We start from the raw sequence: 72,089 nt of genomic DNA, 5'->3' as shown, positions 1-72,089 counted from the left end.
TGTCGTGCCAGTTGCTGACACAAGAGCCACCACCTCAACACCAGCCACAGCCTTAGTTCCACCAGCTCCAGCATCTACTTCAGCTCCAACTCCAGCGTCTACTTCAGCATCTACCGAAGCCTTCGTCCTTGGAGTGATCCGGACTCCACCACCACCAGAAGATCAAGCCTGAGCGTCGATCTAGTGCTATGCATTTTCTAGGAACTTTTTGGTAACTTGTTTCCAAAGGGGGAGAAGATGTATAGATCATAGGCTTCGAGAGAGAGAGAGAGTGTTGCTTTTCTCTCTTGCTTTATTTGGTGGTTTTTCAAACTTGTTTGCTTTTGGGTGCTTGAGATACTACGTTATTATTTGTGAGACATTGATGATCATGTGTTTGATCATAAGCTACACTTAATGCTTGCTTAATGCTATTATCTTATCTATCTTATGTGATCATTCATTATTCTTGGTGATGAGTGCATGTATTTCATTCTTATCATTTTAAGCGCTCCACCAAGATGTATGTGACATGGAAGAGTAACCCATGACTCTAACTCCTTGTGCATTTGCAGTCCAAAGCAAATTTTAAATATGCACAAATTTAGGGGGAGCTCTTACTTATCACATACTTCTCAAAGCGACGATATATTTCATGCTTATTATCATTTGTCGAAGCTTTGATCTATATGTTGTCATCAATTACCAAAAAGGGGGAGATTGAAAGTGCAACTATCCCTAGGTGGTTTTGGTAATTCATAACAACATATAGCTCATTGAGCTAATGCTATTCCAAGATGATTATTTCAGGAAAGCTCAATGATTGGCATGGCATGGATGTGAAAGTGGAACCCTCGAAATGCTAAGGACAAAGGATTGGCTCAAGCTCAAAAGCTCAAGACTCTTCATTTTATATTTTAGTGATCCAAGATCACATTGAGTCTTTAGGAAAAGCCAATACTATCAAGGAGGGATGAGGTGTTGCTTAATGAGCCTCTTGCTTCATGTGCTTAGTGATATGCTCCAAAACCCTCAACTACTTTCCCATATCCACATATGACCTAAACCCTAAGCCAAACTCGGTCCTACCGATTCTTCCTATCCGGCGCCACCGAGTTTCACTTGTCATTAGCCACTGCCAAACCCTAGCAATTCGGTCCTACCGATAAGGATCTCGGTCTCACCGAGATGGGGTTGCAAACTCTCTGTTTCCCTTTTGTAACTTTTCGGTCTCACCGAAAGAGCGAATCGGTCCCACCGAGATTGCAATGTAAACTCAGCATTTCCCCTTTGTAACTTTTCGGTCTCACCGAGTTCCACTCGGTCTCACGGAAAGAGCAAATCGGTCCCACCGAGTTTGCCTGACCAACTCTCTGGTTAGCCAATTACCAAATTCGGTCTCACCGAGTTTGTGTAATCGGTCTCACCGAGATTACGTTATGCCCAAACCCTAACCATATCGGTCCTACCGAGTTGCATGTCAGTCCCATCGAAAATCACTAACGGTCACTAGGTTTACATTTTTGGTCCGACCGAGTTTATTGATTCGGTCCCACCGAGATTGGAAAACTGTGTAACGGTTGGATTTTGTGTGGAGGCTATATATACCCCTCCACCTCCTCCTCTTTCTGTGAGAGAGCCATCAGAACACACACACCATTCCAACTCATATGTTCTGAGAAAGAACCACCTACTCATGTGTTGAGACCAAGATATTCCATTCCTACCATATGAATCTTGATCTCTAGCCTTCCCAAGTTGCTTTCCACTCAAATCTTCTTTCCACCAAATCCAAATCCTATGAGAGAGAGTTGAGTGTTGGGGAGACTATCATTTGAAGCACAAGAGCAAGGAGTTCATTACCTACACACCATTTGTTACTTCTTGGAGAGTGGTGTCTCCTAGATTGGCTAGGTGTCACTTGGGATCCTCCGACAAGATTGTGGAGTGAACCAAGAAGTTTGTAAGGGCAAGGAGATCGCCTACTTCGTGAAGATCTACCGCTAGTGAGGCAAGTCCTGTGTGGGCGATGGCCATGGTGGGATAGACAAGGTTGCTTCTTCGTGGACCCTTTGTGGGTGGTTGCTTCTTCGTGGACCCTTCGTGGGTGGAGCCCTGTGTGGACTCGCACAACCGTTACCCTTGGGTGGAGCCCTGTGTGGACTCGCGCAACCGTTACCCTTCGTGGGTTGAAGTCTCCATCAACGTGGATGTAGGATAACACCACCTATCCGAACCACGGGAAAAACATTGGTGTCTCCAATTGCATTTGAATTCTCCAAACCCTTCCCTTTACATTCTTGCAAGTTGCATGCTTTACTTTCCGCTGCCAATATACTCTTTGCATGCTTGCTTGAATTATGTGATGATTGCTTGACTTGTCCTAAATTAGCTAAAATCTGCCAAGAACTAAAATTGGGAAAAGGTTAAGTTTTTATTTAGTCAAGTAGTCTAATCACCCCCCTCTAGACATACTTTCGATCCTACAAGATCTTTGTAATTTGGCATCATTTGGATCAATGTGCATACTGTATCGTATTTTCCATCCAAGGCTCTTAGGATCTTCTTGATGATGAATTTGTCGGTCATCTCTTCACTTCCTAAGTCAGCAATCTCATTTGTGATAAGAGCAAGCCTAGAGTACATTTCAGCGACACCTTCACCATCCTTCATTTTGAACTTGTCAAGTTGACTTTGAAGCACATCCAACTTGGGTTCCTTGACGGAGTCGGTACCTTCGTGCATATCAATCAAAGTATCCCAAATTTCCTTTGCATTCTCAAGACGGCTGATTTTGTTGAATTCTTCGGGGCACAATCCGTTGAAGAGGATATCACAAGCTTGAGCATTGTATTGTAGCATCTTCAACTCTTCCGCGGTAGCTTCACGATTCGGTTCTCTCCCATCAAAGAATTCACCTTGCAAGCCAACACACACAATAGCCCAAACGACGGGGTTATGCCCAAGAATATGCATTTTCATCTTATGCTTCTAACTAGCAAAATTAGTACCATCAAAGTAAGGACCTCTACGGTGGTAATTTCCCTCGCTAGACGCCATACTCTCTTAGGTTGTGAAACCAAGGCTATGACCACCAAAAGCGATGGAAATCAAAGCAAATGGAGACCAAAGCTCTGATACCACTTGTAGGATCGAAAGTATGTCTAGAGGGGGGTGATTAGACTACTTGACCAATTAAAAATCTATCCTTTTCCCAATTTTAGTCTTTGGCAGATTTTAGCTATCTTAGCACAAGTCAAGCAATATTAACACAATTCAAGCAAGCATGAAAAGAGTCTATGAGCAGCAGAAAGTAAAGCATGCAACTTGCAAGAATGTAAAGCGAAGGGTTTGGAGAATTCAAACGCAATTGGAGACACGGATGTTTTTGTCATGGTTCTGATAGGTGGTGCTATCGTACATCCACGTTGATGGAGACTTCAACCCACAAAGGGTAACGGTTGCACGAGTCCACGGAGGGCTCCACCCACGAAGGGTCCACAAAGAAGCAACCTTGTCTATCCCACCATGGCCATCGCCCACGAAGGACTTGCCTCAGTAGCGGTAGATCTTCACGGAGTAGGCGATCTCCTTGCCCTTACAAACTCCTTGGTTCAACTCAACAATCTTGACGGAGGCTCCCAAGTGACACCTAGCCAATCTAGGAGACACCACTCTCCAAGAAGTAACAAATGGTGTGTTGATGATGAACTCCTTGTTCTTGTGCTTCAAATGATAGTCTCCCCAACACTCAACTCTCTCTCACAGGATATGGATTTGGTGGAAAGAAGATTTGAGTGGAAAGCAACTTGGGGAAGGCTAGAGATCAAGATTCATATGGTGAGAATGGAATATCTTGGCCTCAACACATGAGTAGGTGGTTTCTCTCAGAAAATGTGTATTGGAAGTGTAGGTATGTTCTGATGGCTCTCTCCACGAATGAAGAGTGGGTGGAGGGGTATATATAGCCTCCACACAAAAACTAACCGTTACACACAATTTACCAATCTCGGTGAGACCGAATTGAGAAACTTGGTTGGACCGATTTAGCAAACCTAGTGACCGTTAGGATTTTCGGTGGGACTGAGATGCAACTCGGTAGGACCGATATGTAGGGCATAACGTAATCTCGGTGTGACCGATTACACAAACTCGATGGGACCGATTTTGGTAATAAGCTAACCAGAGAGTTGGTCAGGTAAACTTGATGGGACCGATTTGCTCATTTCGGTGGGACCGAAATGTTACAAAAGGGAAACAGAGAGTTTACATTGCAATCTTGGTGGGACCGATCGCTCATCTTGGTAGGACCGAAATGTTACGAAGGGAAACAGAGAGATTACAACCCCATCTCGGTGTGACCGAGATCCTTATAGGTGAGACCGATTTGCCTAGGGTTTGTGGCAGTGGCTATGACATCTGAACTCGGTGGCGCTGGATAGAAAGAATCGGTGGGTCCGAGTTTGACTTTTGGTTTAAGTCATATGTGGATGTGGGAAGGTAGTTGAGGGTTTTGGAGCATATCACTAAGCACTATGAAGCAAGAACCTCATCAAGCAACACCTCATCCCTCCTTGACAGTATTGGCTTTTCCTATAGACTCAATGTGATCTTGGATCACTAAAATATAAAATGTAGAGTCTTGAGCTTTGAGCTTGAGCCAATCTTTTTGTCCTTAGTATTTTGAGGGGTCCACTTTCCTCATCCATGCCATGCCATTCATTGAGCTTTTCCTAAAATATTAATCTTGGAATAGCATTAGCTCAATGAGCTATATGTTGTTAGGAATTACCAAAACCACCTAGGGATAGTTGCACTTTCAGTTTGTTCCTAAGGACATGGGAGAAGTCTTGCTATTAGTAGTCATGTGAATTTGGTATTCGTTCGATATTTTGAAGAGATGTATGTTGTCTCCCCTCTAGTGGTGTTATGTGAACGTCGACTTCATGACACTTCACCATTATTTGGGCCTAGAGGAAGGCATTGGGAAGTAATAAGTAGATGATGGGTTGCTTGAGTGACAGAAGCTTGAACCCTAGTTTATGCGTTGCTTCGTAAGGGGCTGATTTGGATCCATATGTTTCATGCTATGGTTAGGTTTACCTTAATACTTTTGTTGTAGTTGCGGATGCTTGCAATAGAGGTTAATCATAAGTGGGATGCTTGTCCAAGTAAGGACAGCACCCAAGTACCGATCCACCCACATACCAAATTATCAAAGTACCGAACGCGAATCATATGAGCGTGATGAAAACTAGCTTGATGATATTCCCATGTGTCCTTGGGAGTGCTTTTCTCTATATAAGAGTTTGTCCAGGCTTGTCCTTTGCTACAAAAAGGATTGGGCCACCTTGCTGCAACTTTATTTACTTTTGTTACTTGTTGCTCATTATGAATTATCCTATCACAAAACTATCTGTTACCACTTATTTCAGTACTTGCAGAGAATACCTTGCTGGAAACCGCTTATCATTTCCTTCTACTCCTTGTTGGGTTCGACACTCTTACTTATTGAAAGGACTACGATAGATCCCCTATACTTGTGGGTCATCAAGACTCTTTTCTGGCGCCGTTGCCGGGGAGTGAAGCGCCTTTGGTAGGTGAAATTTGGTAAGGAAAAATTTATATAGTGTGCTGAAATTTACTATCACTTGTTACTATGGAAAGTAATCCCCTGAGGGGCTTGTTCGGGGTATCTTTACCCCGAGCCAGTAGAGCAAAGAGTTGCTCCTCAACCTACTGAACCTACTGAAAATGAAAATGTCTGCTTTGAAATTCCTTCGGGTATGATAGAAAAACTGCTAGGTAATCCCTTTTTAGGAGATGGAACAAAACATCCTGATGAGCATCTAATATATGTGGATGAAGTTTGTTGATTATTTAAGTTTGCAGGTGTACCCGGAGATGTTGTTAAGAAGAAGGTCTTCCCTTTATCTTTGAAGGGAGATGCATCAACATGGTATAGGCTATCTGATGATATGGGGTCTTGGAATTACAAACGATTGAAATTGGAATTTCATCAGAAGTTTTATCCTATGCATCTTGTTCATCGTGATCGCAATTATATATAATTTTTTATGCCCCAACCATGAGCGCTCAAGAGAAATGATTATTCAAAATTTTTATGCTCAGCTTTCTGATAACAATCGCACCATGCTTGATACTTCTTGTGCTGGCTCTTTTATGATGAAGACTATTGAATTCAAATGGGATCTATTGGAAAGAATTAAACGCAACTCTGAAGATTGGGACCTCGACAAAGGTAAGGAGTCACGTATGACACCTAGTTTTGATTGTGTTAAATCTTTTATGGATACCGATGTTTTCCGTCAATTTAGCACTAAATATGGACTTGACTCTGAGATAGTAGCTTCTTTCTGTGAATCTTTTGCTACTTATGTTGATATACCCAAGGAGAAGTGGTTTAAATATCATCCTCCCATAGAAGTAAAAGTAGCTGCACCTATTAAAGTTGAAGAAAAGATTGTCACTTATAATGATCCTATTGTTCCTACTTCTTATGTTGAGAAACCACCTTTTCCTATTAGGATAAAGGATCATGCTAAAGCTTCAACTTTGGTTCGTAAAAGCAATATTAAAACTTATACACCTCATGAGCAAATTAAAGTTGAACCTGATATTGCTATTGTTAAAGATCTCTTGTCTGATAATATTGATGGGCATGTTATTCATTTCCTTGATGAGACTGCTAGAATTGCTAAACCTTGTGCTAAGGATAAAAACAGACATGTGGTAGGCATGCCTGTTATTTTTGTTAAAATAGGAGATCATTGATATCATGGCTTATGTGATATGGGTGCTAGTGCTAGCGCAATACCTTCTTCCTTATACAAAGAAATTATGCATGATATTGCACCTTCTGAGATAGAAGATATTGATGTCATAATTAAACTTGCCAATAGAGATACTATTTCACCAATGGGAATTGTTAGAGATGTTGAAGTCTTGTGTGGGAAAACTAAATATCCTACTGATTTTCTTGTTCTTGGTTCCCCACAAAATAGCTTTTGTCCCATTATATTTGGTAGACCCTTCTTAAATACTATTAATGCTACCATAGATTGCAAAAGGGATGTTGTTACTGTAAGTGCATCTAGTGCCACCCCTAGTTGGTTTTGGAGTATTGACGACAAACCTGGTTGAGGGACTAATGTGTTTGTGAGAATTGCAGGATAACACAGGTAGTAGTCCCTCATTGATTCGCTTTACCTACCGGAGATGACCCCTAAAAATTTATGAAGACATTGAAGACAAAGGTGGTATGTGAAGATATTCACATTGAAGACTATGACAAGAGAAGACATCGCGTGAAGACTATGGAGTGCGAAGACTTAGTTGTTTTGTTGTTTACTTTTTCTTCTTTGTTGAGTCATAGGAACCACCGTACTGTTAAGTGGGGTCCCAGTGAACAAAGTCAGAGTGACTGAAGTGATGCTTAACCAAAATCATATGTCTTCGAGCAAAGACAATGAGAGCAAATCTTATCCAGAGCTGGATGAGTCAGCTTTACTTGTAGCCCAAGTAAAGTTGTCACGTGTGTTTGAAATCTGACCGTTGGAACACGTGTCAGTTCCTTAGTGACCCAGGGTCATTTTGGACAAATCAGGTTGGGTAGCCTAGTGGCTATAAATAGCCCACCCCCTACACCATAAATTGGTGGCTGCTCAAAGTTAGTGCACGGCTTTTGTCGTTTGAGAGCAACCCACCTCGAAGCCTTTGAGAGAGAAATCCTTGCGAGGACAAAGCCCTAAACACCTAGATCCAAAGAGTGTTAGGCATCACTGAAGTCTTCCTATATGTGTGATCTAAAGACTTGTTACACTTGAGGACTGTGAATTCTCCAGCCGGTCAGGCGTCGCGTTCTGAGCATCCAAGAGCCATTATGGATCGCCGGTGAACAAAGTCTGTGAAGGTTTGGAAGTCTACCTTGAAGACTTACCAGAGTGATTGGGCGAGGACTGGGTGTCCTTAGCTCAAGGGGAATAAGGTGAAGACACGGCATTCTGAGTTAAATCTCAGCCTCCCTAACCAGACGTACAGTTGTGACAGCAACTGGAACTGGTCCAACAAATCATTGTCTTCAACAAGCCACTAGTTCTATCCTTCCCATCTCTTTATTTACAGTTGGTCCTTGTGAAGTCATTGCATGTTTGCATTGTCCACTTGTCTTCACTGTGTGACTGTTTGTTCAGATTGGTTTCATACTATCTTCCATCCTGATCCGTACTACCTAGCTGCTATTAGTCTTCATGCTCTCACTTCATTGAATACTTGACTATGGCTTGTCTAGTGTAGTCTACCTTCCACTGCATGGTTATAGGTTCATTTCTATCGTTTGTCTTCGATACTCCCATGTTTTGAAGACTTTCATAAAAATCGCCTGTTCACCCCCCCCCCTCTAGTCGATAACTAGCACTTTCAATTGGTATTAGAGCAAGGTACTCCCTTGTTCTGTGTGATTCGGTTTAACCACCTGGAGTTTTAGCTATGTCGACTGCAGGGATAATCAAAGTCTCTGCTGCGTGCCCCGTCTTTGATGGAACTGAATATCCCAACTGGAAGAACAAGATGCGTATGCATCTTGAATCCATTGATGTCGACCTCTAGTATGTTGTCAAGAATGGCGTTCCCAAGGATGGTGAAGGTGTCACCGCTGTTGATGTCAAGAAGTTCGTTCAACTGGATTCCACTACCAAGAACATCATCTGTGGTCATCTGACCAAAGGGCAGTATGGCCGTGTGAGTGCTCTCGAAACATCAAAGCTAGTCTGGGACTGGCTCTCCAAGGTCAACGAAGGCGTCTCAACCCAGAGAGATCAAAGGATCAGTGTCCTTCGCAACCTCTTCAACCGCTTCAAGAGAAACGACAATGAGAATGTTCAGCTCACGTTTGATCGCCTCAATGACATCACAAATGAGCTTCAAGCTCTCGGTGCTACTGAGATCACCAAGCATGAAATCGTTAAGACACTCCTGAGATCACTTGACAGCTTGTTTGACACCCTAGCCCTGATGATTCAAGAACGCCCTGACTTTAAGACACTCAATCCGTCTGACATACTTGAAAGTCTCAACGCACATGAGTTTCAGCTTTCTGAGAAAAGAGATATCTACAGTCCCAACTATGGCCGAACTCGCGCCTTGAAGGCAAAAGTTGTCTCCTCATCTGAAGAAGAATCTGACTACAGTTCTGATGATCCTGAAGACATTGGAAAGGAACTTGCTATGCTTGTGAAGAAGTTCCAGAAATTCACCAAGAAAAAAGGTGTAACATCCCAAATTTTCAATTTGGAATGTTGTACATTAGATCATCACTGCATATCATGTTTATTTTGCATTTTGGTTGATCCTAGAAAATCCTACGCAACTCAAGGACCCACGGAGAGAGTTGGGGATTTTGTTATTTTCATATTTGAGTTTTCTCAAATTTTGAGAATAGGATCATTTGATTTTATTTATTTTATCATCAATTATTTCTATTACAAAAATATGAGAGAGGGAATAAAATGACTTTCCCAAAATAAAGAAATATTGAGGATTTAAAAAAAATCGAATAAGTTTTTATTTCGGAGTTTTTCGGTGTTTTATTTGAATTTAGGAAAAAAGTGCGTTTTTCAAAATTGCATTTAGGGCCCAAATAAATGTTCACTTTGTCGGGCTATATTTTAGAAGCCCGGGAAAATTTATTTCGGGATTTTTGGTGTCCGTTTAGTATTTGTTTTCCGAGCGTAATTATTTAAAAAAACGCAACCGACTACGGGCCGTAACCGGCCAGGACTCCGTCTGGCCGGGGGCTTTATAAGCCACGCCTCGGGCCCGAGCCAGCCCACCAGCCACCGCCGCCCGAACCCTAACCCTAGCCGCGCCCCGCGCCCTAGCCGCGCCGCCGCCGCCTTGCCGCCGACCCGCCGGAGCCGCCGCCGCCGACGTTGCAAGTCGCACGAGGTTCGCCGCACCTTGAAATCCGTGCCCGTTTTTTCTTTAAAAAAACCGATTGGTTTTCGTCGGTTTTATTTTCGGTTTAGGTTAACTAACGAACGTTCATTCGTTAATCTGTTCATCGTTTTCTTTTCTCAGATTAAATCCGCGAATTTCTGATCGCGATTCCTGATCCGATTTTCGTTTTAGTTTAACTTTTCGCTCATTTATTGGAATCAGGCGATTCAAGCGCCTAGAGTTTCGTCTCGAAACCCTCTATCCGTTTAACCAACTTAAACAAGATTTTGCTACTATAAAAATTGCCCTAGATCCAGATTACTAGAACAAAGTTGTTTCTTTCGCCGTTTGACTTTCGTTGCTTCGTTCGATTTGATTTTTTTGCCAACCGGAGTTCTTAAGTTGAACCTTCTGGTTAGATCTCTTATTTGAGTTTTACCCATGCATTAGATGAGTACTTATTGTATGCTTGTTTGTTTGTCTGCGATAGAATACCCGGAGTGCACCGCTTGTTACTTCGAATCTCTAGGTTTCGCGGATCATCAGCAAGGCAAGTAACACTTTGATCATACCTTTTCTACTACCCAGTTTTATTGCATTAGATCAACCCTCACACGTTGCATGGTTATGATCTAATTAAATTGTGGGATGGGAAGTAGATGAGGTAGTACATATTACTTGTTTATTATCAAACCTTTGGGAGTTACTTCTACGTTTGCTTATTATGCCATGATATGCTAGTATTGGGTGAGTGATATCCATGATAGATGTGAGATTGTTAATTAATGGTTTCTAAGGTGGCAACTTAAACACACAACTGGGTGGATTGAGGCACCTGGGTATTCCAGGACTTGCCTGTTTTCTTTTGGACCGCCACCCAGGCTCAAAGGGATCATAAGACTATTCATACTAGAAACTTCCGTGTGCAGCCACAAGCTATTATGGGCTCTAGAATAGTTGACTAAGTCATGCAAACTCTTACAGTGGTAGACTAGGAGATGTAGGGGATGTAGGTGGTACGGTCTACCCGATCGTAAGGTGCTAGCGCTTCAGAAAGACTATGTCTCGGTCATCCGTCTTCTCAAACATCATGTAGTGCGAGAAAACAAACGGGGGTGATCGAGTCTTGTGGGGAAAAGTGCGCAAACCTCTGCAGAGTGTAACAAACTAATCATGGTTAGCCGTGTCCCCGGTTATGGACATCTTGAGTATCTAGTACCTGGATTTTCATGTGAATCTCAACATGTTACTCTGAATTAATTTTGTTGGGTTATGTTTAATGATGATGCTTAATTGGGATTGAGAATGCTGTCAACCATTCTCAATGTTTAACAACCACCATGATAGTAATTAAATTTTATTCCTTTGAAGTAGGGAAAAATTGGCTTTACGCAAAACTGTAACCATAGAGCTTTCCACGAACCAAATAAGCATACAGTATAGCTGTTTCATTCCATTACTCTCTATGTGTTACCTTGCCAGCATACTCCATGTGCTGACCCATTTTCGGACTGCAACATTAATGTTGTAGACTTTTCAGACGACGATTAAGGAGTTTTTAGGTCATGGTTCTATACTCAGTGGTGCCGTTGGAGTTGATGGACTCACTTATCTTCCAAGCCTTCCGCTGTTATCGTTATTAGATGGCCTTAAGCCATATTTATTGTAATAAGTTCTCTTTTGAGACACTCGATGTAATAAGTGTGTGATTGCTACTCTGCTATAAATCCTCCGAGTACTGTGTGGTGTCAGCATTACTGATCCAGGGATGACACCGGAGCACAGAAATCAGATTGTTTGAGGTCTGGTCGCTACAGAGATGGTATCAGAGCACACGCTGACTGTAGGACATGACCACTAAGCTACAGACCTAGATCACTCTCTTCTCTTCTGACTTCTCATCTTTTCTACTCTTTAGGATGGCGGATGCAAGGAACAAGTTCACACAACCGGATGAAGATACACCCTTTGGACGCCACTTGAAGGAAGTCACTAGATACCTGAATATAGGAGTACCAAGCTTCACGGGAACCTACAAGGCCACTTTACCCGAAGAAGAGCGCTGGATGATTCAAGTTCAAGTTCCAGGAAGAACGTTCATGCCAGTCACTGAGCCCGTAGAGTTTTCTTTTGATGCACCAACTTGGAGTCTAGGAAAGAGCATGGCAGCTCACATCGCCATGGGACGCATTGGAGAAGTCTACCGCAAGGATCTCAAGGATACTATCTACCAGATTTGTGGGCGCCGAGATGAACACTGGGAGATGATCAGCACCAGGAAGGATAGATCAATTGCAGCTTTTATCCAGGAGCTAAACCAGCACATTCGACGATAGGAGAACCAGATGTGCGCCGACATGATAGATCTGAAGAAGGCTAAGACTAGAATCAAGGAACTGGAGGAAGAACTCAAGGCTACACGTGAAGATTATGAAGAGGAAATTGAAGTATTGGTGGAGAAGAATGACGACCTGATCAAGAAGATTGGAGTATTTATGGGAGGCCCGACACCCATAGATGAAGACGAAGAACCCAAGGAGATCAGCCCAGAAGACTACATCATCATCGACGGCACCGAGTTGGAAGCAGATAGTAGCGATGATGACTATGTTGATGAAGCAGGAGCAGATATTATGGAGTCAACTACCATAGAATATTTCTAGTAGACCACCTCATCAGTAGTAGTAGTCCACCATGTAAATACAGTAGCCCAAGCACTTTTGCGATAGTTAGATCGATTGTATGCCTTTGTTTGATTGATTGAAGTGAATTGTTTGCTTTTGCCTCATGTGCATATGGGTAGTGTTTTCTCTTTAGACCCTCTCTATTCTTATATCTCATCTTTTCTAAACCCTCAGATGCCTCCGAGACGTGACCCCGGATTTGCCTTTCCACCGGAGCTCACCCAGTTGATACAGCAGCAGAACACATTGATGGAGTTGCTAGTCCAGAATCAGAATCAGGGGAACAACAACAACAACCCACCACCACCACCACCACATGTTGACCACTCAGCCCGTTTTCTTAGGCTGAATCCGTCGGTGTTTTCCAGTAGCACCGAGCCGATAGTAGCAGATGATTGGCTCCGCAAGACAGCTAGGGAGTTGACCACAGCAGGATGCACAGATACGGAGAAGGTGAAGTTTGCCGCACATCAGCTAGAAGGACCCGCAGCATCATGGTGGGAGAAATTCACAGCCACTTTCCCAGTAGACACTGTCACATGGGACCAGTTTCAGCAGGCTTTCCGTACTGCCCATGTTTCATCAGGAGCTATGGCCATGAAGAAGCGTGAGTTTTGTAACTTGCGCCAAGGAGGACGGACAGTTGGCCAGTATGTGGAGGACTTTAGTAAGTTAGCACGTTATGCCCCAGATGACGTTGCTACGGATGCAGCTAAGCAGGAGAAGTTTCTGGAAGGACTGAATGATGAGTTGAGCATGTAGTTGATGGTAGAAACCTTCAACAACTACCAGGAGTTGGTAGATCGTGCTCTTATGATTGAAGGGAAGCAGCAGCAAATTGAGAATCGCAAGAGGAAGTATGGACAAGGAAAGTACCGTTCTGGAGCTCAGCAGAAGCCATGTTTTACCCCTAGACCGGGAGGACATTTTCAGCATACCCATGGAGGAGGTAGCTCGCACAATCACAATGGAACCAGGAATGGTAATGGGAATGGAGGAAGCAACGGCCAAAATCGCACCAACCCATCAACCCCAGCCAAGAAGGACCTGAGCCAAGTCACTTGCTTTAAGTGTTCGAAGACCGGACATTATGCCAATGAATGCCCTGAAATACAAAATGGAAATGGCAATGGAAGCTCTGGGAAGAAGCCGAACCCTTTCAATAGGAGACAGGTGAACCACGTTAGCGTGGAGGAGGTTGAAGCTCAGCCCCATGCAGTAATAGGTAAGTTTTGGGTTAAGTCATTTACTGCACTCTTTCTTTTTGATACTGGTGCATCGCATTCATACATCTCAAGGGGATTTGTGGACAAGTATAACCTATCAACCCAAGCCCTTAGGTCACCCATGTTAGTAACCTCGCCTGGAGCAGAGTATGTGGCTAGCCTATGGTGTGATCGGTTACTATTAAGGATTGGTAACTATGTTTTTCCCTCAGACCTAATAGTATTGGAATCTCAAGTATTGGATGTGATATTAGGCATGGATTGGTTATCAAAGTATGAAGGGAATATTGAGTGTGCTAGTAAGTCAATTTTGCTTACCACAGCAAAAGGGAGAAGGATCAAGTATGTATCCCGGCATGTGCCAAAAAGGACCCAAGTAAATTGCCTAACAGGAGTTGTGCAGGAGGAAGTACCAGTGGTAAGGGATTTCCCTGATGTATTTCCAGAAGAGTTGCCAGGCATGCCACCGGATAGAGATATTGAGTTCTTGATTGAGCTATTGCCCGGCACTGGGCCAATATCAAAGAGACCTTATAGGATTCCAGCAAAGGATTTGGTGGAAATTAAGAAGCAGATTAAGGAGTTACTGGATAAGGGATATATTCGCCCAAGTTCTTCACCTTGGGGATCGCTAGTGCTTCTAGTGGAGAAGAAGGATGGATCGTTAAGGATGGTTGTTGATTATCGAGGATTGAATGAAGTAACGATCAAGAACAAGTACCCACTACCAATGATCAACGATCTGTTTGATCGATTGCAAGGAGCTAAGGTATTTTCCAAGATTGATCTGCGATCAGGATACCACCAGTTGAAGATTCGAGAACGGGATATTCCGAAGACAGCTTTTACCACCAGGTATGGGCTGTATGAGTATACCATTATGTCATTTGGTCTGACTAACGCACCTGCCTATTTTATGAACATGATGAACAAAGTGTTTATGGAGTTTTTGGATAAGTTCGTCGTAGTTTTCATTGATGATATCCTGGTTTATTTGAAGAATGAAGAGGAGCATAAGGAGCATTTGCGTTTGGTACTTGGAAAGCTCAGAGAACACCAATTATATGCCAAGTTCAGCAAATGTGAGTTTTGGTTGAAAGAAGTAGGATTCCTCGGACACGTTATATCCGGAGAAGGTATAGCAGTAGATCCCTCTAAAGTTGAAACCGTGACCAAGTGGGAAGCCCCAACAACAGTTGGAGAGATCCGGAGTTTTCTTGGACTCACAGGATACTACCGGAGATTTATTGAGAATTTCTCAAAGATTGCGAAGCCTATGACTGAGTTGTTGAAGAAAGATACCAAGTTCATATGGACGGAGGAGTGTGAGGCTAGTTTCCAGGAGTTGGAGAAACGTTTGGTTACCTCACCAGTGTTGATTTTGCCAGACCAGACCAAAGATTATGAGGTGTACTGCGACGCTTCACGTCGAGGACTTGGAGCAGTGCTTATGCAGGAAGGAAGAGTTGTTTCATATGCCTCAAGACAACTGAAGCCCCATGAGTTGAATTATGCTACGCATGATTTGGAGTTAGCAGCCGTAGTGCATGCTTTGAAAACATGGAGACATTTCCTCATTGGAAACCATTGTGAGGTGTACACGGATCATAAGAGTTTGAAGTACATTTTCACACAGAAGGAGTTGAATCTCAAACAAAGGAGATGGTTGGAGCTTATCAAAGATTATGATATGAAATTACATTATCATCCCGGAAAGTCTAATGTAGTCGCTGACGCATTAAGCCGTAAGAGCCATGTCAATACGTTAATGATGGGAGAAATACCCAAGGAGTTAGCAGAAAATCTTCGTGAACTATGCTTGGAAATAGTTCCGAGAGGTTATGTAGCAGCATTGGAGATTCAGTCAACTTTGATGGATAGAATCAGAGAAGCCCAGAAGACCGACGAAGATATTGCCGCTATTAAGGAGAAACTTAGCAAAGGAAAAGCTAAGGGATTTCGTGAGGATGAGCACGACACCCTATGGTTTGAAGACCGCGTTTACGTGTCCAATGACCCGAAGATCAGGAAGTTGATTTTGCAAGAGGCACACGACTCACCGTATTCAATTCATCCAGGAAATACCAAGATGTATTTGGATTTGAGGGATATTTTCTGGTGGACCGGAATGAAGAAGGATATAGCGGAGTATGTAGCAGTTTGTGATGCATGCCAGAGAGTGAAGGCAGAGCATCAGAAGCCAGCAGGATTGTTACAACCATTGCCAATACCCGAATGGAAGTGGGATAAGCTAGGCATGGATTTTATCACGGGTTTGCCCAGGACTCGTTCAGGCTATTACTCAATTTGGGTTGTAGTCGATCGATTGACGAAGGTAGCTCATTTCATTCCAGTAAAGACCACTTACACCAGTGCTAAATTGGCAAAGATATACATGACCAGGATCGTATGTTTGCATGGAGTTCCGAGGAGTATCGTATCAGATAGAGGAAACCAGTTTACCTCAAAGTTCTGGAAGCAGTTGCATGAAACTTTGGGTACTAGGCTAGAATTCAGTACATCTTTTCATCCACAGACAGATGGACAGACCGAGAGAGTCAATCAGATTTTGGAGGATATGCTGAGAGCTTGTGCGCTAGATTATAGATCTAGTTGGGACGACAATCTGCCATATGCCGAGTTTTCTTACAACAACAGTTACCAAACTAGTTTGAAGATGGCCCCTTTCGAAGCTTTGTACGGAAGGAGGTGCAGGACACCGCTGTCGTGGGACGAAGTTGGAGACCGCCATTTGTTTGGACCTGACTTGATTAAAGAGTTCGAACAAAAGGTGAAATTGATTCGCGATAGGCTCAAGGTAGCCCAGTCCAGACAGAAAAGTTATGCAGATTCTAAACGCAAGGAGACAGTTTACGAAGTTGGAGGTAGAGTTTATCTTCGAGTATCTCCACTTCGGGGAACAAAGCGTTTTGGAGTTAAAGGGAAGTTAGCGCCACGATTTGTAGGACCATATCGAGTTTTGGAGCGTATGGGAGAAGTGGCCTACAAGTTGGAATTGCCCGAAGGATTGTCAGGAGTGCATGATGTGTTCCACGTTTCTCAGTTGAAGAAGTGTCACGCGGAGATGGCTGACATACCGTTGAGAGATACAGTGCCTTTGGAAACAATTCAGTTGGATACCGATTTGACCTATGAGGAGAAACCAATTAAGATTCTCGAGTTTGCCAGTCGAGTCACCCGCAGCAAAGTTATCAAGTTTTGCAAAGTCTAGTGGAGCCACCACTCAGAGGATGAAGCCACTTGGGAACGAGAGGAAGATTTGCTCAAAGACCACCCTCACCTATTTTCTAGCCAACCCGAATCTCGAGGGCGAGATTCATCTTAAGGGGGGTAGGTTTGTAACATCCCAAATTTTCAATTTGGAATGTCCTACGCAACTCAAGGACCCACGGAGAGAGTTGGGGATTTCGTTATTTTCATATTTGAGTTTTCTCAAATTTTGAGAATAGGATCATTTGATTTTATTTATTTTATCATCAATTATTTCTATTACAAAAATATGAGAGAGGGAATAAAATGACTTTCCCAAAATAAAGAAATATTGAGGATTTAATAAAAAAATCAAATAAGTTTTTATTTCGGAGTTTTTCGGTGTTTTATTTGAATTTAGGAAAAAAGTGCGTTTTTCAAAATTGCATTTAGGGCCCAAATAAATGTTCACTTTGTCGAGCTTGATTTTAGAAGCCCAGGAAAATTTATTTCGGGATTTTTAGAGTCTGTTTAGTATTTCTTTTTATTTGTTTTCCGAGCGTAATTATTTTAAAAAAATGCAACCGACTACGGGCCGTAACCGGCCAGGACTCCGCCTGGCCGGGGGCTTTATAAACCGCGCCTCGGGCCCGAGCCAGCCCACCAGCCACCACCGCCCGAACCCTAACCCTAGCCGCGCCCCCCGCCCTAGCCGCGCCGCCGCCGCCGATGCTGCACGTCGCACGAGGTTCGCCGCACCTCAAAATTCGTGCCCGTTTTTTTCTTTAAAAAAAATAAAACCGATTGGTTTTCGTCGGTTTTATTTTCGGTTTAGGTTAATTAATGAACGTTCGTTCATTAATCCATTCGTTGTTTTCTTTTCTCGGATTAAATCCGCGAATTTTCTGATCGCGATTCCTGATCTGATTTTCGTTTTAGTTTAACTTTTCGCTCGTTTATCGGAATCAGGCGATTCAAGCGCCTAGAGTTTCGTCTCGAAACCCTCTATCAGTTTAACCAACTTAAACAAGATTTTGCTACTATAAAAATTTCCCTAGATCCATATTACTAGAACGAAGTTGTTTCTTTCGCCGTTTGAGTTTCCTTGCTTCGTTCGATTTGATTTTTTTGCCAACCGGAGTTCTTAAGTTGAACCTTCTGGTTAGATCTCTTATTTCAGTTTTACCCATGCATTAGATGAGTACTTATTATATGCTTGTTTGTTTGTCTATGATAGAATACCCGGAGTGCGCCGCTTGTTACATCAAATCTCTACGTTTCGCGGATCATCAGCAAGGCAAGTAACACTTTGATCATACCTTTTCTACTACCCAGTTTTATTGCATTAGATCAACCCTCACACATTGCATGGTTAGGATCTAATTAAATTGTGGGATGGGAAGTAGATGAGGTAGTACCTATTACCTGTTTATTATCAAACCTTTGGGAGCTACTTCTACGTTTGCTTATTATGCCATGATATGCTAGTAGACGTGGATTGGGTGAGTGATATCCATGACATATGTGAGATTGTTAATTAATGGTTTATCTAAGGTGGCAACTTAAACACACATCTGGGTGGATTGAGGCACCTGGGTATTCCAGGACTTGCCTGTTTTCTTTTGGACCGCCACCCAGGCTCAAAGGGATCATAAGACTATTCATACTAGAAACTTCCGTGTGCAGCCACAAGCTATTATGGGCTCTAGCATAGTTGACTAAGTCGTCCGAACTCTTACAGTGGTAGACTAGAAGATGTAGGGGATGTAGGTGGTACGGTCTACCCGATCGTAAGGTGCTAGCGCTTCAGAAAGACTATGTCTCGGTCATCCGTCTTCTCAAACATCATGTAGTGCGAGAAAACAAACGGAGGCGATCGAGTCTTGTGGGGAAAAGTGCGCAAACCTCTGCAGAGTGTAACAAACTAATCATGGTTAGCCGTGTCCCCGGTTATGGACATCTTGAGTATCTAGTACCTGGATTTTCATGTGAATCTCAACATGTTACTCTAAATTAATTTTGTTGGGTTATGTTTAATGATGATGCTTAATTGGGATTGAGAATGTTGTCAACCATTCTCAATGTTTAACAACCACCATGATAGTAATTAAATTTTATTCCTTTGAAGTAGGGAAAAATTGGCTTTACGCAAAACTGTAACCATAGAGCTTTCCACCAACCAAATATGCATACAGTATAGTTGTTTCATTCCATTACTCTCTATGTGTTACCTTGCCAGCATATTCCATGTGCTGGCCCGTTTTCGGGCTGCAACATTAATGTTGCAGACTTTTCAGACGATGATTAAGGAGTTTTTAGGTCGTGGTTCTATACTCAGTGATGCCTTTGGAGTTGATGGACTACTTATCTTCCAAGCCTTCCGCTGTTATCGTTATTAGATGGCCTTAAGCCATATTTATTGTAATAAGTTCTCTTTTGAGACACTCGATGTAATAAGTGTGTGATTGCTACTCTGCTATAAATCCTCCGAGTACTGTGTGGTGTCAGCATTAATCCAGGGATGACACCGGAGCACAGAGATCAGACTGTTTGAGGTCTGGTCGCTACCAAAGGCTTCAAAAAGTCTTCACGATCCAGCTCAAGGAATGATGAAGCTTCAACTCATGACTACAAGAAGAGAACATGCCACAAGTGCAAGAAACCTGGTCACTACATCTCTGAGTGTCTACAGTGGGATAATGAGAACAACAACAAGAAGAAGAAGAGCAAGGAATATGATTCTGACGACAATAAGAAGAAGAAATACTCAAAGCCTACTTCCAAGTCTTCCTCAAAGTCTTCATCACACAAGAAGAGCTCATCTAGCAAGGCTCGTGCGTTTGTTGGCATGGAAATGGATTCAGAGGAGGAGTCTGCTTCTGAGGAGGCGGAGGTGGAGTCTGAGGAGGAATCCAATTCTGGCGTTGCAAGTCTGGCTACAGCCTACGTTGCCAAGTCCATCTTCAACACTGAAGACAATGACTTCGTCACCAACGCCGATGCTAATGACAAGGACAACTCCGCTCCCACCTATTGCTTCATGGCACGCGGTGCCAAGGTAAACTCACGCAATGCTCACTATCAAACATCTAGTGAAGATGACTCTGATTGTGGTTCCAAACCTAGCTACAAAACACTTGCTAAAATTGCAACTGAACAATAGAAAGCTATGGAACATATTCAAAAATTGTTAGACAAAAGCGATGACCTGTTGGACACTGAAATGACTCGATCTCAGTCCTTAATTGAAGACATAAAAAATCTTCATGTTAAGTATGAGGAACTTGAAAGTCGTCATGAAACGCTCTCAACAACTCGTGAAAGGCTTTCCTATGATTATCTTCAAAGGAAGCAAGAACTTGAGAAATTGAGACCGGTTCATGAAGATCTTCAAAAGGAAAACGAGTCACTTCGCGCTGAACAGATCAGTCCCGCTTAGGAAGGATTTGAACCGCCATGTCTTAAATGCCTTGAGCGTGATAACACTACTTCTGTTGCTGAATGTTCTACTGCTGCTACTGTTGCAATATCTTCAACTGTTGATGTGGTAACTAACCCCTCTGCTAAGGATGCCACTGCTATTGCTGATGAAAATGCTAGGTTGAAGATATTGCTTGAAACAGGGATGTACAAAAGTCTCAAAGGGCATTAGACACTATGTGATGTCCTCAAAAGGCAGATTCTGAACCGAAACCCTAGGAAAGATGGTGTTGGGTTTGAAAGGAAAATGAATGCTGATGGCTCTTACTGGAAGCCTGAGCAGTACCCCAAAACCACATGGGTTGCTGCAAAGGAACCTTTAGTGGATCCATCCACCCTATCTGGCTTCACTTGTGCTAATCCTATTGTCATTGATGAATCCTTTGATGCAAACTATAAACTATTTAAGAATCAGAATGGTGAAGTGTTTGCCATGTATATTGGTACTAACTGCAGGAATGGGCCACCTATGAAGAAAGTCTGGGTGCCCAAAAGGTTTCTGGAAAATCTTCTTGTGAATGTCGTCATGACACCACAAGGGAAGAAGAAAAACCCCACACCACAGGCTTCATATGGTCCAAAGGCTTTATACAGACAGAGGACTCACCTGAGTCGCACAAACACAAATGTTTTGCAGGAAAATCATACCCAGGCCTATGAATATGAGCGTGTTTCATCAAACTGCCATGTTCATAAGACGAAGAACTACTCTGCTTATTCCTATGAGTATTATTCACCTCCTGCAAAACTATTTGCCAGGGCTTCAAAGCAAAAGTTCTCAGATGCTGCACTTAGACTTATTGCTTCAAAGCCACCCTTGCAGATGTGGGTGGCTAAGAAAGCTTAACTCTCTTTTGCAGGGAAAGGTCTCCAGCCGAAAATCAAATGTATCTGAAGCTATTGCTGGGGGACCTAAAACATCTTCTAGGGCGCAAGATCAAATGCCCAAATGGTCTTATTATGTATTTTGTTCCTGAGTCGCTTGCTATTTGTCCTATCAGTCCTAACCTCGATCTAAGCTTTCATAATTCACTTGCTCGTCAAATGTTTATGCTTCACAATGCTCTTCGTGAAGCCTATCCCCCTAACTGCACTGTAGGGTATGACACCAGCTGCTTCAGAATGGATTATTGATAGTGGATGTACTAATCACATGACTGGCGAACGAAGTCTTCTCATGGACTCAACCTTACGTCCATCTGAAAAAAGTCACATCACATTTGCTGATACTGGTAAAAGCAAGGTATCGGGTCTAGGTAGAGTTGCAATCTCAAAGGATCAGCACATTGATACATCTCCAACGTATCTATAATTTTTGATTGCTCCATGCTATATTATCTACTGTTTTGGGCAATATTGGGCTTTATTATCCACTTTTATATTACTTTTGGGACTAACCTATTAACCGGAGGCCTAGCCCAGATTTGCTGTTTTACGCCTATTTCAGTGTTTCGAAGAAAAGGAATATCAGATGGAGTCGAAACGGAACTAAATCAACTAGAGAAGTTATTTTTGGAAGGAAACACACCTGATGAACTTGGACCCCACGTCAGGGGAGACACGAGGTGCTCATGAGGGTGGGGGGCACCCTCCTAGGGCGCGCCCCTTGTCTCGTGGGACCCCCGTGGCTCCTCCGACATCCTCCCTGCACCCATATATACCCATGTGACCTAAAACTTCCAAAACGCAAGACAGATCGGGAGTTCCGCTGCCAGAACCTCCGTAGCCACCAAAAACCAATCTAGACTCGTTCCGGCACCCTGCCGGAGGGGGCAATCCTTCTCCGGTGGCCATCTTCACCATCCTAGTGCTCTCCATGATGAGGAGGGAGTAGTTCTCCCTCGGGGCTGAGGGTATGTACCAGTAGCTATGTGTTTGATCTCTCTCTCTCTCGTGTTCTTGAGATGATACGATCTTGATGTATCGTGAGCTTTGCTATTATAGTTGGATCTTATGTTTCTCCTCCCCCTCTTCTCTCTTGTAATGAATTGAGTTTCCCCTTTGAAGTTATCTTATCGGATTGGGTCTTTAAAGATTTGAGAACACTTGATGTATGTCTTGCCGTGAATATCTGTGGTGACAATGGGATATCACGTGCCACTTGATATATGTTTTGGTGACCAACTTGCGGGTTCATGAACCTATGCATAGGGGTTGGCACACGTTTTCGTCGTGATTCTTTGGTAGAACTTTGGGGCACTCTTTGAGGTTCTATGTGTTGGTTTGAATAGATGAATTGAGATTGTGTGATGCATATCGTATAATCATGCCCACGGATACTTGAGGTGACATTGGAGTATCTAGGTGACATTAGGGTTTTGGTTGATTTGTATCTTAAGGTGTTATTCTAGTATGAACTCTAGGGATGTTTGTGACACTTATTGGAATAGCCCAACAGATTGATTGGAAAGAATGACTTTGAGGTGGTTTCGTACCCTACCATAATCTCTTCATTTGTTCTCTGCTATTAGTGACTTTGGAGTGACTCTTTGTTGCATGGTGAGGGATAGTTATGTGATCCAATTATGTTAGTATTGTTGAGGGAACTTACACTAGCGAAAGTATGAACCCTAGGCCTTGTTTCAATGCATTGCAATACCGTTTACGCTCACTTTTATTACTTGCTACCTTGTTGTTTTTATTATTTCAGATTAGAAATACCTTTATCTACTATCCATATACCACTTGTTTCACCATCTCTTCGCCGAACTAGTGCACCTATATAATTTACCATTGTATTGGGTGTGTTGGGGACACAAGAGACTCTTTGTTATTTCGTTGCAGGGTTGCTTGAGAGAGACCATCTTCATCCTACGCCTCCCACGGATTGATAAACCTTAGGTCATCCACTTGAGGGAAATTTGCTACTGTCCTACAAACCTCTGCACTTGGAGGCCCAACAACGTCTACAAGAAGAAGGTTGTGTAGTAGACATCAAGCTCTTTTCTGGCGCCGTTGCCGGGGAGGTTAGCGCTTGAAGGTATATATTTAGATCCTGCAATCGAGTCTTTTAGTTTCTTGTTTTATCACTAGTTTAGTTTATAAAAGAAAACTATAAAAAATGGAATTGAGTTTGTCTCATATGCTTCATCTTTTTAATATCTTTCGTGAGTATGATGGAAATGATAATTGTGCTCAAGTGCTAGAAGAAGAAATCTATAAAATATTTGGCACTAAATATTTGAATGATGAGCATGATTGCAATGTTGTTAGTACGAATCCTTTGAATATCCATTATACTAATGATGATTGCACTAGTTATGATGAAAATGCCTCCTATAAACATGTCAATTTTTGTGGAGTAGACTGGGTTTGCAAGTACACACCAAATAGGGAAGATAGATATTGCAAGAGGCATAAGTACTTAGAAACCAAATCGTTGCAAGAAAGCCTAGATGAGTGTGCTGAAAGATTCAATATTTTTCGTGCCCCTTGTGAACTTTGCAATGAACATGGTCATTTAAAGCTCCAATGCTATTTGTTTTATGATCAAGTCATGTCCAAACATTGTAATAATTTGATTACCCTTGAGCATCATAAAGAGCTTAGCCTTCTTTTGGGTTATGAAGAAATGAAACGTATAACTGAGGGTATTCCAAAGTTTAATCTTGATAGAGTTCTTGATTTTGATCTAGAGAAAATTTATATGTATTGTGCGGTGAATTGCATTGATAATCCTTATATTGCCAACTACACAAAGAAAAGAAAACAATTAGAAGATGAAGAGAATACTAATGAAAGGGAAGAGACTTCGCAATATCCTCCTATTATTTCTTATGATGAATCAGGCAACGAGGAGGAGCCTCCTATTCAACCAATCTCATTAATAAGGAGCTCCAAAAAGAGGATTGAACCCACACATGATGTGGTGAAGAAGAAGAAAAGAAAAAGGAAGTGAGGTAAAAAGGTATCTCTCCCAAATAAAGCTGCTCCTATTACTATGTGCCTCATGAAAATATAATTGTGGAAGATAATGATACTTCTTATGTTCTTGAAAATCTTTTTGGCACTTGCTTGGAAGAATATAATAATTGCTATACTATTGGTGCTATCCATGCTATTAATTATGAGAGTGATTATGCCTATGATATGAAAAGGCCCAAGCTTGGGGAAGCTATGTTTGATGAGGATGACATATTTGAGAATATATTTGCTGCAATTAATGTTTGTCCCAAGCTTGGGGAAGCTATGATTAATGAAGATAATATTTTTAGTCTCCCAAGTTTTGATATGCAAGTTTATAATGATGATAGCATGCCTCCTACTTATGATAATTATTGTGATGATACATATGCTATAAAAAGTAGTGATTATATTTATAAAACTTGTCATGATTATGATTACCCCTTCTCTGAACATTACTCTTTTAATGTGGAACCAATTTATAGTATCCAAGTCTCTTATGATACTTCCACTATCCCGAATGAGAAGAATTTTGCTTATGTGGAGAGTAGTAAATTTTCTATGCTTGTAGATCATGAAAAGAATGCTTTAGGTGCTGGTTATATTGTTGAATTCATTCATGATGCTACTGAAAATTATTATGAGGGAGGAACATATTCTTGTAGGAATTGCAATAATATCAAGTTTCCTCTCTATGTGCTTAAAGTTTTTAAGTTATGCTTGTTTTGCTTTCCTATGCAAGTTGATTATTGTTCCCATAAGTTGTTTGCTCACAAAATCCCTATGCATAGGAAGTATGTTAGACTTAAATGTGCTAGTCATATTCTTCATGATGCTCTTTATGTTACAATTCTTATCCATTATGTGAGCATCATTGAAATCATCATGCCTAGCTAGGGGCATTAAACGATAGCGCTAGTTGGGAGGCAACCCAATTTTATTTTTGTTCCTTGATTTTTTCCTGTTTAGTAATAAATAATTCATCTAGCCTCTGTTTAGATGTGGTTTTATGCTTTTAATTAGTGTTTGTGCCAAGTAGAACCTTTGGGAAGACTTGGGGAAAGTCTTGTTGAGAATGCTGTCAAAAACAGAAACTTTAGCGCTCACGAGAACTGCTGCCATTTTTATTTGGAGAGTGATATTTAGTTAATTAATTTTGCAGGTGATTAATAGATAAATTCCTCAGGTCCATAAATTTATGTGAGAATTTTATTAGTTCCATAAGTATACGTTTGATTCAGATTACTTCAGACTGTTCTGTTTTTGACAGATTCTGTTTTTCATGTGTTGTTTACTTATTTTGATGAATCTATGGCTAGTAAAATAGTTTACAAACCATAGAGAAGTTGGAATACAGTAGGTTTAACACCAATATAAATAAATAATGAGTTCATTACAGTACCTTGAAGTAGTGATGTATTTTCTTATACTAACGGAGCTTACGAGTTTTCTATTAAGTTTTGTGTTGTGAAGTTTTCAAGTTTTGGGTAAGGATTCAATGGACTATGGAATAAGGAGTGGCAAGAGCCTAAGCTTGGGGATGCCCAAGGCACCCCAAGGTAATATTCAAGGATAACCAAGCGTATAAACTTGGGGATGCCCCGGATGGCATCCCCTCTTTCGTCTTCGTTCATCGGTAACTTTACTTGGAGCTATATTTTTATTCGCCACATGATATGTGTTTTGCTTGGAGCGTCATATCATTTTTTGCTTTGCTTGCTGTTTGAATAAAATACCAAGATCTGAAATTATTAAATGTTAGAGAGTCTTCACATAGTTGCATAATTATTCAACTACTCATTGATCCTCACTTATATCTTTCGGAGTAGTTTGTCGTTTGCTCTAGTGCTTCACTTATATCTTTTAGAGCATGGTGGTAGTTTTATTTTGAAGAAATAGATGAACTCTCATGCTTCGCTTATATTATTTTGAGAGTCTTAAATATCATGGTAATTTTCTTAAAATCCTAATATGTTAGGTATTCAAGAATAATAAAATTCTCTTATGAGTGTGTTGAATACTATGAGAAGTTTGATGCTTGATGATTGTTTTGAGATATGGAGATGGTGATACTAGAGTCATGCTAGTTGAGTGGTTATGAATTTGAGAAATATTTGTGTTGAAGTTTGTGATTCCCGTAGCATGCATGTATGGTGAACCGTTATGTGATGAAGTCGGAGCATGATTTATTTATTGATTGTCTTCCTTATGAGTGGCGGTCGGGGACGAGCGATGGTCTTTTCCTACCAATCTATCCCTCTAGGAGCATGCGCGTAATAATTTGCTTTGATAACTTGTAGATTTTTGCAATAAGTATGTGAGTTCTTTATGACTAATGTTGAATCCATGGATTATATGCACTCTCACCCTTCCACCTTTGCTAGCCTCTCTAGTACCGCGCAACTTTCGCCGGTACCATAAACCCACCATATACCTTCCTCAAAACAGCCACCATACCTACCTATTATGGCATTTCCATAGCCATTCCGAGATATATTGCCATGCAACTTTCCATCGTTCCGTTTATTATGACACGCTCCATCATTGTCATATTTCTTAGCATGATCATGTAGTTGACATTCTATTTGTGGCGAAGCCACCGTTCATAATTCTTTCATACATGTCACTCATGCATCATTGCACATACCGATACACCGCCGGAGGCATTCATATAGAGTCATATCTTGTTCTAAGTATCGAGTTGTAATTCTTGAGTTGTAAGTAAATAAAAGTGTGATGATCATCATTATTAGAGCATTGTCCCAGTGAGGAAAGGATGATGGAGACTATGATTCCCCCACAAGTCGGGATGAGACTCCGGACGAAAAATAAATAAAAGAGGCCAAAGAAGCCCAAATAAAAAAATAGAAATAAAAGAGGCCAAAAAAAGGAGAAAAGGACCAAATAAAAATAAAAAATGAGAGAAAAAGAGAGAAGGGGAAATGCTACTATCCTTTTACCACACTTGTGCTTCAAAGTAGCACCATGATCTTCATGATAGAGAGTATCCTATGTTGTCACTTTCATATACTAGTGGGAATCTTTCATTATAGAACTTGGCTTGTATATTCCAATCATGGGCTTCCTCAAAATGCCCTAGGTCTTCATGAGCAAGCAAGTTGGATGCACACCCACTTAGTTTCTTTTGTTGAGCTTTCATACATTTATAGCTCTAGTGCATCCGTTGCATGGCAATCCCTACTCACTCACATTGATATCTATTGATGGGCATCTACATAGCCCGTTGATACGCCTAGTTGATGTGAGACTATCTTCTCCCTTTTTGTCTTCTCCACAACCACCATTCTATTCCACCTATAGTGCTATGTCCATGGCTCACGCTCATGTATTGCCTGAAGATTGAAAAAGTTTGAGAACATCAAAAGTATGAAACAATTGCTTGGCTTGTCATCGGGGTTGTGCATGATTTAAATACTTTGTGTGGTGAAGATGGAGCATAGCCAGACTATATGATTTTGTAGGGATAACTTTCTTTGGCCATGTTATTTTGAGAAGACATAATTGCTTAGTTAGTATGCTTGAAGTATTATCATTTTTATGTCAATATGAACTTTTCTCTTGAATCTTATGGATCTGAATATTCATACCACAATTAAGAAGAATCACATTGAAATTATGCCAAGTAGCACTCCGCATCAAAAATCCTGTTTTTATCATTTACCTACTCGAGGATGAGCAGGAATTAAGCTTGGGGATGCTTGATACATTTCCAACGTATCTATAATTTTTGATTGCTCCATGCTATATTATCTACTGTTTTGGGCAATATTGGGCTTTATTATCCACTTTTATATTACTTTTGGGACTAACCTATTAACCGGAGGCCCAGCCCAGATTTGCTGTTTTATGCCTATTTCAGTGTTTAGAAGAAAAGGAATATCATACGGAGTCGAAACGGAACGAAATCAACTAGAGAAGTTATTTTTGGAAGGAAACACACCTGATGAACTTGGACCCCACGTCAGGGGAGACACGAGGTGCTCATGAGGGTGGGCCCCCCCCCCTAGGGCGCGCCCCCTGTCTCGTGGGACCCCCATTGTCGGTGTCAAAACCGGCGGATCTCGGGTAGGGGGTCCCGAACTGTGCTTCTAGGCCGGATGGTAACAGGAGGCAAGGAACACGATGTTTTACCCAGGTTCGGGCCCTCTTGATGGAGGTAAAACCCTACGTCCTGCTTGATTAATATTGATGATATGGGTATTACAAGAGTAGATCTACCACGAGATCAAGGAGGCTAAACCCTAGAAGCTAGCCTATGGTATGATTGTTGTATGATGAAGTTGTCCTACGGACTAAAACTCTCCGGTTTATATAGACACCAGAGAGGGTTAGGGTTACACAAAATCGGTTACAATTCCAGGAGATCTTGAATATCCGCACCGCCAAGCTTGCCTTCCACGCCAAGGAAAGTCCCATCCAGACACGGGACGAAGTCTTCAATCTTGTATCTTCATAGTCCTGGAGTCCGGCTGAAGGTATAGTCCGGCTACCCGAACACCCCCTAATCCAGGACTCCCTCAGTAGCCCCTGAACCAGGCTTCAATGACGACGAGTCTGGCGCGTAGATTGTCTTCAGCATTGCAAGGCGGGTTCCTCCTCCAAATTCTTCATAAAAGTTTGTAAACACCAAGAGTAGTGTCACTACCGGCTCTGCAAAATAAGTTTCCACGTATTGCCACAGAGAGAATAATATTAACACAAATCTAATCTGCTGACGTATTCCGCAGCGTGACATCACACTACGGCCAAGCTTTTATTCGAATCGTTTTAACTTTTCCACCTCAGCGTGTTTTGCGAGGCGGTTTCCTTGGCACGTCTTGTCAAAGCAGAGATCGTGTTCCCCATTTACGGGATTCTTATCAATACGAACGTGGGTAACCCAATCGCGCCATTTATCACGGCGCTTGGGAGGCAAGCGAGTTTTACCAGGCTGGTGGGGACGCATAGTCGCATCCACCCATATAAGGGGATAAGGATCCACCTTTTTACATACGCCTTCTTCCTCCTCTGCCTATCCATCTTCTGCGCACCCGAGCTCCAGCGCCCAAGCCCGCACTTCCTACCTCAACCTTCTCCAACAATGTCCGGAGCGGGAGGCAAGTGGATGGTCTCCTCCATCATGGAGGGCCATGTCAAAAAGCTAAGGAAGGCCGGATACCTGTCCAAAGACATCGTGCACCGGCTTCCTGAGGAGGGGCAGCTTCTCCCCACCCCAAGGCCCCATGAGAGGGTAGTATTTCTTCCCCACTTCCTCCGCGGACTGGGTTTTCCTCTCCACCCATTTGTCCGCGAGCTCATGTTCTACTATGGCCTAGATTTCCACGATCTGGCCCCGAACTTCATCCTCAATATCTCGGTGTTTATCGTCGTGTGCGAGGCTTTCCTCTGCATCCGCCCCCATTTCGGCCTCTGGCTCAAGACCTTCAACGTCAAGCCAAAGGTGGTGCGTGGCAACCAGGCGGAGTGCGGAGGTGCCATGGCGGGAAAAATAGCCAATGTCCTATGGCTCGAGGGCTCCTTTGTGGAGACCTTGAAGGGGTGGCAGTCAGGGTGGTTTTACATCACCGGGCCACGCGATCCGGAGTGGATCGCAGCCCCTGAATTCCGATCCGGACCCCCTACGCGGCTCACGTCCTGGAAGGAGACGGGCTTGTCATGGGGTGACGAGGAAGAGGTGACCAGACTGCAAAAATGCATCCAGTCCCTGGTGAACAAGCAGCTCAAGCTTGTCAACGTAGTCCAGGTCATGCTCGTCCGCCGGATCCTTCCATGTCAAGAACGGGACTTCAATTTGTAGGAGTTCAACCCGGCGCAGCACCGAACTCTAAGCAGGCTCTTCGACACGACGTACGAAGATGTTTGGAGGGGGCTAACCAAAGGCGCCGAGGCTCCCACATCCGCCTCCAAAGACCGCGGATTCAGCTCGCAGCGTCCTGTTGGCGAGGTAAAATATTTTCATCTTTTACAGGATGTTTAAGTTTTCGTCATAGTTTGACTCTATGCGGGATCTAAACTCCCTCACCTTTGACAGGATTGGCAGGTGAAGTCCGGACTGATTAACTATCCAGCTCCCTTGCCCGAAGACCCAGCCCCTGCTCTCCTAGTGAAGCTGCTGGTTCCGGCACCTTATGTGGTGCCAGAGAAGAAGGCCAAGAAGAAGAAGGCCACGGGGACTCGAAAGAGTTCCCGGTAATTGGTGGTGTCGGACTCGTCGTCCGACGAGTCCGAGACGTACTCCTCCCGTGAAGACGAGGAGGAGGAAGAAGAGACATCTCCCCCTCCAGCGGGGGGAGGAAAGAAGAGGAAGGCCGCCCCAGTAGGGGAGGCCGAAGGGTCCAAGAAGAGGAAAACCCCTCCGCCGGACTACGCCCCCTCCGCCGACGAGGACGAAGAGGAGTGGCCGGACAGGGCCAAGCGTCCGGCAAAATGGTAAGTGTTCGGATACCAGAGTAACTCATGATATTCCTTTTGTTGCGCAGCTTTCCCTAATGTCGGATATAATCATGCAGCCCGCCCAAGGATGGGCTCAACGAGTCGTCAAACGGCTCCCTGGATTCATCGGACGTGAATTCAGTTCCGCTCGCTGCCTCCCCCTGTGCTGCGGATGACGCCGAAGTGGCGTCGCGACAAGCTCCGGGGCAAGAGGAGGTGGTCCAGAAGGAACCGCGAGGCTACCTCCCGGACTCCGGGAGTAAAGGGGACCAGACCCCCCAGGGCTCCAAGTCCGGCTTTTAGCCGGACACCGCGCCAGAATCACCAACGGTTCCGGACCGCGGCAGGCGAACTCCTGCCAAGAGGAGCAAGCCTATTGAGCTGGCGTCCTCCGTCCAACCGGAGGCGCCAGATAATCTGCTGGAGGTACTTAAGGGCGCCTCCGTTGACGAGGAGCACCGTACCATCATGAGTATGGTGGTCCAGAAGGTTCGGTCTGCCAAAAGCGGACTGACTGAAGCTTGTGCTAGCCTTCTAACAGGCTTCGAGGTAAGTAGAAAATATGTAAAAATATTACCGCATAGACAGTAGCCCCTGATGCTCTATTTGGCGTTCGAAAAGAAAAGCCGAATAGAGGATCTATTAAATATCGCAGGAGTCTAACTAAAAAGGAGTCAATATACGTATGCAGGCTTCGCTGCTGGCCACTGCCGCACTGACTTCGGAGGTGGGTGCCCTGAAGCAGGGCCTCGAGCGGACCGAGCAAGAGCTCGGCCTTGCCAAACGGCAGCTCGAGGAGAAAGAAGGTAAGAGATACCTTATAGAAAAATGCCTATAAGAAGACGCAATTGCAAAAAATGACAGGAGTACACTGCTTATTGTAGGGGCCACAACTGAGGTGGCGACCCTCAAGCAGGCGCTGTCCGAGGCCGAGAAGAAAGCGGCCACGGAGCGCACCGAGCGGGAGAAATTTGAGGCGCAGGTCGGCGAGGTGCAGCAAGAGCTTCAGGCTCTCATGGAAAAACATGAGAGTTTGGAGCTCGACTCGAAGACGCGAGCGTCCGAGCTTGCTGCGGCCCTTAAAACTGCCAAATCTGCCAAGGCCGAAGCCCAGAAGGCCCTCCAGGAATTGGATGCGGTGAAAAAGATAGCGGCGGGTAAGGCATTCTCTATGCAAAGAAGACATATAAAAGTAAACTACTTGTTACTTACCCGAATCTGGAGCTCTCCAGGGGCGTTCGCAGATCTTCCCCGCAGCGTATCCGATGCCGCTGCATTCTACTGAGCCGGGGAAGGCAGCTCGACGGAGAAGGTGTACTGGTCTCAGTACGCTGAGGCCGGACACCCTGTGCCCTTGAGCGACCAGCTGAAGCAGCTGGTCGAGCTCCACAAGGCGGTCGAACAAGCCCTGAAGGGCTTCATAGTTCAGCTGTGGCCTGGAGAGGCCCTGCCTGGGAGCTACTTCGGACTGGTGCGGCGGCTGGTGGAGGCTTGTACAAGGCTCGAGGTCATCAAGCGCTCCGTCTGCATCGAAGGTGCCCGTAGGGCCCTTGCCCGTGCAAAGGTGCACTGGGGTAAGCTGGACGGTGAGAAGCTTGTGAGGGACGGGCCGCCACCTGGGAAGGAGCATCGCAAGCCCGAGAACTATTACAAGGATGTTCTGGCTGGTGCCCGCCTTATGGCGGATGAATGTACCAAGGATGTAATTTTTGAATGAACTCGCTCGTGTTATCCTGTGCGCTGAAAACTTGTTCATATGCGCTAAGCAATGCTTGTTGAATTTAAAATATTACTTTCTGTGCGACCGTTTATCAAAAAATTGAGAGATGGCCAGTCGTCGGCTTCTGCCCCCATGCCACTAGTGCTGGGGTGTTCGGGATAAACCTGAACGCTCTTTTTCCCATGATTGGGTCCGTCGAGGGAGGCGCTCAGCACAACGAACAAGGCAATCGGACTATAATGCTTGAACACTCTCACTTAGCCACAGAACTCTATAATTTTAAATTTCGGCGAAGCCCCTAGTATTCGGAAGACCGAGTTCGGGGCGCTATCCACGCCTTGGTCGGACAAAGCCGGTTCCTCGCTCGAAGCGGCATAAGTCTTTAAGGACTCGAAAAACCTCTCGAACAGCGACCGGTCTCTCGCCTCATCATGACAGTCAGTTTTAGCTTTCTCCAATGAGGTGCTCGGCCTAGCTCAACTGGGGCACAATCGCAGTGGTTCTCCTAGTGCTACCTTAGCCGATATAGCGGAACGTAAGGCACCAAAACATAGAAGCCGGGCAAACCCAACTATTGACCCAAATCATGATTTGGAGCCGATGCTTATAGTGCTATAAGTTCGGGGTGCCGCACTTGTGAAAGTGTGCGGACTTCTCATGCCATATTGATGGGTACTGAAGCCCCTGGCATATTTTGCCATACCACAGTGTACGGATGCAACATGTTATTAATAAACATATATATAAAAAGAGGATAATGCAAAAAATAGACAAAAAGCTATGCATTGTTTATAGAAAGGCTGCTATGAAAGCGGAACGATACAAATAGTGCGATAAGCAAAAGAAATTGGACTATTTAACATGTCCTGGCTAGGGGCAGGCCACGGAATTGTATTAAAAAACAGGTATACTGCTCGCAATAGAGACCACCTGGGAGTTCCATAATGCGGCGTGGCTTGTCTGCTTTCCTGGATCTTGCATCATTTGTGCGGCAGTTGAATTGCCGAACGGGTCATCCGAAGTATGGAGTCCTGAGAGTAAGAGAAAAAAATAAAAAAAAGGAATCCGGCAGCCCCTGGTGCGGTTTAAGCCGTATTTCGGGCGTGCCGTGATAGTGCCCCTTCCCCTGTGCCCATGGTATTTCAAGAGCGTAGTTATGTACGCGAAGCACTGGTTTCGCTATATCGCGAGGTCTAGGGTTGGGGCCGCATTGCTACGCTAGCTCAGAACATGCCAGGCGGTCTTATTGTAGGATACTCCGAGCGCGCTTGACAGTGTCCGGCTTTTTGGAGGCCGAACTGGAGAACTGCCTAGAGAGGCTGCTTTGTACTTCTGCTGCGAGCGCTGCCGTGTGCTCCTCCATTCGGAGAGAGCGTTCAGTGTTCCCATTGACCATGATTACTCCTCTAGGGCCTGGCATCTTGAGCTTGAGTTATGCATAGTGCGGTACCGCATTGAATTTTGCGAATGCGGTTCGCCCGAGCAGTGCGTGATAGCCACTATGGAACGGGACTATGTTGAAGATTAACTCCTTGCTTCGGAAGTTATCCGGAGATCCGAAGACCACTTCCAGTGTGACTGAGCCCTGTACAGTTGGCTTCTACACCTGGTATGACGCCTTTAAAGGTCGTTTTGGTGGGCTTGATCCTCGAGGGATCTATGCCCATTTTTCGCATTGTATCCTGGTAAAGCAGGTTCAGGCTGCTGCCGTCGTCCATGAGGACTCTTGTGAGATGAAATCCGTCAATGATTGGGTCTAGAACCAATGCGGCGAAGCCGCCGTGACGGATGCTAGTGGGGTGGTCCCTTCGATCAAAGGTGATTGGGCAGGAGGACCATGGGTTGAACTTTGGGGCGACTGGCTCTATCGCATATACGTCCCGTAACGCATGCTTCCGCTCCCTCTTGGGGATGTGGGTTGCGTATAACATGTTTACCGTCCGCACTTGCGGGGGTAATCCCTTCTGTCCACTGTTGTTCGGTGGCATGGGCTCCTCCTCATTGTCGCTATGCAGCCCCTTGTCTTTGTTTTCGGCTCTTAACTTGCCTGCCTGCTTGAACACCCAACAATCCCTGTTGGTGTGATTGGCTGGCTTTTCAGGGGTGCCATGTATCTGGCACAAGCGGTCGAGTATTCGGTCCAAACTGGACGGGCCCTGAGTGTTTCTTTTGAATGGATTTTTCCGTTGACCGGATTTGTAGCCTCAGAATCCGGCATTAACTGTCGTATCCTCGTTGCTGTCGCTGTTAACGCGGCGCTTTTGTTTGTTTTGACGCGACCTGTCGCTTTTGTCCTTGGTATTCGAATTACCAGGGTTCTTGGTTAAATTGTTGCTGCGAGCTAGCCAGCTGTCTTCTCCCGCGCAAAAGCAGGTCATGAGTGTCGTGAGGGCTGCCATAGATTTCGGCTTTTCCTGTCCCAGATGCCGGGCAAGCCACTCGTCACGAATATTATGCTTGAAGGCCGCTAAGGCCTCTGCGTCCGGACAGTCGAATATCTGGTTTTTCTTTGTTAGGAACCGTGTCCAGAATTGCCTGGCCGATTCCTCTGGCTGCTGAATTATGTGGCTTAGGTCATCGGCGTCCGGTGGTCGCACATAAGTGCCCTGGAAGTTATCAAGGAATGCGGCTTCCAGGTCCTCCCAAGAACCGATTGAGTCTGCTGGCAACCTGTTAAGCCAATGTTGGGCCGGTCCCTTAAGTTTGAGTGGGAGGTATTTCATGGCGTGTAGATCATCACCGCGGGCCATGTGGATATGAAGGAGATAATCCTCGATCCATACCGCAGGATCTGCTGTGCCATCGTATGATTCGATGTTTACGGGTTTGAAGCCCTCAGGGATTTTATGATCCATCACTTCATCTGTGAAGCATAGTGGGTGTGCGGCGCCTCTGTATTGGGCTATATCATGACGCAGCTCGAAGGAGCTTTGTCTGTTGAGTTCGGCCCGACCGGATTTATTGCATCCGGAGTGACGATCACCGTCACGTGCCGTGGGGCGCCTGCGCGATCCGTAGATCGATCTTGTTTGCCTTGCCATGTCCTCCAGTATGTCGCGCAGGTCGGGCGCATTTTCCCGTGCCTTAGTATGCTTAACGCAGCGCCGGGGCATGGCTTGAGTGGAGGGCCAAGAGGCCTCTCTGTCACGGCCACGAGGTGGCCGGTCGGCCATGTCATGCGCTGGTGATGTAGGTGCTTCCTCCTCTAGTCGGGGTAGCAGCCTGCGCTTTGGGTAACTCTTGGAGGAGCGTTCGAGTTCATACTCTTCGGCCGCAAGGACTTCAGTCCATCTATCAGCTAGCAAATCCTGATCAGCTCTAAGCTGTTGCTGCTTTTTCTTGAGGCTGCTTGCCGTGGCCATAAGCCTGCATTTAAAACGCTCTTGTTCGGCGAGATCCTCTGGCATGACGAACTCGTCGTCGTCGAGGCTTGCCTCGTCTTCGGAGGGAGGCGTATAATTATCGTCCTCAACCTCTTGGTCCGCCGCCCTTTCGTGAGGGCTGGCTTCTCTGTCCTCCTGTGCTGAATCTTGCTGGAGGGGGTGTTCTTCGGCGCTATCCGGAGTAGTATTATCTCCCGTGCCGGAATCACCGTTTTTTGCTTTGGCGGGATTTAGAGCGGCGCCGCTGACGCCGGCGCTTGGGCTGTTTCTTCGAGTTATCGTCCCCCGCTGTTCCATCGCCATCTCCATCCTTTGGAGTGTCCACCATATATATGTCATATGACGAGGTGGCCTTCCAGCGCCCTACACGTGCTGGTTCTTGTTCGTCTCCTGCATCGTCATCCATGCCGTCGATGTCTTCGAAGTCGAAGTCAAGCATGTCGGTTAAGTCGTCGACAGTGGCTACGAAGTGGGTGGTGGGTGGGTTTTGAATTTCTTCATCGTCCGTATCTCAACCTTGATGACCATAGTCTGGCCAGGGCTCTCCTGATAAAGAGAGAGACTTTAGAGAATTCAGGATGTCGCCGAAGGGCGAGTGCTGAAAGATGTCCGCGGCGGTGAACTCCATTATCGGTGCCCAATCGGATTCGATCGGCAGGGGCACGGGGGGCTCGGAGTTCGAAGAGGAATCCGGCTCCTCGGAGTCACAGGCCATGCGGAGTGCGGGGCTGGAGTTTGGCTCGATCGCCTCTGAGATCGCAGCCCCTGAGGTAGCGTCCAACTGCTGATCCTCGATCGGCGCAGTAGGCTCCGAATCAATGGCCGTAACCGATGCGTGTGCGGCCTCCAAGGCGCTGTTCGGCGGCAGAGCTATATCATGCCCATCGAGACAGTGCGGCGCGCTTGGCTATGGCTCGAATCCGTCGAAGATCAAGTCCCCGCAGATGTCAGCCGTGTAGTTTAGGCTTCCAAACCTGACCTGATGGCCAGGGGCGAAGCTTTCGATCTGCTCAAGGTGGCCAAGCCAAAGACGAAGATCTGTCCGGGGAGAAAAGTCTCACCCTGGACTGCATCGTTGTTGATGATCGAAGGAGCCATCGGGCCTAAAAGCGACGACACAGAGGAACTCTCAATGAAAGCACCAATGTCAGTGTCAAAACCGGCGGATCTCGGGTAGGGGGTCCCGAACTGTGCGTCTAGGCCGGATGGTAACAGGAGGCAAGGAACACGATGTTTTACCCAGGTTTGGGACCTCTTGATGGAGGTAAAACCCTACGTCCTGCTTGATTAATATTGATGATATGGGTATTACAAGAGTAGATCTACCACGAGATCAAGGAGGCTAAACCCTAGAAGCTAGCCTATGGTATGATTGTTGTATGATGAAGTTGTCCTACGGACTAAAACCCTCTGGTTTATATAGACACCGGAGAGGGTTAGGGTTACACAAAGTCGGTTACAATGGCAGGAGATCTTGAATATCCGCACCGCCAAGCTTGCCTTCCACGCCAAGGAAAGTCCCATCCAGACACAGGACGAAGTCTTCAATCTTGTATCTTCATAGTCCTGGAGTCCGGCTGAAGGTATAGTCCGGCTACCCGAAGACCCCCTAATCCAGGACTCCCTCACCCGTGGCTCCTCCGACGTCTTCCCTGCACCCATATATACCCACGTGACCTAAAACTTCCAAAACACAAGATAGATCGGGAGTTCCGCCGCTAGAAGCCTCCGTAGCCACCAAAAACCAATCTAGACCCGTTCCGGCACCCTGCCGGAGGGGGGAAATCCTTATCCGGTGGCCATCTTCATCATCCCGGTGCTCTCCATGACGAGGAGGGAGTAGTTCTCCCTCGGGGCTGAGGGTATGTACCAGTAGCTATGTGTTTGATCTCTCTCGCTCTCTCGTGTTCTTGAGATGATACGATCTTGATGTATCGCGAGCTTTTATATTATAGTTGGATCTTATGTTTCTCCTCCCCCTCTTCTCTCTTGTAATGAATTGAGTTTCCCCTTTGAAGTTACCTTATTGGATTGAGTCTTTAAAGATTTGAGAATGCTTGATGTATGTCTTGTCATGAATATCTGTGGTGACAATGGGATATCACGTGCCACTTGATGTTTGTTTTGGTGACCAACTTGCGGGTTCATGAACCTATGCATAGGAGTTGGCACATGTTTTCGTCGTGATTCTCTAGTAGAACTTTGGGACACTCTTTGAGGTTCTATGTGTTGGTTTGAATAGATGAATTGAGATTGTGTGATGCATATCGTATAATCATGCCCATGGATACTTGAGGTGACATTGGAGTATCTAGGTGACATTAGGGTTTTGGTTGATTTGTATCTTAAGGTGTTATTCTAGTACGAACTCTAGGGCTATTTGTGACACTTATAGGAATAGCCCAACAGATTGATTGGAAAGAATAACTTTGAGGTGGTTTCGTACCCTACCATAATCTCTTTGTTCGTTCTCCTCTATTAGTGACTTTGGAGTGACTCTTTGTTGCATGTTGAGGGATATTTATGTGATCCAATTATGTTAGTATTGTTGAGGGAACTTACACTAGCGAAAGTATGAACCCTAGGCCTTGTTTCAACGCATTGCAATACCGTTTACGCTCACTTTTATTACTTGTTACCTTGCTGTTTTTATTATTTCAGATTACAAATACCTTTATCTACTATCCATATACCACTTGTTTCACCATCTCTTCGCCAAACTAGTGCACCTATACAATTTACCATTGTATTGGGTGTGTTGGGGACACAACAGACTCTTTGTTATTTGGTTGCAGGGTTGCTTGAGAGAGACCATCTTCATCCTACGCCTCCCACGGATTGATAAACCTTAGGTCATCCACTTGAGGGAAATTTGCTACTGTCCTACAAACCTTTGCACTTGGAGGCCCAACAACGTCTACAAGAAGAAGGTTGTGTAGTAGACATCACACATGGATAAAGTGATGCTTGTTGAATCCCTTGGTTTCAACTTAATGTCTGTCTCAATGCTTTGCCATTTGAACATGATTGTGATATTTGGAAAATATCGTTGCCTTGTTCTAATGGAATCTGACAAGTCTCTAGTCTTTGAAGGGTATCGGAAAGATGATTTGTACATGGTAGATTTCTCAGCAGGACCACAGCTTGCCGTATGTCTTCTTGCAAAAGCTTCAGAGTGCTGGCTCTGGCATCGGAGGCTAGGGCATGCTGGCATGAGGAATTTGCATACTCTTGCGAAGAAGAAGCACGTCATAGGCACCGAGGGCATCAAGTTCAAGAAGGATCACTTATGTGGTGCTTGCGAAGCTGGAAAGATGATGAGGGCCAAGCATCCCTCGAAGACAATCATGACAACGACTCAACCATTCGAACTGCTACACATGGACCTCTTTGGCCCTACTCACTACTCTACCCTTACTACTACTGCTTGTCTCTATGGCTTCGTCATTGTTGATGATTATTCAAGATATACATGGGTACATATAATCCTCTACAAGACTGAAGTGCAGGATGTCTTCAGACGCTTCGCCAATTGAGCCATGAACAACTATGGCGTCAAGATCAAGGACATCAGAAGTGATAATGGCACTGAATTCAAGAACACCGGCCTCGACACTTATCTTGATACATTGGGCATCACTCATGAGTTCTCAGCTCCGTACACGCCGCAGCAGAATGGCATCGTGGAACACAAGAACAGAACACTCATTGAGATGGCTCGGACGATGCTCGATGAATACAAGACACCAAGAAAGTTCTGGCCTGAAGCTATTGATACCGCATGCCATGTCATCAACCATGTTTATCTTCACAAGCTTCTGAAGAAAACATCCTATGAAGTCCTCACTGGTAAGAAGCCAGATGTCAGTTACTTCAGAGTATTTGGTGCTAGGTGCTGGATCAAGGATCCACATCACACTTCAAAATTTGCACCGAAAGCACATGAAGGTTTTATTCTTGGTTACGGAAAGGATTCGCACTCCTACAGAGTCTTCAACCTCTTTCACTATAAAGTGGTTGAAACTGCGGATGTGCGGTTCGATGAGACTAACGGCTCGCAAAGAGAGCACCTGCCAAATGTGCTAGATGAAATTCCACCCAGTGAATCCATCAAGCTTATGGGAACTGGAGAAATCATACCATCTGAAGTACAGCCTGAAGAGGAACTTATCATTTCTGCACCTAATCAACCTGAAGACAATGCTCAGCCTGAAGACAATCCTTCAAATGATGACAATGATCAGCAAGAGCAAAATCTTCGTTTAGTTCATCCTCGTGTTGCAAATGAAGTACAGATTGTGAAGATAATTGATATCATCAATGCACCTGGTCCACTCACTCGTTCAAGGGCAACACAAGTAGCAAATTTCTGTGGGCACTTTGCATTCGTCTCAATATCTGAACCCAAGAAAGTTGATGAACCCTTCATGGAACCTGAATGGATTCAAGCTATGCAAGAAGAGCTTCAACAGTTCGAGCTGAATAATGTATGGGAACTGGTCAAGTGTCCTGATCCTCGTAAACACAATATCATAGGCACTAAATGGATATATCGCAACAAGCAAGATGAGCATGGTCAAGTGGTCAGAAACAAGGCTCGTCTCGCTGCTCAAGGATACACTCAAGTTGAAGGAATTGACTTCGATGAAATATTTGCTCCTGTGGCTAGGCTTGAAGCTATACGCATACTACTAGCCTATGCAAATCATCATAACATCCTTCTGTATCAAATGGATGTGAAGAGTGCTTTTCTCAATGGCAAGATTGAAGAAGAAGTGTATGTTGCACAACCGCCTGGTTTTGAAGATCCAAAACATCCTGACATGGTTTACAAGCTCAATAAGGCACTGTATGGCCTCAAACAAGCCCCTCGTGCTTGGTATGACACACTCAAAGACTTCCTGAATAGCAAAGGCTTCAAACCTGGTTCCCTGGATCCCACACTCTTCACGAAGACATATGATGGTGAACTGTTTGTGTGCCAAATATATGTGGATGACATTATCTTCGGCTGCACTAATCTGAAATACAGTGATGAGTTTGGACACATGATGCAAGAGCAATATCAAATGTCCATGATGGGTGAGCTGAAGTTCTTCCTTGGTCTTCAAATACGGCAGCAACACAACGGCATCTTCATATCTCAAGAGAAATACCTCAAAGATTGCCTGAAGAAGTTTGGAATGCAAGACTGCAAAGGTTATATGACACCAATGCCAACCAAAAGTCATCTGGATCCTGACGCCAATGGTAAAGAGTTCGATCAAAAGGTATACCGCTCCATGATTGGTTCCTTGCTTTATTTATGTGCATCTAGGCCAGATATCATGCTTAGTGTTTGCATGTGTGCCCGATTCCAAGCGGCACCAAAGGAATCGCATCACTTAGTTGTGAAGCGAATTCTTTGATATTTGGCTTACACCCCAACACTAGGATTATGGTATCCAAAGGGCTCAGAGTTTGATCTAGTTGGATTCTCGGATGATGATTATGCTGGTGACAAGGTGGGTCGCAAGTCTACATCAGGCACATGTCACTTTCTAGGATGATCACTTGTGTGTTGGTCTTCGAAGAAGCAGAACTGTGTATCTCTCTCCACTACTGAATCTGAATACATTGCCGCTGGATCTTGCTGCGCTCAGCTTCTATGGATGAAGCAAACACTCAAAGACTATGGCATTCATCTGAAGCAAGTGCCACTCTACTGCGACAATGAAAGCGCCATCAAGATTGCCAACAACCCAGTTCAGCACTCGAAGACAAAGCACATTCAGATCCGTCATCACTTTCTCAGAGATCATGTCATGAAGGAAGATATTGATATCATTCACGTCAACACTGAAGAGTAACTGGCAGATATCTTCACAAAGCCTTTGGATGAGAAAAGGTTTTGCAAGTTGCGGTGTGAGCTAAATATCTTGGAATCCTCAAATGTCCTGTGATCATGCACACATCCTAACACGTATGCATGTTGATGACTTAGATGTGCAACACACGAAGTAACGTATATCTTCAACTAATGAAGACTTACACTCTAAGTGTGAATACATTAACGCGGAATTTGACTTCGGAGCGCCACGATAATTGCGCGCCGTGTCTGGGTATAATACTTCCTATACGGTGGGTAACACCACCACCAAACTTTTGTTTGGAGTGTTTTTTGTTGGCGTTACCTTTGCAAAGTCTTCGCATTTGGTTTGTCTTCAATATTAACATGACTTCATGTTTATCTTCACTATATTGATTTGGTCTTATTCGGATATATTCATATATTTGCGTTCTATCCTCTATAGCATTCACTTATAGCTATGTCTTCTCGTTTGAATCTTTTGAACTAAGTGAATGTGATCGGACCCTAACCTCTCTATGCTCACGTCTCAAATCTATCTATCCAAATCATATGCATTCTATTGAAACTGCCGAATGTCTTCGCTGTGTCCTTGTCAGCAGAAGATACAGAGACAAACATTAAATTTGTTTTAAATGCTCAATCCTTTTTGCCTGAAACCCGGAGAAGTGGGAACGACCACCCGACAATCCAGGCATGTGTGGGAACATGGAACAACCTCCAATGTGTTGCATGATCTCCACATGTCCTTCAGATGTGAACCTCCAGGGGGCACCTGCGTAATAACGTTGCGCCGTCCCTGTCCTTATAAATACACGCCACACCCTAGTCATTATCTCTTCTTCCACTTCTCTTTCTCGCACAAACCCTAGCGCCACCGCTAGCCCTCGACACGCCGGCGACGAAGCGCTTAGCTGTCGTGACCTCACCGACGCCGTCCTCACGCCGGCCGCGTACATCGTCTTCTCCGCCGTTGCTGTAGGTGTCCTCCGTCGCCAAGTTAGGTCATGGAAGATCGAACTGCTCGGCCTCATCTCCTACTCCGTCTAGCAGTTCCTTGAGTGGTAAATAAAAACTCTTTTTACAGTCCTTTTTGATTCGATAGATTCATCCTTTTCAACCACAAGTGGTTTCTGTCCCTACAAAGTTGGATCTATCCTATTCTGCATCTCATAACATGCCTAGTATGTTCACTTATGCTTCACAAAGTAGTTAGATTCCTCACTTGTACTTATTCGTGGATTCGTACAAATCTGGAACCAACTCTCTACATATGAGTGAATGTCTTTGCACTATGAGGTCAATGTCTTCTAAACTGATTTATCTTCAAAATCTTCTGAGAATGCATATGACCTCTTCCCCTTCCCTCACTATGAGCCCATGCAACCAACTGGTCAAGCATTGACCCCTGCTGCCGTTCAGAGGAACGAGAACGAAGCCATTGATCTGTCTAGCAACGACGATCTTGGCGATGATGCTCTTGAGCTGCTTATAAAGAGCAAGCAAGAGGCGGAAATCTTCAATGATCTTCCCCTCTTTGATGTGGAGATCCTGTACAAGTTCATTGATGAGTGGTTTGACAGCCCGGACCTCAGTTTTGATGATCTTCAGCTCCCAATTGGCCTCAGCGTCTCTTTCCATGGAGCCATTGCTCCTGAGCTGGCTCTTGCACAGAAAATTGTTGAGCTGAAGCACAAGATTGATTATGAAAAGGCTCAGTTCAAAAATCACATGGCCAAGCTCAACGTGGAAGACGTCCAAAACTTCAAGGTCATGCTGCATGAGCTCAAGGAGGCGTTCCACAAGAAACATGAAGAAGCAAAAGGTTATCGTGAGCGCATGAAGAATCTCGCTGCCAAATGTGTTGAAGGCTACAATGAAGCTGAAAAGCGCAAGGCTTTGGGGCGACCAGGCATCGACCCCAGAATGGCTGCCAAGAAGAAGAAGAAGCCTGATGTGGCCCAACCAGAAGCATCAAGGCAGGAAGAACCTCGCATTGTCTTCCCGGCCAATATGACAGGCTCGAAGTCTAAGGTCCCCACAGTGGCTTCGGAGCTCAAGAAAACTAGGGCAGCTGAAGCCGAAGCCCGAAAGTGCAAGACCAAGGCCACCACTGATGATGCTCCACCGACCAAGAAGAGAAAGACAAATAAGAAAGACCGGGCTGCTCCCATAGAGCCCCTTGTTGTCGAGCCAATCTCAGTGGCTCGTCCTGCGTCTGAACATCATGAGTGCCAGTTGATAGTTCATGAGCCTGCTTCCACAAAGGCTCCAGAAGTTGAAGACATTCTAGCTATTGACCCCACCGCAGCTGAAGACATTGGTCATCAAGATAATGTTGAAGATGATGAAGTCCTTCCTCAGATCGAACACAATGTGGTATCATCGCCTGTTCTCACGAACAACGAACTCATCAGCATTGGTCGTCCATTGACGCCAATTGCTCAGGATGACTCATGGGCTGATCACCCACAAGACTCCCCCCGTCAAGAAGAATCCCCAAGTACTCCCCCACCTCAAGTCACCACTTCGGTGCTTGAAGATGATGACTTTGTGGCCCAGCCAACTCCCTCTCCAAAGGCGTCACCCGCACTCCGCAGGCTTTGCAAAGGACCAAGGCCACAGGTCACTTTGTCAAGTGTTCCAGAAGGAGAAGAGCGCCAATCTGTTTCACGCCAAGTCTTTCCTAAAGCCTCTCCTACTGCGAACATCCCCGAGTCTGAAGCCAAAGCGGCTAAAGATATTCCAGCTGCATCAGCCGATGAACAAGAAGAACCAAGAGAAGAAGAACGTGTTGCTACACCCCTGTCCAATCCTGAAGTTGTTCTCGAGGAGAACGTGTCCGACCCTCCAGCTACTCGAGTGGAGGTTCAAAACTCTAAGGCGGCCACTAACACCAACACTGACGCCAATGACGTTGTCATGGCTGAAGCTACTGTGGCGCCTGAAGCTAATGTGGTGCCAGAAGTGATTGCACGTGAAGCCAATCTGCAGCCAGAAGTTAATGACACTGCTCATGTACCGCCTCCACGGCCACACACCCTTGAGTAAGCATTCTATCAAGGCCAACTTACCACCTACCGCTGGCCCATTCTGGTTCCTCCACCTGCTGCTGGTCCGCAATTTGACTATCATGTGGAGCACAGGCCTCAGGTCCAGAAGCCAAAGCCAAGGCTACCAAGGTTTCCAGGTACTGCAACTTCACCAGGATTGTTTAATCTGAATGGCTTCAAGGCACACAACACATTCTTTGACAGTGCCAAGAACCCCTACACAAGGCCAAGAATCTCCTCAGGTCGATTCTGGAGTTATTAGCAGCGCAGCTACTATTCCTGCATCTTATACAATCAGGGCGCATTTTCCCTCATATGTGTCTAGACAGCAAAGCCATGGCTGGCCTGCCCTGCCTAGAAGAAGCCCTTGACTACTTCAGAGATGCTGGCCTTCTATAGTTTGTGACTGCCAAAGAACATTGGAATGAAGAGCTTCTGCTACAATTCTACGCTACCCTTCACATTCGCGGCTACAACAGGGATCCGAAGACTTGGATCCTTGAGTGGATGACAGGCGATGTACACCATGAAGCTAAAGCCCAAGAAATCATTGAGCTTACTGCCCTGCCCACTCCTGGTGAACATTATGAACCAGGTTGTCAGCTACACCAGAATGCATTGGAAAGCATCTTCCAGAAGCCAGAGCCAAATATGAGCCAAATGATGAGCATGATGAAGCCACTGCCACAAGACGCTGACTATCCTAAGGAGTTCTTTGTTGAATACCTAGAGTATCTTCCCCACACTATTTATCATATTATTAGGCGAACTCTCTGGCCGGTCAAAGGACATTCTCCTGCAGCGAAGTTTGAAGGAGCAATGAAGACATTGGTTTTCTATATCTTCAATGGCATCAGCTTCAATGCTCAAGACTTCTTCATCAGGCAATTGGCTGCATCTGGCTCTGATATCTTTGGTCTGAAGTTCTATGGTCCATGGGTAATGCGCCTCATCAAGCTTCACTCTGGTATCAACTATCAGCCGTCTGCGCGCAATCACCTTATATTCTTGCCAGAGGTTGATCTGTCTGGCGAAGCCATTTATCTAGAGCCTGCAAAGGAGCCAATTTATCTTCACAATGTCGATCATCAAAGCTTCACCCAGCCCATTGAAGGAGTTCAGGCCGTTTCTCGTGTTTATCCCTTGGCTGGCAATACACGTGCCCCTCGCACCCAAACTGAAGCCACTGCAAGTACCATCGCCCAAAGGCCTCGGAAGCGATCTCGTGTTCTCAATGACCGAGAGCTTCTCGTCGCTCTACATCAGAAACAGGATAAGCATCATGACTGGCTTAAGCGTCAGATGCAAAGCCTCTTGGTGGACGTCAATCGCATTCGAAATCTTGCCACCAAGAATGCCTTTGTTACACATGAAACCTGTCGGAGTTCTTGGAAGAGTTTGACGTTACTCAGTGCTGAAGCTGATCTTGAAGACGATGGCTTCACAGAGAGATTCAAGTTTGACTCAACTCCTCCGAGGAACACTCACTTGCGTCGGACTCCCTCACTTCAAGACTCTGACTATTCTTCCTCAGCTGCAACAATTAATGCCAGAGTCATAGATGATCAAGATGATGCTACCTCACCACCTCCAACTTTGGTGCGTATCGACAATGCACCAAGTTCGTCTGCACCACCAAACCTCAACGACGACCCTGCTTCATCGCCTACTCCACATGGGAACGAGTAGCAAGCTCTATGTCTTCAAACCTTTTTGGTCATTACTGACAAAAGGGGGAGAAGCATATGAGTTGATAGTCTTCAAGCGGGTCCATATGGGTGGTTGCTATACTTTTGCTACATTTTTCAAGTGCTTACAACTCTCGCTTTTGATACATTTGGTTCGTTTTGAGTTGTAACACTTAAACTTGATGGTCGTCTGCTACCTTTTCGACAATATGTGATGCGATGATAAATTCCACATGAAGTCATTTTGCAGACGTCCATTTTTCATTATGCATGTCATTATCTTTGTTATATCCTTTTATACATGATAAATTGTCTTCATAAGTAGAAGAGGAGCTCCGGAAGTACAACCTGCCATGTGCATTTGCATTCAAAAGCAAAATACTTATATGCACATCTTCAGGGGGAGCCTTTCTGCTACTTACGAAGACAATACCTAAATCCTTTACAATTTCACATACTTTTATCCCCATTGAAAACTTCAACCAGTTTGTCATCAATCACCAAAAAGGGGGAGATTGTAAGTGCATCTAGTGCCACCCCTAGTTGGTTTTGGAGTATTGACGACAAACCTGGTTGAGGGACTAATGTGTTTGTTAGAATTGCAGGATAACACAGGTAGTAGTCCCTCATTGATTCGGTTTACCTACCGGAGATGACCCCTAAAAATGTATGAAGACATTGAAGACAAAGGTGGTATGTGAAGATATTCACATTGAAGACTATGACAAGAGAAGACATCGCGTGAAGACTATGGAGCATGAATACTTAGTTGTTTTGTTGTTTCCTTTTCTTCTTTGTTGAGTCATAGGAACCACTGTACTGTTAAGTGGGGTCCCAGTGAACAAAGTCAGAGTGACTGAAGTGATGCTTAACCAAAATCCTATGTCTTCGAGCGAAGACAATGAGAGCAAATCTTATACAGAGCTAGATGAGTCAGCTTTACTTGTAGCCTAAGTAAAGTTGTCGCGTGTGTTTGAAATCTGACCATTGGAACACGTATCAGTTCCTTAGTGAACCAGGGTCATTTCGGACAAATCAGGTCAGGTTGCCTAGTGGCTATAAATAGCCCACCCCCTACACCATAAATTGGTGGCTGCTCAAAGTTAGTGCACAGCTTTTGTCATTTGAGAGCAACCCACCTCGAAGCCTTTGAGAGAGAAATCCTTGCGAGGACAAAGCCCTAAACACCCAGAGCCAAAGAGTGTTAGGCATCACTGAAGTCTTCCTGTCTGTGTGATCTGAAGACTTGTTACACTTGAGGACTGTGAATTCTCCAGCCGGTTAAGCATCACATTATGAGCATCCAAGAGCCATTGTGGATCGCCGGTGAATGAAGTCTGTGAAGGTTTCGAAGTCTACCTTGAAGACTTACCAGAGTGATTGGGCGAGGACTGGGTGTCCTTAGCTCAAGGGGAATAAGGTGAAGACACGGTCTTCTGAGTTAAATCTCAGCCTCCCTAACCAGACGTACAGTTGTCACAGCAACTGGAACTGGTCCAACAAATCATTGTCTTCAACAAGCCACTGGTTCTATCCTTCCCATCTCTTTATTTACAGTTGGTCCTTGTGAAGTCATTGCCTGTTTGCCTTGTCCATTTGTCTTCACTGTGTGACTGTTTGTTCAGATTGGTTTCATACTATCTTCCATCCTGATCCATACTGCCTAGCTGCTATTAGTCTTCATGCTCTCACTTCATTGAATACTTGACTATGGCTTGTCTAGTGTAGTCTACCTTCCGTTGCATGGTTATAGGTTCATTTCTATCGTTTGTCTTCGAAACTCCCATGTTTTGAAGATTTTCATAAAAAACGCCTATTCACCCCCCTCTAGTCGATAACTAGCACTTTTAGTTACTATCGGTTTAGATGATATGACTCATGAATTTAATTTCTCTAAATTTAGTAGACAACACCGTGAAGAAGAATTACCTAGTAAGGATGAAATTATTGGTCTTGCTTCTATTGTTGTACCTCCTAGTGATCCTTTAGAACAATATTTGCTAGACCATGAAAATGACATGTTTACGAATGAAAGAAGGGAAATAGATGAAGTATTCTTTAAACATGAACCTATTCGGAAAAACAATTTGCCTGTTGAAATCCTAGGGGATCCTCCTCCACCCAAGGGTGATCCCGTGTTTGAGCTTAAACCGTTACCTAATACTCTTAAATATGCTTATCTTGATGAGAAAAAGATATATCCTGTTATTATTAGTGCTAACCTTTCAGAGCATGAGGAAGAGAGATTATTGAAAACTCTGAAGAAGCATCATGCTGCTATTGGGTATACTCTTGATGATCTTAAGGGCATTAGTCCCACTCTATGTCAACATAAAATTAATTTGGAAGAAGATGCCAAACCAGTTCGTGACCATCAACGACGGTTGAATCCTAAAATGAAATAAGTGGTAAGAAAAGAAATACTAAAGCTCCTTGAGGTAGGTATAATTTATCCCATTGCTGATAGTCAGTGGCTAAGTCCTATCCATTGTGTCCCTAAGAAGGGAGGTATTACTGTTGTTCCTAATGATAAAGATGAATTGATTCCTCAAAGAATTATTACAGGTTATAGGATGGTAATTGATTTCTGCAAATTAAATAAGGCAACTAAAAAGGATCATTACCCCTTACCTTTTATCGATCAAATTCTAGAAAGACTATCCAAACATACACATTTTTGCTTTCTAGATGGTTATTCTGGTTTCTCTCAAATACCTGTGTCAGCCAAAGATCAATCAAAGACTACTTTTACTTGCCCTTTTGGTACTTTTGCTTATAGACGTATGCCTTTTGGTTTATGTAATGCACCTGCTACCTTTCAAAGATGCATGATGGCTATATTCTTTGACTTTTGTGAAAAGATTTGCGAGGTTTTCATGGACGATTTCTCCGTCTATGGATCTTATTTTGATGATTGCTTGAGCAACCTTGATCGAGTTTTGCAGAGATGTGAAGAAACTCATCTTGTCTTGAATTGGGAAAAGTGCCACTTTATGGTTAATGAAGGTATTGTCTTGGGGCACAAAGTTTCTGAAAGAGGTATTGAGGTTGATAAAGCCAAGGTTGATGCTATTGAGAAGATGCCATGTCCCAAGGACATCAAAGGTATAAGAAGTTTCCTTGGTCATGCCAGATTTTATAGGAGGTTCATTAAGGACTTCTCGAAAATTTCCTGACCTCTCACTAATTTATTACAAAAAGATATACCATTTGTCTTTGATGATGATTGTGTAGAAGCATTTGAAATACTTAAGAAAGCATTGATGTCTGCACCTATTGTTCAGCCACCTGATTGGAATTTACCCTTTGAAATTATGTGTGATACTAGTGATTATGCTATAGGTGATGTTCTAGGACAAAGAGTTGATAAGAAATTAAATGTTATTCAATATGCTAGTAAAACCCTAGACAATGCTCAAAGAAATTATGCTACTACCAAAAAAGAATTCTTAGCAGTTGTATTTGCTTGTGATAAGTTCAGACCTTATATTGTTGATTCTAAAGTAACTATTCACACTAATCATGTTGCTATTAAATATCTTATGGAAAAGAAAGATGCTAAACCTAGACTTATTAGATGGGTTCTCTTGCTACAAGAATTTGACTTACATATCGTTTATAGAAAGGGAGCTGAGAACCCCGTTGCACACAACTTGTCTAGGTTAGATTGTTTGATGACCCACTTCCTATTGATGATAGCTTTCCTGATGAGCAATTAAATGTCATAAATGCTTCTCATACTGCTCCATGGTATGCTGATTATGCTAATTACATTGTCGCTAAGTTTATACCACCTAGTTTCACATACCAGCAAAAGAAAAAGTTCTTCTATGATTTGAGGCATTACTTTTGGGATGACCCACATCTTTATAAAGAAGGAGTAGATGGTGTTACTAGACGTTGTGTACCTGAGCATGAGCAGGAACAGATCCTACGCAAGTGTCGCTCCGAAGCTTATGGAGGACACCATGCTGGAGATAGAACTGCACATAAGGTATTGCAATCTGGTTTTTATTGGCCTACTCTCTACAAGGATGCCCGTAAGTTTGTCTTATCTTGTGATGAATGTCAAAGAATTGGTAATATTAGTAGACGTCAAGAAATGCCTATGAATTATTCACTTGTTATTGAACCATTTGATGTTTGGGGCTTTGACTATATGGGACCCTTTCCTTCCTCTAATGGATATACACATATTTTAGTTGCTGTTGATTACGTTACTAAGTGGGTAGAAGCAATTCCAACTAGTAGTGCTGATCATAACACTTCTATTAAAATGCTTAAAGAAGTTATTTTTCCAAGATTTGGAGTCCCTAAATATTTAATGACTCATGGTGGTTCACATTTTATTCATGGTGCTTTCCATAAAATGCTTGCTAAATATGACATTAATCATAGAATTCAATCTCCTTATCATCCTCAGTCTAGTGGTCAAGTAGAATTGAGTAATAGAGAGCTCAAATTAATTTTGCAAAAGACTGTCAATAGTTCTAGAAAGAATTGGTCCAAGAAACTAGATGATGCATTATGGGCCTATAGAACTGCATATAAAAATCCTATGGGTATGTCTCCGTATAAAATGGTTTATGGAAAAGCATGTCACTTACCTCTCGAACTAGAACACAAGGCATATTGGGCTATTAAAGAACTCAATTATGATTTCAAAATTGCCGGTGAGAAGAGGTTATTCGATATTAGCTCACTTGATGAATGGAGAAGCCAAGCCTATGAAAATGCCAAGTTGTTTAAAGAAAAAGTTAAAAGATGGCATGATAAAAGGATACAAAAGCGTGAGTTTAAAGTAGGTGATTATGTATTGATATACAACTCTCGTTTAAGATTTTTTGCAGGGAAACTTCTCTCTAAATGGGAAGGTCCTTACGTTATCGAGGAGGTCTATCGTTCCGGTGCCATAAAAATCAACAACTTCGAAGGCACGAATCCGAAGGTGGTGAACGGTCAAAGAATCAAACATTATATCTCAGGTAATCCCATAAATGTTGAAACCAATGTTATTGAAACCATAACCCCGGAGGAATATATAAGGGACACTTTTCGGAACGTTTCAGACTCCGAAAAGGAATAGGTATGTGGTACGGTAAGTAAACCGACTCCAAAACAGTTTTTAAGGCAATATTTCTTTGTTTTGGAATATTTAGAAAAATAGAAAAATAAGAAGCAGTCCGGGAAGGACACGAGGGCTCCACAAGGGTGGAGGGCGCGCCCTACCCCCTAGGCGCGCCCCCTACCTCGTGGGCACCTCATGCGCTTTCTGGACTCCGTTTTCTTACACGACACATATTTTGGTTAGTAAAAATTCATTATATAATCTCCCGGAGGTTTTGACTCCCGTATCACGCAAAAATCTCTTGTTTTTGTTTCGAGCTGTTTTTCTGACAGATCCAGGTCGTCATGTCATCTTCAAGCACCCCCAAGGACCAGTTCTTCGAGAAGGTCATAAACCCCTACCTCGCAGAAGTGCTGCAACACCCTCAAACCATTGAGATGCGTGGGGGGTTGTTACACATCCGCGATACTGAGGGACCAAGGAAGACCGGAAGCACGGAGGCAAGGCTCGATGCATTGGAGCAAGAAGTTTTCAAGTATCAGGAGATGGTGGAGCGTGGACTCGATTCCAATCACATTATGATTACGGAGTTCACCAACAACCACAAGCTGGACGTCAAGGACATTGGGGAGGCCATCTTCAAACTTCATGAGAAAAACGAGCACCTCCAAGCCCAGATCTATGACCTGCAAAATCAAAACTGTGAGTATGAATATAGATTCAAGAGGATGGGTTTGGCTGCAAATTTGAGGTTTCAAGAGACTCGGTCATCCTTCTATGATGGTGAGCCTATGCCTTGGAAGAAGGACGACAAGCCTACGCCATCAACAAAATCACCACCGTCTCCACCAACAAAGAAGAATTGAGTATCTGGTATGGGCACTCCCCTTGGCAACTTCCAAGCTTGGGGGAGTGCCCCGGTATCGTATCACCATCACTTCTATCTTTACCGTTTTTCTTAGTTCGATCCTTTTGGTAATATCTTGATCTAGTAGAATAAAAAGTTCTTAGTATGATCTAGTTGTGAGTTTTCCTTTATGATCCTTCTATGTAATCGAGTCCGTGAGTTATATAATAAAGATTAGTGTTGAGTCAAGGGCTTGATTATTTTGCCATGATTCTAAGGGAATAAAAGAAAAGAGAAAGAAATAAAAAGAAACAAAGAGAACATGTGAGTCTTATGGAGAGTAATGAGCTCACATAGAAAAGGTATGATGAATAAAAGTTGTTGAGGGTTGACAAACATAGTTTTGGTCATCGTTGTAATTAATAGGAAGTAATAAAGAAAAAGAGATCTTCACATATAGATATACTATTTTGGACATATTTTATGATTGTGAGCACTCATTAAAATATGATATGCTAAAGAGTTGACGTTGGACAAGGAAGACAACGTAATGGGTTATGTTTTCTTACATCTGAGATAAATTATATTGTCATGGCTCCTCCAACATGTTGAGCTTGCCTTTCTCCCTCATGCTAGCCAAATTCATCGCACCAAGTAGAGATACTACTTGTGCTTCCAAATACCCTTAAACCAGTCTTGCCATGAGAGTCCACTATACCTACCTATGGATTGAGTAAGATCCTCCAAGTAAGTTGTCATCGGTGCAAGCAATAAAAATTGCTCTCTAAATATGTATGACTTATTAGTGTGGAAGAAAATAAGCTTTATACAATCGTGTGTTATGGAAGAAATAAAAGCGACAGACTGCATAATAAAGGTCCATATCACAAGTGGCAATATAAAGTGACGTTCTTTCGCATTAAGATTTTGTGCATCCAACTATAAAAGGCATGACAACCTCCGCTTCCCTCCACAAAGGGCTTATCTTTTACTTTTATCTCCTACATTGCATAAGAGTCATGGTGATCTTCACCCTTCCTTTTTACACTTTATCCTTTGTCAAGCACAGTATGTTGGAAAGATCCTAGTATATATGGCTAATTGGATGTGAGTTTTCATGAACTATTATTGTTGACATTACCCTAGAGGTAAAACATTGGGAGGCAAAACTATAAGCCCCTATCTTTCTCTGTGTCCGATTAAAACTCCATACCCATAAGTATTGCGTGAGTGTCAGCAATTGTGAAAGACTATATGATAGTTGAGTATGTGGACTTGCTGAAAAGATCTTATACATTGACTCTTTCCTATGTTATGATAAATTGCAATTCCTCCAATGACTGAGATTATAGTTTGTTAGTTTTCAATGAAGTTTACGATTCATACTTGAAATTGTGATTGAATTATTACTCTAGCATAAGAAATCATATGACAAGAATTATATAAGTTGTTGTTCTAAGAATGATCATGATGCCCTCATGTCCGTATTTTATTTTTATCGACACCTCTATCTCTAAACATGTGGACATATTTTTCGATTTCGGCTTTTCGCTTGAGGACAAGCGAGGTCTAAGCTTGGGGGAGTTGATACGTGCATTTTGCATCATGCTTTTATATCGATATTTATTGCATTATGGGATGTTATTACACATTATGTCATAATACTTATGCCTATTCTCTCTTATTTTACAAGGTTTACATAAAGAGGGAGAATGCCGGCAGCTGGGATTCTGGGTTGGAAAAGGAGCAAATATTAGAGACATGTTCTGCACAGCTCCAAATGTCCTGAAACTTCATGGAAGACGTTTTCAGAATATATAAAAAATACTCAGCGAAAGAAATTCACCAGGGGGGCCACACCCTGCTCACGAGGGTGGGGGCGCGCCCCCCTACCTTGTGGGCCCCCTGGTGGCCCTCCGGTGGCCATCTTCTGCTATATGAAGTCTTTCGATGGGAAAAAAAATAGGAAGCCATCTTCTCAGACGAAACTCCGCCGCCACGAGGCGGAGCCTTGGTGGAACCAATCTAGGGCTCTGGCGGAGCTGTTCTGCCGGGGAAACTTCCCTCCCGGAGGGGGAAATCATCACCATCGTCATCACCAACACTCCTCTCATCGGGAGAGGACAATCTCCATCAACATCTTCATCAACACCATCTCCTCTCAAAACCCTAGTTCATCTCTTCTATCAAATTCTTGTCTCCACGTTCGGGATTGGTGCTAGTAGGTTGCTAGTAGTGTTAATTACTCCTTGTAGTTAATGCTAGTTGGTTTAATTGGTGGAAGATCATATGTTCAGATCCTATATGCATATTAATACCCCTCTGATTATGAACAGGTTTATGCTTTGTGAGTAGTTGCGTTTGTTCCTGAGGACATGGGAGAAGTCTTGCTATTAGTAGTCATGTGAATTTGGTATTCGTTCGATATTTTGAAGAGATGTATGTTGTATCTCCTCTAGTGGTGTTATGTGAACGTCGACTACATGACACTTAACCATTATTTGGGCCTAGAGGAAGGCATTGGGAAGTAATAAGTAGATGATGGGTTTCTAGAGTGACAGAAGCTTGAACCCTAGTTTAAGCTTTGCTTCGTAAGGGGCTGATTTGGATCCATATGTTTCATGCTATGGTTAGGTTTACCTTAATACTTTTTTTGTAGTTGCGGATTCTTGCAATAGAGGTTAATCATAACTGTGATGCTTGTCCAAGTAAGGACATCACCCAAGTACCGGTCCACCCACATACCAAATTATCAATGTACCGAACGCGAATCATATGAGCGTGATGAAAACTAGCTTGATGATATTCCCATGAGTCCTCGGGAGCGCTTTTCTCTATATAAGAGTTTGTCTAGGCTTGTCCTTTGCTACAAAAAGGATTGGGCCACCTTGCTGCACTTTATTTACTTTTGTTACTTGTTGCTCGTTACGAATTATCCTATCACAGAACTATCTGTTACCACTTATTTCAGTACTTGCAGAGAATACCTTGCTGGAAACCGCTTATCATTTCCTTCTGCTCCTCGTTGGGTTTGACACTCTTACTTATCGAAAGGACTACGATAGATCCCCTATACTTGTGGGTCATCACGACCTTCCGGACTAGACAGTCTGGTTTCCGGAATATCTTCTGATTGTTTGGAGCCGCCGTCTGATGCTATGTTCGGAGGGCTGGTTGCGTCCTTTCGCGGGTGAGTATCCGGCTCTTTATGAATGGCGACCCGAACATAGTCCGTCTTCAATATAGAAGAATACTCGCCGTCCTGCTCCAGGGCTACCGCGATCTGGTGGGTGACAAGTGGAGCTTCGATTTCTCCCTGATCGGTTTTAGGCCCGATCTGATCATAATCTGTCATGATTCCCAAAGCGGCGATGTGATCTAGGAGCTCGTTTAAGGATGAAAACTCGACCGGATCAATCTGCTTGGAGTGCTCGGAGTTGATGCGAAGGGGATTTTCGATGGCCCGAGAGGTCATCATCAGCTCCGCAGCCGAACGGGCGATCATAGTAAAATCGCCCAGCCGGAGGCTTTGTCCCGGGGCCAGAACTACCCCCGTGGTAACGTTGTCTTTAACGACAAGGCAAGCCATCGAGCCTTTCATCAACGGCACAGTGGAACTCTCAATGAAAGCACCGATGTCGGTGTCAAAACCGGCGGATCTCGGGTAGGGGGTCCCGAACTGTGCATCTCGGATCGATGGTAATACGAGACAGGGGACACGATGTTTACCCAAGTTCGAGCCCTCTCTATGGAGGTAATACCCTACTTCCTGCTTGATTGATCTTGATGAATATGAGTATTACAAGAGTTGATCTACCATGAGATCGTAATGACTAAACCCTAGAAGTCTAGCCTATGGTAATGAGTATGTGTGTTGTCCTTTCCGGACTACCCCCTTCGGTTTATATAGACACTAGGGGGATCTAGGGCTTACATGGAGTCGGTTACATAAGAAGGAATCTTTGATCGCTAAGCTTGCCTTCCACGCTAAGTAGAGTCAAATCCGGACACGATGCAGTCTTCGGCCTTCATGTCTTCATAGCCCATTAGTCCGGCCCAAAGGATAATAGGCTGGATGCCCGAGGACCCCTTAGTCCAGGACTCCCTCACTAAGCAAAATAAGATGCATAAAGAATAAACATCACATGCAATCAAAATATGTGACATGATATGGCCATCATCATCTTGTGCCTTTGATCTCCATCTCCAAAGCACCGTCATGATCTCCATCGTCACCGGCTTGACACCTTGATCTCCATCATAGCGTCGTTGTCATCTCGCCAACTATTTCTTCTACAACTATCGCTACCGCTTAGTGATAAAGTAAAGCAATTACATGGTGATTGCATTTCATACAATAAAGCGAAAACCATAAGGCTCCTGCCAGTTGCAGATAACTTCTACAAAACATTATCATCTCATACAACAATTTATTTATCATCACGTCTTGACCATATCACATCACAACATGCCCTGCAAAATCAAGTTAGACGTCCTCTACTTTGTTGTTGCAAGTTTTACGTGGCTGCTATGGGCTTCTAGCAAGAACTGTTCTTACCTACGCATCGAAACCACAACGATTTTTCATCAAGCGTTCTATTTTAACCTTCAACAAGGACCGGCCGTAGTCAAATTCGATTCAACTAAAGTTGGAGAAACAGACACCAGCCAACCACCTGTGTGCAAAGCACGTCAGTAGAACCAATCTCATCAACGTGGTCATGTAATGTTGGCCGAGCCGCTTCATCCAACAATACCACCGAATCAAAATAAGACGTTGGTGGTAAGCAGTATGACTATTATCGCACACAACTCTTTGTGTTATACTCGTGCATATCATCTACACATAAACCTGGCTCGAATGCCACTATTGGGGAACGTAGCATGAAATTTCAAAAAAATCCTACGATCACACAAGATCTATCTAGGAGATGCATAGCAATGAGATGAGGAGAGTGTGTCCACGTACCCTCGTAGACTAAAAGCAGAAGCGTTATGTTAACGCAGTTGATCTAGTCGAATGTCTTCATGATCCAACCGATCCAAGTATCGAACGTACGGCACCTCTTTGTTTAGCACACGTTCAGCTCGATGACGTCCCTCGAGCTCTTGATCTAGTAGAGGGTCGAGGGAGAGTTCCAACAGCACAACAGCATGGTGATGGTGATGGTGATGTGATCCACGCAGGGCTTCGCCTAAGCACTACGACACTATGACTGGAGGAGTAAATTGTGGTGGGGGCACCGCACACGGCTAAGAGAAATCTTGGTGTGCCTTTGGGGTGCCCCCCGCCCCCGTATATAAAGGGGGGAGGAGGCCGGCGGCCAGGAGGGGCGCGCCAAGGGGGGAGTCCTACTTGGACTCCTAGTCCAAGTAGGACCCCCCCCCCCTTTTCCTTTCTCCACTGGAAGGAATAGGAAGGAGAGGGGGGAAAGGGAAAGGGGGGCACCGCCCCCTCCCCTTGGTCCAATTCGGACTGCCATGAGGGGCGCGACCACCCCTTGCGGCCCTCCTCTCTCTCCACTAAGGCCCATTATTTCCCAAGGGGTTCCGTTAACCCCTCGGTACTCCGGAAAAATACCCAAATCACTCGGAACCATTCCGATGTCCGAATACTACCTTCCAATATATGAATATTTACCTCTCAACCATTTTGAGACTCCTTGTCATGTTCGTGATCTCATCAGGGACTCCGAACAAACTTCGGTCACCAAAACACATAACTCATAATACAAATCGTCATCGAATGTTAAGCATGCGGATCCAATGGGTTCGAGAACTATGTAGACATGACCGAGACATATCTCCGGTCAATAACCAATAGTGGAACCTGGATGCTCATATTGGCTCCTACATATTCTACGAAGATCTTTATCGGTCAAACCACATACGTTATTCCCTTTGTCATCGGTATGTTACTTTCCCGAGATTCGTTCGTCGGTATCCTTATACCTAGTTCAATCTCGTTACCAGCAAGTCTCTTTACTCGTTCCGTAATACATCATCCCGCAACTAACTCATTAGTCACATTGCTTGAAAGTCTTATAGTGATGTCCATTACCGAGAGGGCCCAGAGATACCTCTCCGACACTCGAAGTGACAAATCCTAATCTTGATCTATGCCAACCCAACAAACACCTTCGGAGACACCTGTAGAGCATCTTTATAATCACCTAGTTATGTTCTGATGTTTGATAGCACACAAGGTGTTCCTCCGGTATTCGGGAGTTGCATAATCTCATAGTAAGAGGAATATGTATAAGTCATGAAGAAAGCAATAGCAATAAAACTTAATGATCATTATCCTAAGCTAATGGATGGGTCTTCTCCATCACATCATTCTCTAATGATGTGATCTTGTTCATCAAATGACAACATATGTCTATGGTTAGGAAATTTAACCATATTTGATTAACGAGATAGTCAAGTAGAGGCATACTAGTGACACTCTGTTTTGTCTATGTATTCACACATGTACTAAGTTTCCGGTTAATACAATTCTAGCATGAATAATAAACATTTATCATGATATAAGGAAATATAAATAACATCTTTATTATTGCCTCTAGGGCATATTACCTTCACACTGTAGACCTACGGGTCCATAGTTAGTAGCTAGATGGCTTCCTCTCTCTCTCTCTCTTTTGATTCTCAATACAATGGTCTCTTAGAGATCTATTTGATGTAACTCTTTTTGTGGTGTGTTTGTTGGAATCCGATGAACTTTGAGTTTATGATCAGATCTATGTTTTTATCCATGAAATTTATTTGAGTCTTTTGATATCTTATATGCATGATTACTTATAGCCTCATATTTCTTCTTCGAATCTTTGGTTTAGTTAGGCCAACTAGATCGATTTCTCTTGCCATGGGAAGAGGTGCTTTGTGATGGGTTCGATCTTACGGTGATTGATCCTAGTGACAGAAGGGGAAATGACACATATGTATCGTTGCCATTAAGGATAACAAGATGGGGTCAATTTTTACATAAATAGATCTTCTCTACATCATGTCATCATTCTTATTGCATTACTCTGTTTCTCCATGAACTTAATACACTAGATGCATGTTGGATAGCGGTCGATGTGTGGAGTAATAGTAGTAGATGCAGGCAGGAGTCGGTCTACTAATCTTGGACGTGATGCCTATATAATGATCATTGCCTGGATATCGTCATGATTATTTGAAGTTCTATCAATTGCCCAACAGTAATTTGTTTACGCACCGTATGTTATTTTTCTCGAGAGAAGCCACTAGTGAAATTTACGCCCCCGGGGTCTCTTCTTTATTATATTTGCCTTCGCAAACTATTTTTATTTGCTTTTATTTTAAGATTTATTAATCCAAAAACCTAAAAATACCTCGCTGAATTTTATTTTCTTTTATTTGCATTTATCAATCTATCACAATTTTTATTCCGTCTACTTGCCAATTTCTGGTACCGTTACCCGAAAGGGATTGACAACCCCTTTAGTACGTTGATGACCCACAAGTATAGGGGATCAATCGTAGCTATTTTCCATAAGTAAGAGTGTCGAACCTAACGAGGAGCGGAAAGAAATGACAAGTAGTTTCTGGTAAGGTATTGTCTACAAGTGCTGAAATTGTAAGTAGCGGAGTAGTTTGATAGCAAGATAATTTGTAATGAGCAAGTAACGATAATAGTTACAAATGTGCAGCAAGGTAGCCCAATCCTTTTGAGGCAAAGGACAGGCCAAAACGGTCTCTTATGATAAGCAAAGCGTTCTTGAGGGTACACGGGAATTTCATCTAGTCACTTTCGTCATGTTGGTTTGATTTGTGTTCGCTACTTTGGTAATTTGATATGGGGGTGGACCGGTGCTTAGGTGTTGTTCTTACTTGAAAAAACCTCCTACTTATGATTAACCCTCTCGCAAGCATCCGCAACTACGAGAAAAGTATTAAGAATAAATTCTAACCATAGCATTAAACTTTTGAATCCAATCGGTCCCTTATGGAATAGCGCATAAACTGGGGTTTAAGCTTCTATCACTCTCGCAACCCACCATCTAATTGCTACTCCACAATGCATTCCCTTAGGCCCAAATATGGTGAAGTGTCATGTAGTCGACATTCACATGACACCACTAAGGGAATAACAACATACATACTATCGAAATATCGAACACATATCAAGTTCACATGATTACTTGCAACATGATTTCTCCCGTGACCTCAAGAACAAAGGTAACTACTCATGAATAATAATCATGCCCAAGATCAAAGGGGTATTAAATAGCATAATGGATCTGAACATATAATCTTCCACCAAATAAACCATATAGTAATCAACTACAAGATGTAATCAACACTACTAGTCACCCACAAGCACCAATCTATAGTTCCGGTAACAAGATTGAATACAAGAGATGAACTAGGGTTTGAGAGGAGATAGTGTTGTTGAAGATGTTGATGAAGACTGCCCTCCCCAAGATGGGAGAGTTGTTGGTGATGATGATGACGATGATTTCCCCCTCCGAGAGGGAAGTTCCCCTGGCGGAATCGCTCCGCTAGAGGGCAAAAGTGCTCCTGCCCAAGTTCCGCCTCAAGGTGGTGGCGCTCTGTCCCGAAAGTCTCCTCCTTATTTTTCTAGGTCAAAATCACTTATATACCAGAAGATGGGCACCGGAGGTGGGCCGAGGAGGCCACAACCCACCAGGGAGCGCCTGGGGGGCCTGGCGCGCCGAGGTGGGTTGTGCCCACCTGGTGGCCCCCCTCTAGTGTTTATTGGCTCCAGTATTTCTTAAATATTCCATAAAAAATTCAGTGAAGTTTCAGCTTATTTGGAGTTGTGCAGAATAGGTAGCCTGGTGTAGCTTTTTCAGGTCCAGATTTCCAGCTGCCGGAATTCTCCCTCTTGGTGTGTTCCTTGCAAACTATGAGAGAAAAGGCATTAGAATTACTCTAAAAAGCATTATAATGGATAAAAACATTATAAATAACAGTAAGAAAACATGATGCAAAATGGACATATCATACGTCTAGTTGCGAGTATTTGTTATTTGTGTGCAGGTGTTGTTCATGTAGTGTTGCGTGGTTCTCCTACTGGCTCGATGACCTTGGCCTGAGGGAAATACCTACAGTAGTTGTCCTGCATCATCCCTTCCTCTTTGGGTAAATACCGACTGTCGTTGGAACGACACCTATGGGATCACTGGGATCCCTTCTATGGTTGGCGGGCGCGGGGTTGTGCAAACAGCGGGTCTAGTAGCCAGCACAAAGGTCGTTTACCCAGGTTCGGGCCGCAAGGATGCGTAATACCCTAGTCTTGCTTTGGTGTACATTTGAGTGTTCTTGAGCTTCCGAACTAGTTGTGGTGCGTGCGTAGTCCAAAAGATTTGAATCCTTCTCCTGTATGCCTCGGGCCTCCTTTTATAGTCAAAAAGGGGTCGCCACAGTGGGACACAAGAGGTGGAAAGGTAAACAGTGTGCAAGCTTATTGCCCGTTATTATGGGACAAGGCGCATTAAATGTGCCTCTTAGCTGTCCCGTTGATCAACTCATGGAATGAGACGTAGAAACATCCCTTGCGGTGAGATGCAGAACACACATCAGAGATGATGGATGAGAAACATATGACAAAGGTTCAAATTGGTAGGCAATAATTCGACGCTTAAATAGATGGTGATGGGGTTTCAAAGTAGTGAGGAGTTAAGTTGCCCACGATACCATAACGGGACACCTTAGGGAAAAGGTGACTCGTAGAGCATTTCCCTTAAGTGACAAAAAGAATTACTTTTGATACTAAGATCATTGAAACTCTTTATACCAGCCTGAGGTAAAATCTCGAGCAATCTTTTCGCGGAGTAAGTAGGGATGGCATACCGAGACTAGAATGGATGATGTGGACTACCTTGTTGAAGACAACGCAATGGATGATTTTTGCTTATCACCGGAAATGGATGGGACCCATGGTAAGACCACTTTTGAAGATGATCCTGAACAACAATTGCTGGGGTGCAAGCTGGGAACAGAATGCAAATGTTGGGAATGTTTCAACCATTATATCTGCCTGAGATTCAGATCTGGTTGGTAACAGGATATTTCAGGCAGCATGTCTGACAAGGAAAAGTTGCAACACAAATCGACAGGATGATGTTGCGAGAATCTCGGGAGATGGACTATGGTAGTAAGCTCTAAAACATGAGCAGGTTTTGCTACAACACGTGAACACACTGTCCCAGACAAGCATGGCCATGTAGTAGTCTTATATTAAACACTACCGAGTTCAGTTGGGGCAACCATCACCGAGGATATCGAAGCCTTTTCATAAGTCCGGATTAGCTCTTATGAAGGGACTCCTTCTCCTTGAGCAAATCAGTCAGTGTGGCTTGGGGTGATAGGAACACATATGGAGTGGAGGCGGCCAACCTATCAAACCATAGAGCACTTCGCACGTGCATGACTGACTTGGGATGGTGCCATCGGAAACAAAACAATCTTCCTCGAACTCACGGCGGCAACTTGCACCAAATGCACGTGAATCAGAGAAAGTCACTTCTTCCATCCAAGCATAAGCTTCATGAACGGAACACGAAGGCATTGCTTACAAAGTTTCCAATACTAGGTTGATGTTCAACATGAATCATGGGGGAGACAAAATGTTGTTGATGGGTTCAACAACAACTCATTGGAATTTCCATATCACTGGAATTCCACCATCATGTGAACACGGTGATAGCATTGGTCAGACCCAAAGGATGTAATGGTGTATGCTCGAGGGACCAACCACGAGTAAGACAACATTACGAACATCGTTGGTTCTGATTTGATTTGACGATAGCCCATACTCAAATCAAAGTTGATAAGACAATAGGTCCAGTAACTGATTATAGGGACCAATCGATGAAGATATCATCTTTCTTCAACACACACACAAAAAGATATCCCTTATCATGAACTAAGTCAGACAAGCTTCCATCTTCCAACTCTCCAAGTTGATGTTTAGTTTAACCAACTAGCTTGGGGGTATCCAACACAGATTCTTGGAGAATGGATGGTTTAGAGAAAAACCAACATGATCACGAACTCAACACAGCGATCAGGGAACAACCTGGTAATACTTCCGAGAAGATATTCAGAAAATCACAAACCACCGATATGTTACTTAGCTCGAGCACAATCTTGCTTTTCAGGGCAAGACGATGTGATCAAGGGAGCGAGGGATTGACACAATCCTAACTCATTGATCGAAGAGTGCACCAGGAAATATGGACTAGGTAGCACGATCAATCTTAGGATGATGATTCGATAACCAGCACGCTAAGAATGAGAGTATTGTCCATTTACTACCAAGCAACGAGGTTGCTAGGAGTATTGATTTCACACATCACAGTTCACTTGTCGGCATTCTGGTTACAACAACATGGGACCGAAGAATGAATAATGATGGCGATAAGTATCACTGCGTCAAGAATTCATAAGAGGTGGTGCAATTCTCATGACATTCTTGACATAAATATGGTAACACTCCAAGGTAGAACAGAGCAAAAGCTGGGTTGGCATTTTGATCTGTGGAATACAACTACTTTGACCCAATCCTAGAAATGGATGAGGTACTGGAGTTTGTTTCTCCTAGTCATTCCAGAATAGAATGGCTTGACAGACCACAAGAATAATAGGTATCGATGAGCATGAATGCAAGACATGCTCTTAACTATCAAGTGATAGATGGAGATCATGATACCACTAAAGAGAGGTACAACTCAAAGGAACATATATCTTTCTGAGTTGTAGATGCATAGATTAGCATGTCGAACGAGTTCAACATAATTCTTTCGGATAACCCATGCAGAAAGGTAGAACTGGCAGAATCACAATTATGAATGGAGAACTCCTCAAGAGTACTCTGATTGTGATCTTTTGATCCAACAAACTTCTGCCATAAGTGGTTCATAGTATTTGGAAGAAGGAAATACCACAGACCTCGAGGACTAATGCAAAGGTTAATAATAACCTAAAGGAACGAGCAATCACTATCAACATGAAGCAAGTAGGGTGAATCTCGGGTTCAAAACCCAGAAATAGAAGGCCTACTAACTAAATGGCATCACGAGATGCTTTCAGGGATGGTGGCCAGAATCATCACACCGGGAACACAAAACATGGCTAGATTACTAGGTGACTCCCTAAAACACCTAGGGTCATAATAATAGCCTCAACATATATACTGAGGCAATAGAGTACCTCAACTCACCGATTAGTGTGATTAATCTGGCCCAAATGGACATCAGGAACATGGAGGGATGATTGCAAGTGCATCAGACTATCTAGAAACCTGGGATGACTCGGGCAGCATAACGGCTGTAAATGCTCAAAAAGATTTGAGACAACTTGCAAAAATGGTGGCATAATCACTCAACATCACAATATCAAGGTTCTGAGGCCAGTTATGAACACACAGAAGTAGAAGGAACTGAACTGAGGCTTAAACTCAACATTCCTAGGCATCTACGGTTTAGTAACACGTCATCCTAAAAGATAGAAGAGAAGCCTAGTTCTTAACCCCGTAGAAAAGATAACATGACTCAGATCAGACGGTCATGAGGATAAGGAGTAAAAAGAGCCTTATGTTACCTTCCACAATCAATTCCCTTATATAACTAAAGCATTTCTAGACTCAACTTCGACCATCTTGGCTTGGTAATCCTACAGGCAATCAGGCTCTGATAGCAAAGCTGTTAGGACCCCAATTCTAAGTCACACCGATCTAGCCTGTAACACCTCATATCACTTTGCGGCCTCACGCACGGTATTCCCACGGGTGTCGCCTTACCATGGCCCGGGACCGTTTGCGCCTTTTGGCTCACGTATATGATAGTGTCGCTAGCATCCATATGACAGAGAACCCGGGCCGACATGACTAGTCGTGAACCCAAAGTGGCACCAACTTACGGGGACAGGCATCCATGAATCAACTTCGAGCATGTCGGTCAGCAGTGTGCGAATCCGAGCTGTAGCACTGGGCTAACAGGACTCCGGTGAACCGGGCTGTAGCACGCTAGGCAGGACTCCGGATGTCACTACGTGACATTTTCCCCGAAGGGACAGACACAGGAACGAAGTAAATCACATGCCGGCCAGTCAAGTGTTCCGGAGTAGTAGTGCTGGGCTAGCAGGACTCCGGTGAACCGGGCTGTAGCGGACTACTATGGCTCATGGAAGCACTAGAATACATTTCCCCATAAGAGAGGCTGCCAAGGATAAACAACTAGATTGTCGGATCCCACACATACCAAGCATTTCAATCATACACACAATATGCTCAATATGTGCAATACAACATGGCATCACAACAAGACTCTACGACTCAAAGTATTTATTCATTAGGCTCCGAGGAGCGAGATATTACAACCATGGGCCTCATGACCCAACATACAGAGCATACAAGCAACAAGCACATGCAGAAGGAAAACATGTCTGAGTACAGACAACTACAAATGTAAAAGGCTAAGAAGCCTGACTATCTACAAGACCCTCCCAAGGTACAAGATCGTAGGTGAGGTAACAAGCTAAATGTCGAAGTCCACGTAGAACTACTAGCGAGACTGACGTCTCTCTACAAAAACATAAAATAGGCAAATGTGAGTACAAATGTACCCAGCAAGACTTACATCAAAACTATCTACATATGCATCAGTATAAACAAAGGGGTGGTGGAGTTTAACTGCAGCAAGCCAGCTTTGACTCGGTGGCTATCCTGAACTACGACTGCAAGTAACTCTTTTGAGGTGGCGCACACGAGTCCACATATTCACCATATCAATACTCCACTATGGATCCGCTCCCAACTCCCTACGAGAAGGCCATCCATAGCACGCACGCTTATCTTGCGCATTTTAGAGTATCCACTTCCACTTGTCTATGAACTATGCAAGGGGTCCAAGTTTCCATATCCGAGGAATCCGACTATTCGAATAGATAATGATAACCCTGCAGGGGTGTACTTCTTCACACACGCTCTCGCCACTTATCGCCCTGTACACGTCATGTACCTCGGCAACCTTCAAGCGGAAGCCAGGCGAGGGAGTCAGCCACGACCTGACTAACCAACAAGTCTCTAGTCCAGGTTTATCGCCTATTCGGGTTCCATCCACAAGGAGATCCGGACGGAGTGTCGCTCACGGCCCCAAACGATGTGTGCAGGGTTCCCAAGCCCACCATCCGGGTGCCACTTGGTACACCGTGCCACTGTGCCTAGTCTGTCCCAAGCCCACCTGTATCGGGTGCCACTTGGTAGACTACTAACACTACCTACAACATCCAGAAACTAGTTGCAACTCCTGGACAGAGATCGAGTTGATTAATAAGTCGAGAATGGCACTTAAGCATTCCAATGCGTGGTAGTAGCTGTTCATGGATCACAAACACAGAACTCAGTTCCTAAGGACGGCTGCAATGAGACAACCCACCATGTACTCCTACATGGCCTCTCACCGCTACCTTTACCAAATCGTGTTCACACACTTAGCTCTCAACAGTAGGACATGTTCAATACATTCCAATTCATCCCCGATGAATCAGACCTGACTCAACTCTAAGCAGTAGCAGGCATGACAAACAAACATGAATGAGTAGGCACATCAGGGCTCAAACAACTCCTACTCATGCTAGTGGGTTTCATCTATTTACTGTGGCAATGACAGGTCATGCAGAGGAAAGGGGTTCAGCTACCGCAACCTGTAATAGTTGAAACGTTGTTGTCCTAATGCAGTAAAAGAGAGCAGCAGCGAGAGAGTGGGATTGTATCGGAATGAACAAGGGGGTTTTGCTTGCCTGGAACTTCTGAAGATAGTAAAGCTCTTCATCGGTGTCATCGAATCATAGCTGGATCAATGTCTACTGATGGGGGACAAACACCGGCAACTGAGAAAAAAACAATCAACACATGGCGATATGCAACAATATGATGCATGCTATGACATGGCAATATGAATGTGTTTTGGGCTAATGCAACAGAAAGTCATCTTAATTGAAGTGGAATTCAAAACTATATTAATTCCAACTCCAAACCTATTATGAAATTTGCCCTAATCATGTTTCATCCTAAACAGTGAGGTTAACTTGCACAAACATGCATGAAAATGGTACATATGGATTCCTTGAAAAAAAAATTTGATAATTTTTCATATATAATTTATTTCATTTGGAGTTATAGATTAATTTCTATGATTTTTAGAAGTTTAGGCAATTTTCTGGAATTTACTGTAAAAGAATAAATCCAGAAAAGAGTTATTGCATCATCACTACGTCATGCTGACCTCAGCAGGTCAACAGAACGGGTCCAGGTCAAACCTGACCAGTGGGATCCGCACGTCAGTGAAACGGGGAAGGGATAGAGGCTGACCAGTGGGTCCGGGTCAATGTTGACGTGGCATGGTCAAAATGACATGTGGGGCCAGCTATATTAACCTAAACTAAGCAAAAAATAATTCTGGGGTTAGTTAGGCGTGGGGCCCAGCAGTCGGTGTCACCAGGGGGTAATTAGCGGAGAAGTTAGCGGCTAATGACCTTGACCGTCAGCATGCCGGAGTTTTGGCCGGCGGCAACCTCAAACCGCGGCGGTGTCCACCGGAGTTGTGCCAGAGGCGACGGATCGATGCGTCGAGGACAACAGGAGGTAGCCCGTGCCCGCGCGCATCCAGGAGAACCAACGGAAGGGCGTGGGGTGGCCAAAGTTCGCCAGAAGCGAGCTCGTGGCGGCGGCCGGAGTTCGGGAGCAGATGGGTTCGGGGCTAGAGAGCGTGGGAGGGGAAGATACTGGTGGCTACGGGTTCGCGGAGACACGCTGAGCACACTGGTGTGCTCGGACTCGGGCTGCAGTGCCCATGGCCGCGTCTGCGTCATCGCCAGCGGCGAGGAGCTGACGACTTTCGTGGAAGATGCGGCTAGAGGACGGGAATGAGCTCAGGGAGGAGGGGGAAAGGCGGCGGAGCTCACGGTGATCTCGAGGGCGTCGTCAGCGGCTCGGGGAAGATCTGGTGTGGCCGGAACGACGACGGCGATTTCCGGTGGCCAGAGCTTCAAGACAAGGTCGGGGACGACGATACAGGCTTCCGGCGTCATATTCGTTGGCGGAGAGCTTCAGGGCGACGCAGCGGAGCCGGTGGATGCGTCGAGGAGACGAGGGGGTGGCTCAGGGCGCGGCAGCGGCGAGCGGCGGCGACAGTGGCGCTGGGATGTGCGAGAGAGAGGGTCAGAGGGGGATGTGAGAGAGGAGAGAGGCAGAGGGAAACGAGGGCATCTCTGTGGCATGGCTGGAAGCGCCGAGATGTCGTGAGGTGGCAAGCAGGGCTGTCGCGGCTCGGCTGGGTGTCGGGCACGCAGCTGCTTCTCCTCCTGGCAGGAGGAAGAAGACAGTGTTGTCCCTGGTGGGCTGGGCCTGCAGTAGTGATGGGTTGCACAGGGCAGGCCAGGTAAGTGGCTCAGGTACTCTCCTTTCCTTTCTTTCTAATTCTATTACAGTTTTCTATTTATTTTGCTCTGTTTTGATTTAGTAATAATACTAAACCATTTTTGTTGCTTCTGAAACTATTTGTGGATGCAATATGGACTAGCCCAAAGCCCCACAATATTTTTCAGAATAATTGGAGTTATAAAAGTATTTATAGAAATTTATAACCCCAAGTCAAATACAATATGAGTTAATTCAAAAATCCAAAAATGTCCTAGAAATATATTCATCATTTTTGGCAGAGGTTTCGACCTTAACCAAAAATAATGAACTTTTCTTGAGGCACTTTGGATTCATTGAAAATGTTTTTTTGGTTGAAACTAGTTGAATTCCTTTTGATGCTAGGGTTTGATCATCCCCATTTCATGTTTTAAATAAAATTTAAACATGATGCACACATGAAGCTAGCCTAGTGCAAAACCAGAAGCTAGGGATGTGACAACTCACCCCCACTAAAACAAGAATCTCGTCCCGAGATTCAAGACGTAAGGTAAGAAATCAGAGGGGACACAAAGCTAACACGATCTTCATGATCCAACTGCCCTTCTCGGAGATGTTGATTCGCTACATCATATTGATTATGACATCCTTTCCTTCGAGAACTTCATCCAACATGGCAACAAGAGAGCATGACAACCTCACAAGACTGGATCATTGTTCTTAATGAACACAAGATCAACTCACGGAATGAGACGTAGAAACATCCCTTGAGGTGAGACGCAGAACACACATCAGAGATGATGGATGAGAAACATATGACAAAGGTTCAAATTGGTAGGCAACAATTCGACGCTTAAATAGATGGTGAGGGGGTTTCAAAGTAGTGAGGAGTTAAGTTGCCCACGATACCATAACGAGACACCTTAGGGAAAAGGTGACTCGTAGAGCATTTCCCTTAAGTGGCAAAAAGAATTACTTTTGATACAAAGATCATTGAAACTCTTTATACCAGCCTGAGGTAAAATCTCGAGCAATTGTTTGGCGTAGTAAGTAGGGATGGCATACTGAGACTAGAATGGATGATGTGGACTACCTTGTTGAAGACAACGCAATGGATGATTTTTGCTTATCACCGGAAATGGATGGGACCCATGGTAAGACCACTTTTGAAGATGATCCTGAACAACAATTGCTGGGGTGCAAGATGGGAACAGAATGCAAATGCTGGGAACGTTTCAACCATCATATCTGCCTGAGATTCAGATCTGGTTGGTAACAGGATATTTCAGGTAGCATGTCTGACAAGGAAAAGTTGCAACACAAATCGACAGGATGATGTTGCGAGAATCTCGAGAGATGGACTATGGTAGTAAGCTCCAAAACATGAGCAGGTTTTGCTACAACACGTGAACACACTGTCCCAGACAAGCATGGCCACGTAGTAGTATTATATTAAACACTACCGAGTTCAATTGGGGGAACCATCACCGAGGATATCGAAGCCTTTTCATAAGTCTGGATTAGCTCTTATGAAGGGACTCCTTCGCCTTGAGCAAATCAGTCAGTGGCTTGGGGTGATAGGAACACATATGGAGTGGAAGCAGCCAACCTATCAAACCATAGAGCACTTCGCACGTGCATGACTGACTTGGGATGGTGCCATCGGAAACAAAACAATCTTCCTCGAACTCACGGCGGCAACTTGCACCAAATGCACGTGAATCAGAGAAAGTCACTTCTTCCATCCAAGAATAAGCTTCATGAACGGAACACGAAGGCATTGCTTACAAAGTTTCCAATACTAGGTTGACGTTCAACATGAATCATGGGGGAGACAAAATGTTGTTGATGGGTTCAACAGCAACTCATTGGAATTTCCATATCACTGGACTTCCACCATCATGTGAACATGATGATAGCATTGGTCAGTCCCAAAGGATGTAATGGTGTATGCTCGAGGGACCAACCACGAGTAAGACAACATTACGAACATCGTTGGTTCTGATTTGATTTGATGATAGCCCATACTCAAATCAAAGTTGATAAGACAATAGGTCCAGTAACTGATTATAGGGACCAATCGATGAAGATATCATCTTTCTTTACCACACACACACACACAAAAAGATATCCCTTATCATGAACTAAGTCAGACAAGCTTCCATCTTCCAACTCTCCAATTTGTTGTTTAGCTTAACCAACTAGCTCGGGGGTATCCAACATAGATTCTTGGAGAACGGATGGTTTCGAGAAAAACCAACATGATCACGAACTCAACACAGCGATCAGGGAACAACCTGGTAATACTTCCGAGAAGATATTCGGAAAATCACAAACCACCGATATGTTACTTAGCTCGAGCACAATCTTGCTTTTCAGGGCAAGACGATATGATCAAGGGAGTGAGGGATTGACACAATCCTAACACATTGATCGAAGAGTGCAGCAGGAAATATGGACAAGGTAGCACGATCAATCTTAGGATGATGATTCGATAACCAACACGCTAAGAATGAGAGTATTGTCCATTTACTACCAAGCAACGAGGTTGCTAGGAGTATTGATTTCACACATCACAGTTCACTTGTCGGCATTCCGGTTACAACAACACGGGACCGAAGAATGAATAATGATGGCGATAAGGATCACTACGTCAAGAATTCATAAGAGGTGGTGCAATTCTCATGACATTCTTGACATAAATATGGTAACACTCCAAGGTAGAACAGAGCAAAAGCTGGGTTGGCATTTTGATCTGTGGAATACAACTACTTTGAACCAATCCTAGAAATGGATGAGGTACTGGAGTTTGTTTCTCCTAGTCATTCCAGAATAGAATGGCTTGACAGACCACAAGAATAAGAGGTATCGATGAGCATGAATGCAAGACATGCTCTTAACTATCAAGTGATAGACGGAGATCATGATACCACTAAAGAGAGGGACAACTCAAAGGAACATATATCTTTCTGAGTTGTAGATGCGTAGATTAGCATGTCGAACGAGTTCAACATAATTCTTCTGGATAACCCATGCAGAAAGGTAGAACTGGCAGAATCATAATTATGAATGGAGAACTCCTCAAGAGGACTCTAATTGTGATCTTTTGATCCAACAAACTTCTGCCATAAGTGGTTCATAGTATTTGGAAGAAGGAAATACCACAGACCTCGAGG

Source organism: Triticum dicoccoides, chromosome 7A (genome assembly GCF_002162155.2).
Source record: "Triticum dicoccoides isolate Atlit2015 ecotype Zavitan chromosome 7A, WEW_v2.0, whole genome shotgun sequence".
In the NCBI taxonomy this organism is placed as follows: Eukaryota; Viridiplantae; Streptophyta; class Magnoliopsida; order Poales; family Poaceae; genus Triticum; species Triticum dicoccoides.
The sequence above is the reverse complement of the archived record's forward strand: the minus strand, read 5'-3'. Positions refer to the sequence as shown.